General features: G+C 39.9%; 2 protein-coding genes across 3 annotated transcripts; both read left to right on the top strand.

Moving 5' to 3' along the window:
• The first annotated feature begins 30603 nt into the window (after window positions 1–30603).
• LOC115020023 (receptor-type tyrosine-protein phosphatase epsilon-like) lies at window positions 30604–54892 on the top strand. 2 transcript variants are annotated; one of them, XM_029449856.1, is made up of 21 exons: window positions 30604–30855; window positions 37092–37331; window positions 43507–43578; window positions 44320–44416; window positions 44964–45037; window positions 45478–45614; window positions 45765–45855; window positions 46008–46084; window positions 46165–46201; window positions 46286–46383; window positions 46999–47118; window positions 48163–48326; window positions 49933–50068; window positions 50244–50393; window positions 50814–50907; window positions 51263–51339; window positions 51478–51612; window positions 51857–51982; window positions 52143–52294; window positions 53305–53440; window positions 53571–54892. In XM_029449856.1, the coding sequence occupies exons 3-21, from the start codon at window positions 43512–43514 to the stop codon at window positions 53643–53645; spliced, it is 2043 nt and encodes a 680-aa protein (XP_029305716.1). In that variant the 5' UTR covers window positions 30604–30855; window positions 37092–37331; window positions 43507–43511; the 3' UTR covers window positions 53646–54892. The 2 variants fall into 2 exon arrangements, with proteins under 2 accessions (XP_029305716.1, XP_029305717.1); XM_029449857.1 differs by lacking the exons at window positions 30604–30855; window positions 37092–37331; window positions 43507–43578 and adding an exon at window positions 44510–44652 and having other exon boundaries at window positions 44379–44416.
• A 171-nt stretch (window positions 54893–55063) lies between these two features.
• gnrh3 (gonadotropin-releasing hormone 3) lies at window positions 55064–56955 on the top strand. The gene is made up of 4 exons (XM_029449859.1): window positions 55064–55648; window positions 55840–55982; window positions 56176–56256; window positions 56632–56955. The coding sequence occupies exons 2-4, from the start codon at window positions 55845–55847 to the stop codon at window positions 56683–56685; spliced, it is 273 nt and encodes a 90-aa protein (XP_029305719.1). The 5' UTR covers window positions 55064–55648; window positions 55840–55844; the 3' UTR covers window positions 56686–56955.
• Window positions 56956–72089: the final 15134 nt, after the last annotated feature.

The following is a 72089-nucleotide window of genomic DNA, read 5'->3' as shown; positions in this document are numbered from 1 at the left end:
TCCCAAATCACTCTCCAAAACCACTCACAAGCTCGATAATTCCACTCTGTCTTTTGCCCACACATCCAACACCTGTTGAGTTATTTCCGACAGCAACTTCTCCTTTGAACACCGATCATCTATCTTCTTGGTGCCTCGTGGCGCATAAGGCCTTTTGAACACCACGTCAATCAAATCACCAGGACTGCCTTTTACCACCTAAAACACATCCAGTAGCTTGTCTCTGCCCATCACTCTCCTTCTCTACAGCTGAAACTTTGATCCATGCCTTCATCACATCCAGAATTGACTACTGCAATAGTATTCTTTATGGCACATCATCCAAAGTCCTAAATAAACTCCAATACATTCAGAACTGCTCGGCTGCTCAACTATTCCCGATCCCATCACTACATCACCCCTGTCCTCCCGAACAACTGATCCAATTTAAAGTCCTTCTCTTACTCATGAAGCCCCCCCATACGATGCCCTCTCCTTCCCTACCGATTTGCTCCACCACCACATTCCTTCCCGCAGCTTCTGCTCTTCTGATGTCAACCTCTTGTCTGTGTGATTAATGTTGAGTATTATGTATTGTTTGTTGTTTTCTATAATCATTTTAACCTATGTTAAGTGTTTGAGTACCCTGAAAAATGCTCCAAAAGTAGAATTGTTATTCATTTAGAATCAGGTTGATGCTGGTGCTCATTTGAGTTGAGGTTATTTTCAGACAAACGTGGATTGAGATATGAGACTCTAAGACGTATTACTGCATATCTTATCACAGGAAAAAAGGATGTGTGTTTGACAGTATGCAACAAGAACACAGAGAGGAATCAGTCTCTGAGTTGAGGTAAGCCTGTCGCAGTTATCGAGTGATCAAGTAAACCCCAGAACGCTCCCACAGCTCTGCATAATCAGTGGAATCATTTGTGACTTCACCAGAATAATGTTGAAAATGTTGGATTTACTGTTCAGAAGTAAAAACCACCTGAAAAGAGGACAGGGATAACATTGGTATGACTGTAAGAGTATTATAATGATCAAGGTTATTAAATGCAGAGATCGGGTTTTATTTTCTAATTTAATTTACTAATTTGCTACATCCAGTAAACCGAGATTCAACCAAGCATGGGATGTTAAATGGTTAGTGAAGGAAAAAATAAAGCAAGACTCAGTCATGGGCGTATTGAAAGCCAGTGTGTAGGGTCAATACACAACACAGTCCCAGTGGAAATACACAGCGCTACAGATCTTGACAGCTCATAGTCAGCCCTTAATAAAAACCAGGGTCAGGCGAGTCTCTGCTGAGTATCATATCCCTTTATCTTTTAATGTGCTGGCTGATCATTATAGCACATTTAGCAAGTACAGACAAAATGCTCTAATTTGGTGTCTAATTATAAAAAGTAATTTTATTTATGTATGTTGTCAAAAGCTCTTTAAAACATTATCCTTCAAGTATGAATATCATTTTAATTGTCATCAGTTAACCAGTCAGGCGTCACAGAGTGGGAACTAACTGTCGCTAACTTTATTTAAATAACATGTGAGTATGTTAAGTGTCTAAGTGCTGTCAACCCACTAAAAAACTATTTAAAAACCCTTGGCTCGCCTGTGTCAGTGACATCTTCAAACTGCCATCAGAGCGCCCGCTTCAATCCCCACCAGTGACTCCCCAATGCCATTGTTGCAAAGGGACCATTTGGAGAGCTGCCACATACGACAAACACCCCTCAAGTCTTTGGTGGCTGCAGTGAATTAATATATTGAAGCTAATGAAAAAAAAATCTTTTGAATATCATTGATATGGAGATTATGTTTATTCGCATCAATTATGAATTGTCTTTAACATCCCCAAAGTCCAAACTCCCAATTTGTTTGTGAATCTTGCGTTGAAAAAGAAAAGAAAATACATAACTTTTGAAAATACTTCTACTCTGTAAGGCCAAACAGCAAAAGTGACAACACAAGCAGAAGAAATGTATATCTAAGTCGTATACATTTATTGCGATATGTTATCCTCAGATGGAATAATGGGACATGTACAGGAAATGGAATAGTATTGCCTTTTTCTATTCTAAAGTCATTTTCGTAGATACCTTAATATGAATAATTTGCAACAGCAAATGAGGAAACGTTGCCATGTTGTATATCTATGTGGAGCCAATGTATACATATGCCAGTGAAAAGTAAATGGTAACACAATACGTCGTCTATAAATGTAATTTATAAGGGATTTTTCTCTTCGCCATCAACAGTGTTCCCCAAAATTCTTGATCAAGTTACTTGAAATGTCCAGGCCTGCATTGCTTGCAGTTTTGATGTCAACTATTTCTATTTAAAGTTAACTGATAGACCAAAGTGTTAAGAAAGAATCTAGCATGCAATAAGCACCAGACATTTTATTTTGATGATTTGGTATTGTGAAAGGATAAAAGGATTCTAGAAAGCTGAACTAAATGTGCTTGTAAGCAGCATACTCTGAATAAGACTTTAACATAGAATATATTACTGTCTTGAATACAGTGAATGCAAACACTTCCACTGTTAAGCCCTGTCAGTTGAGCTGAGGTTGAAAGATGTTGATTTGAATTCTCAATACCTGGCAGGGCTTGCTAATGGAGAATAATCCTTCCCGATTCTTCCGCAAATCAAAATACACGGGGGATTTACTTTTCCATTTTTCCATCATCCAGGAAATGTCCTTATATTAATAACTTGGTCGACCCGCTTGAGAATGAAAAATGTCTTCAGAGAGTAGTGAAATGACGGGGAGCAACATAATCCGTTCCTATTTTGGAGTGCAATGCATCCGCTTGTGTAAGTACTGTTTCTGTTTGCATTATTTCTCTTCTTTTTTTTCTGTTAGCAAAATCATACTCCATGTCCAACGTTTGTCAGCAAAGAGTTACTAAAGCCAGGTAATCTAGAGCCACCAGCTGTTTATTAGGCGGCCCAGTGAGAAGCCCTGTAAGTATCCATCTCCAACATGGGGGAGGGGGGGGGGGGGTTCACACCTGGCAATTCCAGCTCTGAGCTGAGCCATCTTCAATCTCGCCACTCTGCTGTTGCCTTTGTTGGGGGAGGTGTGTCCAACAGGGGCTTTGTTGGTGCATTACTGTCCATTGATTCACGATGACCCATGTGGGATAAGAACAATTGGGTCTGAATACAGATTGGAAGGAGTAGCCTACAGGCAACTAACTGATTGTCGATTTGTTTTTAATCATGACCATCGGTTGGTCTTTAAAATCACTTGTTATATGATACGTTCTCTTTCTGTTGCCACACAAATCATCGATTGTTCCACTTGATCAATTTAACAGTGCAAAATACATACAGTAGCTAAATTAGAAATCAGTTCCTGAAAATACTTCCTTTGTTATAAAGAGGCAACACTACACATTTTATTTTTAAAACAATCCATTGAAACAGGAGTATCTCAATGGAGCAACACTTTCATTTTAAATGCAATGAAAAAAATAGTATTAAAGCAAGAATCAATAAATGTTCTTCCTCTAACGCTCAGACTGATACCTTCCCGCTTGACCCCCCCGCTCTTCATGATAAAGAATGGAAACAGAGAACATGTGTAATGGTGTTCTCCACTATCACTGACATTCAGTCATGGAGTATGGGAGCCTATTACCTTTGGGATCGTGGTGCATTTCAGACCCTCATTTTGTCTTATGATTCTCCTCACTGAACCACTCCTTTTGCTGAATTCACACTAATAACATAGAAGGATGTTCATGTTGTAATATATTTATTCATACTAGAATACTAGATTTGGTTTGTTTTCTAACTTTAACCTTGTGTCATTGACATTTGATCTACATCAAATATTTATACTATTTTATACAAAAAGAGGCATTTAACATCTTGTATTTTGTTGCATGTCTTCAGTGCCTACGCTCCAAAACAGCAATATGAAACAGTGCAATATGAATGCAGGTAAAAGTCAGTTATTTTTATTATTAACACGTTTTGGCTCCTAATGTTCTCAGGCTCCCATATGCTTTATTCACATTACACGCACTCCTGATGTTGCTGAACATTATAGCCTAGAGTCAGACAGCGAGAGAGAGGGAGGGAGGGTGAGAGAGAGAGGGAGAGAGGGAGGGAGGGTGAGAGAGAGAGAGAGAGCGAGAGAGAGAGAGAGAGGGAGAGAGGGAGGGAGGGTGAGAGAGAGAGAGAGAGAGCGAGAGAGAGAGAGAGAGAGAGAGAGAGCTTTCTACGAATGATGAATTTTGGAAAATGTTACTCCATCAATGCTACACTGTATGTACCTTGTCCTATGATACAAAATGATAAAATGATAAAAATAAAATAAATTGTGTCCTTTTATCATGCATCATGTGATGTATTGAAGATGTAAGGTCTTATTGAGAAAACATGCAGTATTCTGTCTTAAGATTATTATAATTGAATGATTCTTTGTTAAAATAATACATATATGGCTTTTATACCAATTCTCAATTGAATCAGTGTAAATTATTTATCTTTTGCAAAAGAGATCTTCAGTTCCATTTTAATTATAATTGTTCAACTGTAGGGTAAAATGTTCCTTTATGTGATTGAAAAAAACGCTCCTACTTCTTAAACTCAATAAAATATTTAAAGTCCCTCTTGAATAAGATAATAAAATACATTGTCACAGATCTGAAAACTATCTGAAGCTGACTTTTAGATATACAGGGTTCTCAGAGGACAGCAACACTATAAAGTAGTTGAAATGAGCTCAACCTTAAACATTTTCTGCAGAAAAATGTAACACATTAATGCTTCAGTATGCAATATTAATCCAAAAACATATATAATTCATATGTAATAGAAAAATACTGAAAGTGACCCATTTACTGCACAATGACTTTTTTAAACTTTTGATGCTTTAAGAACATTTTCCTGATAATGCTTTCAGGTATTTAACTTGTTTTTTTCACATTGTGGTATTAGTGATCTGAATACTTCTGTACGTGGTGCAAGAAGTTAATTATGAGTTATTATTAACTCCTTTAAATACTGTTGCGTAGTTTAATCTACAGTACTGAATCATATTCTATAAAATCATCATATGTTTGCTATTCTGTAGCGTCGCTGAAGCTGAAAGGTCTACAACTCAAGGCTACAACTCAAAAAGCCAAGTCACTACTACACCAGGGTACTAAAAGTATTTAAGTCACGCAATCATATTCACAGCATGTGCAAGAAAAAGGAGAACAATCAGAAAATAGATAATTGAGGGTGACGGCAAACATTTTGGATTTGACAAAACTTAAAAAGAAAAAAATCAACAATCCCAAAAAAAACATGAGCAACTGCCAAAAACGATCTTTGCAACCACTTGATAAAACCCTCGATGTTGGATTTAATCCAATTAAAAAGTCATGTAGCATTGTGCATTGTCCTAACCTAACACTACGTAACCCAACCTAATGTATCCTAAGCTAGCTTAACGCAACCAAGGTTAGCCTAACCTAAGTTTATCAAGTCTATCCTTAACAAACCTAACCTCACCTAAAACTAAGAAAGAGAGATACTAAAGGAGAAAGCAAGTGACAGACGGAGACTAAATAAATAATATATATTCATTTTTTAATGTGTCTAAGTTGTGCGTTTCTAATTAGGATCTGAAAAGTGCAGATTTAAAAAGCATTAACTACAAAAGCACATTCCAAGATAATGTTCACTGTGAAGTATCATTACATTACACAAGCATTTTAAATTATAAAGTATTTCCTCCCTTTCTGGTTTTAATCTTTATTTTCTCACATATACTTTGTTTCCTGAGAGCAGCAGAGTTGATAGAAGAGCTAATAGCTCTATAACATTTAGATATTCCACAGGAGTTCTGTGGTCATTCCCGTCTGATATGTGCAGCAGCTGTGATGCATGGGCAATGGCACCGGCTGAGTGAAAGAAAAAAAGCGTGGTTGCAGGTACTGAGGCTGAGGAATCGATAGAAGTTAGCTCACTAAAGTGATGTGCTCAGGGTGCATAAGCAACATGTACAGTGCTCTGGGAAAGTCCAAGCATTGGGAGAAAGGGCCATGATTGCCTCTGTCAGTCATCATTCCAGTGTGAGATTACTGGGCTTTGTAGTGGTGCATCACTGCTGAGTGCATGGATCTTAGTTAAAAATGGCTAAAATAGTTTAATTATTATGTATGCGATGTAGGTGTGTGTCTCTGACTTTGCAGTAGCATATCACATGCCCTTGCCATTTGCAGATTCCAGCACTAAAACTTGCACATGAATATACATAAATGTGTGTGTTCCGCCGTGTGTTTTTGTGTGTGCGACCCTGGAATGCGAGAGAAGATTGTGATTTGCAAATTGAGCCCCACACGTCGCGGTGTCCCACTGTGCAGGTAAAAGGGTCGAGTTTTATTCAGACGCAAAAATGTTATGCATAATGTGATTACGGTCTCAGCAGAGATGGAATTGGAAACACATCTCATGCTATTATTATGCTCTCTTCTCAAAACGGCAAGCCAGAATTATTGCTTCACTGTTTCTTGTTTTATTGTTTCTTTTACCCTGCATTTCCATGCAGCTGAAGAGTTGTTGAGAGAGCAGCAGGTGCTTCTTGATCCCGGCACTGCTACCCCTGTACCTCTGTGTGCTGCCTGTCAGAATGACACCTACCTCTGCTACTTGTTCTCTCTACTGCAGTCTGCTTACCTGACACTGACTTAATAAAGCCTTTCTACTGTATATTCACACCTGCTCTGTGGCTGAGCCTGCTGCGCTTGAATTACCCCTCATGTTTTTCCTCCTCATAATAGATTTACAGTGGAGCGATTAAATGGCCTAGAGAGAAATAAATCTGAGTCTAATTTGTACACTCACAAATCAGGCAAATGAATCAGATCACAATGGAGCCAGCAGAGAAAAAGCAATTGAATGTTCCCTGCCCTGAAAAGCAATTGTCCAATCATAGCTTAACAACTGTAGGCTTTGTAATTCTACACATGCTGAAGTCATTTATACTCCTACTATATGTAGAGTCTGCAGGGTGGTGTCCTTTTTTAGTCTCTCCAAAACCAAAAACACGAGGAAAAGTATAAGAAATTGATTAAACATTGTGTTTATATATTTGCTCTAATGTCGGCAGCAATCAGTAGCATGTCCAGCTATCTAGGTTACTACTTAATGCACTGTTACTGTTAGTTTGTAGGGTTATAAATTGTGTTCACGACTACCACATACCCTGTCTGTGTGTGTGTGTGATCCTGTCAGCTCTACCCAGCTGTTTATTGGATTTGGATTAAGTGTAGCTAAGTGTAACGAAAAGCATCATGTTTGCCAATCACATCATAAAAGTGAAATGATATGGTTTTAAAATATGAAGTCTGTTAACTACACACCCAAACAGGATTATCTTATATGAATTAAATAACTGTGTATAATCTTATTTTTATTATCATTCTTTCAATATTAAGTAACTTTTTGCTTGGGATATGCAGCTTTAACATCATGTATATAACTAGTACACATGTAGCCTATATGACATCGTTCCACAAGTATTTTTTTTAAAATGGACACATTAAAAAGTCAGCTGCAGACGGCGTTTTCGACTCACTCATGGAGCTAACATTAGCGTAATTAACTAGCTAATGGTCATTTCCACTGACAGATGGTCGCAAGCTAGACATTAGAGCCTGCTTGTGTTTTCCTCTGTCTAAAATCAAGGACTCTTTGTTTAAAGAAATAAACATGAATTTCACGTGATAGATCTGCCTCTGGCTATTATTGTTATGTGCTTGCTGTGCTAGAATGGAAAGCTTGACAGTGACAGTGGCCGTTTGGCATAAAATAAAACAAGACCGTACAAATCCAGTTGGCCAGTTTCCAAAACATGCATTTTGTCAATATTAATACTTGTCATGGACTTTTAAGTGTTGAGACAGCAGAGAGACACTTCTACCTCACAGACTTGGCAAAGGTTATTTAAAGGAAATTACATCTAAGGACATCCCCCCCCTGTGATTGTCAGCTTTATTTAATTATTTTTGACTTGATTAAAGGAAACATGCAATATTTATCTGGAGGTTTTGTTCTGCTGACTGCAGCTAATCACATCCATTTCCTCTTGAAGTCCATTCAATATTTCATTGCCTTTCTCTTTTGTGTAAGTTGTTTTAAGTTCACCTCAAGTACATGGCAAGGAGTTTTGTCTGGACATAAGTTCTCCTTCCTCCGCAGTGAGGGCCTGAAATATTTAACTAGAACATTATAATGCTAACCCTCTTCACCAGGACTTCCTTTCTCAAGTGGACACGGAGCATACCGTCTACTTAAGTGAACAAAACAAAAAACAACTAGGTCAACAAATTAGATTATTTGCAGCTTAGAGCTCACAATCCTGCCTGAAATGCAAGTGTACATACATAATAGGCGTATGTGCTTTTTTTCAAGGCTGCTTCCAGAAATCTGCTGTGTTATTTGTGAGTTTGCCCCGGTTGACCAAAGCAAAGTCATCTAGCAACAACAGCAATCCAAGTAACAGCCTTGTGATCAATAAAGCACATATTGTAACTGAAGGGGGAAAGGGGTGAGAAGAGGGCGGGGGCAGGAACACTTTCACTTTAATGCTCACACGTTTCGAAAAACGTGTTAGTTTACAGGGAAAACATAGAAAGCAATGTACGGCTGATATTAGTGAATCTAAAACAGAATCTTTTTCTCCCTCATCAGAGCACTCAAGCAGCATTATGTTATTATCCGAGTTATTCATGTCCATCGCTTTCACAGTAACTTTGTCCCCATATGACCTCAAATCATGTCCACTTGACATTTGCCCTCTCGGTTGTATTTCCTAGTTTAGAAATATATTTGACAATGTTGGACGAGGATTTTATTTTACCTTTCTTCAGTTATTTCCTTGCACTGCACGGATAGCACATGAAAAGAATTCTTCGTCCCATATGATGTTTTTGTAGATATCACCTTAATAGGAGGTGTTGCATCAGGAATTTCTTCAGTGTCATAAAAGAGCAGGCCTTTATTTTCATGAGCTGATAAGAGCTGCATCATGCAGCAGTATAAAAAGAGAATTTTTTTGTTCTCTAGGGAGACTGTAGTCTTGCCTGAGCTGTGGTAAAGCCGCACTGGAAATCCCTGCTATGCTGATGAGGGTTTAAAAAAGGAATAGCTCATATAATGGGGTGATCCTGGGTGACTTATCCAAATCCCTCACTCATCTTATTTTATTGCTGTTCACTTTGTCCCCTGTGGCCGCTCCACACATGGTGGGTGAGCAACGGTGGAGAAATCCTCAGTGTACGGCCTGTTAATTTGATTTGCTCAGGTTATGTCTCACAGGAAGAGACAGCCATATCAGGAGTGAGAAGAGGGCGGGGGCAGGACATTTGCACGGATTTTGAGTCCAAGTGTAATAATCACCAAAAACTTGATGAATCAAGAAATTGAGTTACGACCTTATAATAATAATAATAATAATAATAATAATAATAATAATAAATTGTATTTGTAAATATTTGAAGGAACAATACAAGTTTACCCAACCTTTGAAACAAACAAAAAATGCGACAAAAACAACAAGAACAGGCTTAAAGGCACTTCAAGTGTAACAATAAATAACTTATTTATATGAAAATTATTTACAGAAAAAACTACTAATATTTCAGAAATGGATGCAAAACACTAGAGCAGAAAAACTCAATTAGTCCACCGAATCAAAATAAAATTCATTACGTTACTTTATTTAGCAGACGCTCTCATCCAGAGTGACTTAAAGTGAACTAACTACAGGGACAGTCCCCCAGGAGAAACTCAGGGTTAAGTACCTTGCTCAGGGGTACGATGGTAGCAGCCCTGGTATTGAACTCACAACCATCTGGTGCTCTGTTTGGAAGGCGTACCACTAGACCACTAGACCATCACCACTGAAAAAAATGACTAAGCTCCCTTACTAATAAACTCTCTAATAAACTATGTGCCCCCAAGAACATTACGATGATCTACTTTCTACCCACTGATTAAATGTTCCCAGAAACATCCAAAAGAAATTTGGTGATGCAGCCTTTTGCAATTAAGCACCAAAGCTATGGAACACTTTACCTGCAGACATTAGGGAGGCAAGCTCGCTCAATAACTTCAAAAGTAAGCTAAAAACATATCTTTTTACTTTAGCCTTTTAATGGTGATATTTTATATCTCTTTACTTTAGCCTTTTAATAGTGATATTTTATATCTCTTTACTTTAGCCTTTTAATGGTGATATTTTATATCTCTTTACTTTAGCCTTTTAATAGTGATATTTTATATCTCTTTACTTTAGCCTTTTAATGGTGATATTTTATATCTCTTTACTTTAGCCTTTTAATGGTGATATTTTATATCTTTTTATCTTAGCCTTTTAATGGTGATATTTCATATCTTTTTATCTTAGCCTTTTAATGGTGGATTATTACTGGTTTAACATTGAATGTGTAAAGGTAACTAGGATAGTGTATTTTTAAAAAAATTAGTGGACAAGTGAAAAACTGTTTTTAACCGATAGGTTTCATAAAACTTAACAAACAGGGGTTTGTTTATGAAGCGGGCTTTAACCAAGATTTTGCCAAAAGAATCTGGACTCACGGAGACGTCTGTGTTTTATACGTTAAAAGGTCAATAAAGAGGTTGACACTGTAAACGTAAATAATGGGTAGCAAAGGGAGTAAACCAGTTGAAGGGCCACAGGGGCCCATTGTTGATCTCATGCTTTCAAAATATGGCCCTGATAGTTTAAAACATTTACAAGAATTATGTGATGAATGTGGTTTTCCGACAGGAGGGTCGTTAAGTACTGCACAGATAGGGAAACTAGGCACAATACTCCAATGCTATTTTATACTATTTTATTTCTGCTATTTTATACTATTTTAATGACCTGCTATTTTATCTGCTATTTTATACTATTTTAATTTGGCTACTTTTATAATGGTACTTCAGACTCATTTACATCAACACTGTGATTATTGTACTGTAAATGCTCTTCTGTCTAATCTTGTACTTATTGTTATGTTTTTGCTGTGAAGCACTTTGGGCTGCAATTCTTGTATGAAAGGTGCTATACAAGTAAAGCTTATTATTATTATTATTATTACTAAGATCAAAACAGGAGAAATAAGCAGAAGTAAAATGAATGGCAGAGAACCCCTACAAGGCTTCCTTAAATACTAACAAAGAAAGGAGGGGTTAACATAGCTGTATCAAGGTACTGACAAGAAACACAGTTCCACCAGTTACAAACTCATCAGCAGCACAAGTAACAGAGGCCACTGTTTTTTTAGATATCCGGCTCCACTCACCATTGAAAAGGTTGAGATGTGGGCGATCGGGCACTCAGAGAGCGGCATGGCAGACCTGAAGCAGTGAGAGAGACAGGAGACCGCTCTATTCCAAAAAGAGGCCAATGGAAAGTCAGTGGATGTAATAAATCTCCTATTAGATATTATATTTTATAGTCACTGAAGGACATTCATTCATTAATGGCTAAACAAATATCCTTGTAAGGACCATTAGGTATGACAGGATAAATATGTTTATATACAGTGCTATAAATTTGCAACAGCAAATAAGTGATGATTGATACTTCTCAGTAGAATGTTCTCTGACAATGGCTTGTTGTTGTCCACTACAATATCTGCTTGACACTGACTTACAGAACAAGACTTAGCATTTCAACATTTATCATGTTTAAGGCACAAACTAGCCTACAAGGGGATTATAATGTCCCTGGTTTGTTTCTTGCCGCAGACCTTTGTTTCATATCTCGTTCGTTCTCCCCTCTGCCTTCCAATAAAAGTCATAAATTACAAAAATAAATATAGAAAAAAAAAAGGTCCTGCCCCTTAATACCCATCATTCCTATGCCTTTTGTGTCGTACAAAAGTATAGCTCTTCCTTTGCTGCAAAAAAATTGCTGCCTGCGAACATAATTCAGGCAGCTACAGTACAACCCTTGCCAACATAACATAATTGGAAAAACAAATTACTTTTACGTTTACAAATTACGAAGTAATTTTGCAAAATACAGGGCAAACGATTTATAGGAACAGGGGGGCTGCAGGTATAACTCTTGTCTCATTGCTGCTGCTGCTGCTGCTGAACTGTTGGGCCTTTGCATATATGACAATGTGTGTTCTTCTTTAATAGGCAACTGCGAGTCAGATCTCCAAAGATTAAATATTCATTTCGCTGATGGCAAATTGTTTGAAATGACATACAGTTAATGTTCTGAGCCTGATTGTTATGTTTATGTAATTAGACATTTGCAGGCATTTGTCAGCATGAGATGATGTTTCTTTGTATCTCATTATATGCTGTAATTTCATGAATGAATCATTTTTGCGACTTATCTGCCTGATCCAATTACATTGTTCTTTGCATGACCAGTATTCAATTTTCCGTCGTGGCATATCTCTTACTCAACTTTTAAATTAGCCGCATGATCTTTAATGGCGATTCAGCAACTAAATAGAGGACAATTACAATACCTTCATATTATTCATCAGATTAGTCAGGTTTGCACTACCAGCTTCAGGGCAAATCAGTTCACACAAATACATGCTATTAATGTCAATGTTCAATTTTCAATAAATGTACAATAAAAAAGATGAAGATGGGCGACAGAGTAAATGTTATACCTTCAGAAACAAGACTTGACCTTTTCTTTAAATAAGCACATATTGAGTTTACACAGAAGATGTTCTTTGTGCGTCTAAAATGTACAAAATTGGTCCCATGAGATTGTGAAGCGTTAAAAGATCACTAATATGATTGTTCGCCATGTTTGAGATAGTGTTGTGTTTTGCATTGCTGATGATCATTTCTTAAATTATTGTCTGGCATGTTAGATACAAGACTTTTACATATTGTTTGTATTGTTTTGTGACAAAGCTTTACATGATGTTGTACTGAGCTGTTTGACGACTATTGATTGCAGTTTTGTTCCGGTCAATGGCTTCCATCAGATAATGTGTTTCAGTTTGAAAATGTTGACCTCAGCAAACAAAGACATAACAAATAAAAACATATACTGCATTACACTGCAACATGAAAGGAGTAAACAAAGATTGTTTCACTTCAATGAAATGATTACAAATAAAGCAATGAGCTGCTGTTATGTAAGGTTTTATTAGCTGTTGTCATAAGAAGTAACAAAATAATAGGGATAAATAAGTCAAATAAAACCTGAACAAAAAAATTAATAATATGTAATATGTGAAAGCATTGTTTGATTTGTACCAGAGGAGTCTGTGGTTCTGTGAATGTAGCTTGAGTTTTGCGTTTTGTGTTTAAAGTGGGTGAAGCTTTCAAGAAATGTGTTTTAGCAATCGTAAAAAAACTATAACACACGGTCACAGTTTTTCCACCAAGTGCTGCAACTTTCAAGGACTTTAAAGGAGCAGTCCACGTTTTACATCACAGCTAGAAACAAAACACAATAAACAAGATAAAGATGAATTTGCCTGATAGCATTATTTATTTATTTTAAAATATTCTATGGATAAAACGATAACATTGTTATCTTGGATTACTTTCTCCACATTTATAGTGCAGTGAAAATCTAATATTGAGACAGTCCGATCACAAACTGTGTCTTAAAATAAAATCACTTTTTTTCCATTCAAACAGCAAAAAGATCCAAAAAACATATTTTTCAACACAAAACAGTGTTCAGACATTTTGTAGTGAAAAAGCAAACAGAGTAAACATAAACATTGTTGTTATTTATTTCCTGTTGCAGTGTATGTGAATGACATCAGCTGACAGGAAGTAAGACAATAAAACAATAATGTATAGCATACAGAGCAAAGTGTTAATATCCAACATATTTAAGTATTAATAATAATAATAATAATACTAATAATAAGTTGTTTGGGTCGTTGGCAAACAACACATTCTGTCGTTTGTTTTAAAAATACTATTTGAAATCAATAAAACATGAATTGATCAGCTTCAGTGTAGTTTAAATCTTAAACAGATAGCAGTACTTTATACTTGTACATCATTGTATTTATACGTATACTCAGTATTTATTCAGAGACGCAGACACATTCAACTTTGTTTTGATTGTTTATTTGATTTTTAAATGTGGGGAAACCTTAATATCAGGTGAAAACCCCACACGTGAATGGATGAATGATGACATGTGTTGTCCTGTCAGCAGAGCTTTGAGTGAAAGTCAAAATGTAAAGATGGAAAAGGGAAGGGAGGGGTTGAGTTAGAAGGAGGAGGTCAGTTAGACGGAGGAGGAGAGGTAGGAGCATGAGGTGAGTTCGACGGAGGGGTTGAGGTAGAAGGAGGAGGTGAAGTGAGGGGCAGGAGGTGAGTTAGACGGAGGAGGTGAGGTAGAAGCAGGACGCCTGCAGTAGAGGGGGGAGGGAGGTGTGGTAGAGGGAGGAAGGAGGTGAAGAAGGAGTTAGTGGGAGGAAGGAGATGATTTATTTTTCATGTCCTTTTCATTTTGTTTTTCATTCTTTCTAGCTCTTGGTCTCTTTCCTCAGTTCTGCGAGAAAAGAGACCTCTCCTCTTCTTCTTCTGCTTGAGGCAGATGTCCTCCAGAAGTCTTTTCTCGTCCTCTGCCTCTCTTTCTTTGGTCTCCCAACTCTCTTGTTTGTCTGCCAGGTCATCCTCCATCTCTTTGATCTTTCTCAGCATCACCTGTTCTGCTGTCTTCCAGCTCTGGTGTTGGATGGTCAAGTTTGTCAACTTGGTCTCCAGTTCGTTCTTGTTGTTTTCCCACAGTTGGACTTGTACAGCCAGGTTTTTATTGAGCCTATCCTCCAGACGGTCGTAATTTACTTTCCAACCTTTGTCGGTCTGGAGGAGTTCAGTCTCTGATGCCTGCAGATGCAAGGTGGTCTTTGAGAGCTCGGCCTCCAGTTCGTTCATGTTGTTTTCCCACAGTTGGACTTGTACAGCCAGGTTTTTATTGAACCTATCCTCCTGACGGTCGTACTCTACTTTCCAACCTTTGTTTGTCTGGAGGAGTTCAGTCTCTGTTGCCTGCAGCTGCATGGTGGTCTTTGAGAACTTGGCCTCCAGTCCGTTCTTCTCCAGCTCCATCTGGTCGACTTCTGTCTTCCAGCTCTTTCTATCCTCTGCCTTCTCCATAATGAACTTTTCCTCTAGTTCTTGTTTCTCCAGTTTCATCTGGTCAACTTCTGTCTTCCAACTCTTTCTTAACTCTTCCATCTCTATACTGAACTTTTCCTCCAGTTCCTTCTCCAGTTTCAGAACAGTGTTCTGGCTCTCGGAGGTTGTCGCTGTCCTGACATCAAGGGGGAGGTCGTTCCACCATTTTGGAGCAGGATAACAAACAGGTTTTGTTTGAGGGTCTCTGGGTCCCACTCGCAGTGAGGGAGCAGCGAGCCGATTGGCCGATGCAGAGTGAAGTGAACGCGCTGGGGTGTCTGGTTCGACCACGGCCTGGATGTAGGAAGGGGCTGATCCATTCATAGCACGGTGCACCAGCACCAGAGTCTTAAAGCAGATTCGGGCCGCCACTGGTAACATGTGAAGGGAGTGGAGAAGCAGTGCATTGTGGGAGAACTTGGGTAGATTGAAGACCAGTCGGGCTGCTGCATTCTGGGTGAGCTGTAGAGGTTGGATGGCTCATACAGGCAGTCAAGCGAGGAGGGAGCTGCAGGAATCAAGGCGTGAGATGACCAGAGCCTGGACAAGAACCTGCGTCGCCTTCTAAGTCAGGAGGGGACGTGTCTTCCTGATGTTGTACAGAGTGTGTCTTCAGGAGGGGACGTGTCCTCCTGATGTTGTACAGAGTGTGTCTGCAGGAGGGGACGTGTCCTCCTGATGTTGTACAGAGTGTGTCTGCAGGAGGGGACGTGTCTTCCTGATGTTGTACAGAGTGTGTCTTCAGGAGGGGACGTCTCCTCCTGATGTTGTACAGAGTGTGTCTGCAGGAGGGGACGTGTCTTCCTGATGTTGTACAGAGTGTGTCTTCAGGAGGGGACGTGTCCTCCTGATGTTGTACAGAGTGTGTCTTCAGGAGGGGACGTCTCCTCCTGATGTTGTACAGAGTGTGTCTGCAGGAGGGGACGTGTCTTCCTGATGTTGTACAGAGTGTGTCTTCAGGAGGGGGCGTGTCCTCCTGATGTTGTACAGAGTGTGTCTTCAGGAGGGGACGTCTCCTCCTGATGTTGTACAGAGTGTGTCTTCAGGAGGGGACGTGTCCTTCTGATGTTGTACTGAGTGTGTCTTCAGGAGGGGGCGTGTCCTCCTGATGTTATACAGAGTGTGTCTGTGTCTTATAACATGTTTGAGATAGTGTTGTGTTTTGCATTGCTGATGATCATTTCTTAAATGATTATCTGGCATGTTAGATACATGACTTTTACATATTGTTTGTATTGTTTTGTGACAAAGCTTTACATGATGTTGTACTGAGCTGTTTGACGACTATTGATTACAGTTTTGTTCCGGTCAATGGCTTCCATCAGATAATGTGTTTCAGTTTGAAAATGTTGACCTCAGCAAACAAGGACATAACAAATAAAACATATACTGCATTACACTGCAACATGAAAGGAGTAAACAAAGATTGTTTCACTTCAATGAAATGATTACAAATAAAGCATTGAGCTGCTGTTATGTAAGGTTTTATTAGCTGTTGTCATAAGAAGTAACAAAATGAAAGGCATAAATAAGTCAAATAAAACCTGAACAACAAAATAAATAATAACAGAAAAATAAAATAATTTAAGTTTCTATTTGTGGGATTAAATCAGACCAAGAGACCCGAATGTTACTAAACGACCTCTCTACAAACTTGAACATATTCACCGGGGCTTTCATGTGGAACAATGTTATCTTTAGCTCTGAATAAAATGCAAACATTACTGAAGATGATGTCCCTTCAAGGGAGATTTAAATTTAAATGTAACCCCAAACTAGTTAGTTTAATTAATTCTGTACGAATACAATATGACTCTGCTCAGTTTCTGCTCCAGTGAGAGTGTGTGTGTTTGTAAGCTAGAGTGTGTGTGTGTGTGTGTGTGTGTGTGTGTGTGTGTGTGTGTGTGTGTGTGCGTGTGTGTGTGTGTGTGTGTGTGTGTGTGTGTGTGTGTGTGTGCCAGGGCATGCAAATGTCATTGTGCGCGTCTCACTTCTTGTACATGTATTGGAAGGATTTCTCTCAGTGAAGATGGCTCGCCACATCTATGATGATAAGAGATGTTTGTGTCTAAATAAATCAGTAAAGGTCAACAACTCCTCCACTCCAGAAGCACAATTAGAGCTTGTCCTGAACCACGGGGTCTCTAGAGTACCAGGTCTGTGTGCCTCTGACCCTCGCCCCCCTGTTTCCCACCAGCAGTGTCAGAAAACAAAGCGGAGAGAGTGGGAGGCAGATTCAATGGGATGCTTTCACACTGTTTATTATTTTTCATACAGCACAGTGGCAGACTGGGAGTGATGCTGACATTATGCAGCGGGATTCTCTTCTGCTGTTAGAGCTTCGCTGACACATTCTGTGTATGAGTCACGCATTGCCTGAAACTTACTTTATGTAGTTTAGCGCATACTCCGGGGTTATTAGATGTGAAATCTATTCAATATTTAAAAACCCTCTACGGGAAACCAGAATTTGGCTGACAAATATGTAAGTGATGAATAATTTAAAGGGAACAATTGACAAAGACAAGCCACAGCAAAGGTTATGATACTTTCTCTTTGTGTTACTCAGCGGCATCCCTGTGTTATTAGAGAGAGAAAGACGCCGAGGCTGCGCATCAGTGCTCATGTGATATCGACCCGTGCATGCGTTATGATATATGTTTATATTATGCATGTATGCAAGATAGTTGCATACTTTACCATGGGGCTTCAAGGGCACGAAGGTATTGCTGCTGTTTGCTGTACATGAAATTCCATAATGTGCCTGTATTACACAACAGTGATACAAATGTTTCTGAATAAATATTGATGAAATCTGGAAGCCAGGTGCTGCTTTGTCCAATGTTTCATTTTCATTTTTTTTGTATTTCTCATGAAGTGGAATGATGAGACTGCTTCAAACTAGGTAGTATATGATGCAACAATGATGCAGCAAAAATATTTCTCAAGGTGAAATGCATATTACAAAATGCTGTTGATCACAGCAGGGGAAAGGCGCTCTGCAAGATAGACTGTTAACATATAAAATCTATATTTGTCTCATTACAAGCCAAGATATCTTGCTTGTAAAAGTCTACTGTAAAACGAACGATGGAGGAAGTCATGGTCTGCTACATTTATAAGAGACAGAGACAGAGTGAGAAAAGAGAGAGAGAGATTCTCTTATCTTCATTTCTGTCATTGATTTATTCACACATTCATGGGGGCAAAACAGTATTTCATCAGAATGATTAAAACTCAAGAGAAAGATGGAGCTCCTGTGTCCTAGTCTTTTGCATATTCATGTTGTTTCACGTTGAAAGAATAATTACACATTGATTATCTATGTCCAACACCAAGGGCCAATCATTACTTTGTGAGGGACGAGGGAGAATCTATTGAAGCCCACCAGTGTCCGCAGATCCCGAAAGACAATTATATCCTTATCAGTAGAAAGATGGTTTGTGATTTATTACATGTTGAAGATAGTAATGATGATTTTTTAATGAATATACAGTGATGATTAATTCTTATGTTCACATTCCAACGAGGGACATCTCTTAACCATGTAGTATTTGCTTTAATTAGGCATCTGTCAAATAAAAACCGTATGAAAAAAGAGGAGAAACATGAAAGAAGTCAAATAAATACATCACACTGAATCTTCTATGTCTGCAGCATTTGCCGTTTTGAATAGCACGGGTATGCATTTCACCATCTGTTAGGTGAGGTGAGCCATGCTGCAATGGAAACAGTACGCTGATGTAAAATGCAAACTTCTGACACTGGTCACACTTCAGGCATTTGCAATTAAAAAGTTGTTTATCACAGCCCCCAGTCATTGTATTGAAAAGCATAGCAATGAGCTGCGGCGCTTTAATCAGACTTAGGCAGTGCCAAGAATTAAACTATCTGGGTGAAAGATGATAGCCACTGCTGCTTTTGACTATTAGCTTTATGACACCCGCTGTGCTCCACTGAATAATTAAAAACATTATTAATTGCTATGAAACAGTTAATTCCATCAGCCGTATGGGAAAGATTTCACCTACGATGTTATTCAGGGTGATCATCAAATAATTAATATTGTGTGCTTGCAAGTGAGCGGGTGAGACATCAACAGAATCACAACTAAGAGAATAACTTTAAGGTGGCAATGAGGCAAAGACTTGAATATGGTGCTTCTGCAAAGCAAGCTTAATGAGCAGGAGAGTCTACGCTGTAATATGTTTAAAGAACTTGTGCAGTGAAGGTGGAAAAAGACACAGCAGTGTTAGGAATAGTTGGACATTTTGGGTAATAGCCTTGTTCACTTTCTGGCAGAGAGTTAGATAATAGAAATAATAGAAATGATAGCACTCCAGCGTCTGTCCATTGAATATAATGTTTCCGCTGCAGTGGTTCTCAACCTTTTTTGGGCCAGCGCCCCCCTATCCATTATCCAGGTCCCTTACCCCCCCCCCCCCCTCCCATCACATAAAATGTAGGATAATTGTCTCCCCTGAATTTTAATGTTGATTATTATTCTTAGTATTTATTATTTATATATTGATTATATTAATTTAGTATTTAAATTCTTATAGTATTTTTCTTATTATTAGGCTTCTATATTATGTTATTATAAAAACTCAAATTGTCTGAGATTGAAGTTACATAATAAAATTTCAAAATAATAATAAATATTATATTATTAAACAAATGTTTTGTTGTTTTTACCTTCAATTGCCCTGATACACCATGTACCCAGGGAGCAAACACGGCCATTTTATTCAGGAGTGTTAAACAAATCCAACGGTAAGAAGTTTGAGATTCAAACTTTAATCGGTGTCATAGACTGCAGCCAATCAGAGATGGGTCAGACATTCAAACTGTAACTGGTGTTAAACACAGCAGCCTCAGAACTGCCAAACAATTTGCACTCTTAAGAGTTCCAACAATAAATGAATAGCCAACAAAGGAACAATTCTGCCCCCCCAACGGTTCCCCCTTAAATGTTTTATTTTTACATATATATATATAGCGCCAAATCACAAGTCACTTTTCACATTGCACAGGTGCTCTTTTATTAAATAAACTAAACGCTTATGTTATTTATCTATTTTATGTGCACGTTTCCGTGTTTACTGCGTTGCTTTGTGCATTCATCACATTCTCTCTGTTTCGTGAACACCTGCAGTCAGACACAGAGCGGAGGAAAGGAGAGGAGAGAACTACAAAGTGCAAAAAAGTAAAAAAATCCAACACTTTAATTATAAATAGAGCGACGTCGACCCCAACGTTCAGAAAATCAGGCGAAAATATCCGCGTTTTTTAAACGCACACAGCCTGAATCAGCAGCAGTGATGCAGGTGTTAGCTCTGCAGGTGTTAGCTCTGCTATAACGTTAGCTCTGCAGGTGTTAGCTCTGCTGATGTTATCTCTGCTATAACGTTAGCTCTGCAGGTGTTAGCCCTGCTGATGTTAGCTCTGCTATAACGTTAGCTCTGCAGGTGTTAGCCCTGCTGATGTTAGCTCTGCTGATGTTAGCTCTGCTATAACGTTAGCTCTGCTGGTGTTAGCTCTGCTGGTGTTAGCTCTACTGATGTTAGCTCTGCTGATGTTAGCTCTGCTACTACGAGCAGCCAGAGTGCAGCTCGTCGGCTGCTGGTCCATATCCCGACCAGAGCGTTAGTGTTTTAACATTAATTCAGATTAGTTTTATTCATGGTGTATCCATAGAATAACATTAATGCTTTCAAGCAGTGGCGGCACTTGTTTGTTTTTTTTCAAGCAGCATTTTATCGCTCAGCAAAATAACAATAAAAGTCTAAAAACACACAATGTTAACTTTATCCAAACGCACTCGTCCTTTCAGCTCGTGCAGTTCGGCATGTTTCCTGCTGTAATGACGCTCGAGAGCCTTTTTCATGACCGCAAGCGCGTCCGTACAAACTAGGCACACTGGCCTTTCACTGTCCTTATGCCTCCAGTCTCTATAAACTGCAAAGCTAGTCGGCTGCTGACTGTTCATATTGAATGGTCAGATGTGAGATCTCATCTGACTCTACGCCCTAAAGTAAAGAAGCGTTTATTAACTATTGTATTAAACCGTACTTAATTTTTTGTTGTATCCAATAGAGTTGAGTTTTCTTTCATCCTTTGATTTTGTCATTTTGTCTTTTATCTCTTTCCAGACTTTTCTTTTCTCCAGATCTTAGTGCAAAGCTCTGACTTGCAGCGTACTTAGTTCTCCTCTCTTTTGTCAAGGACACATGTGTCATCTGATGTGTGTGTGTGTGTGTGTGTGTGTGTGTGTGTGTGTGTGTGTGTGTGTGTGTGTGTGGGTGGGTGGGCGGGGTGGGATGAGCTTTGCAAAAGTCACTTTATCGCTTTCATTGTGTTTATGTCCCCCCATTTGAGGATGTCTATTTTTAGCCTATGTCGTTGCCACCTCACTTTGTCATGATACTCAGCAGGGTTTTCTCTCAGCCAGTGTTCTTCATTACTTCACTTCTCATCCTGTTGTTTTTACCCTCCAGATATATTCTTGCGCTGTATTCCTCTCATCTGCACTTCTACAACAGAATGACTTAACAAGCATTTTACTTACAGCTGAAACTGCTTGCAAATGAAAAAATCAAATTATCATCTGCCACCGACTTTCATTTCTATTTAAATAACGTGTCTTTTTTCTATAATGTTTGGCTGTGATTGACCAGTGTCATTATTCCAACATGGCATGGGAGGAAAAAGGGAAATTGTTGTACACAACTTAAGTAAACCTCAGTGATAGTTCATGCTGTGTTTTGTGATTTCATTTCAGCAGCACATGTCTGCACATATGGTCATACTTCATGCTGTTACAGTAAGGATGTGTTAAAAACACATTGGCATTTTTCCTCAGGCAAAAAGCATAGTGATCTTTTCTGAATTAAAACATGATTGTTATGTGTTTTGAGCAGTGGCGGTAAATTAAACAATACTTATAACTTAATATATTCACTCAAATAGAAGTCAAAGTACTTCAAAAATAAATAAAAGTGTCTTGCCACTTCATGTGATGCAATTCATTACATCAATGTAATTGAGTTCAAAAAGGTCCTCAACAGGTAATAACAAATGTGAACACAACAACAAGGAAAAAACATTGTGTTACTTACTTAATCCTCGAAGAAGAGGCGTGTGCATGTGTGTGTGTCTACAATCTACATAATTCAGTGTCCAAAACATAAACATAACAATGCTTACCTAATTAGTACAAGATAAGAAGATGTGCACTTTCGAAAATCCAATCAAATTCAAAAACAAAAACTATATATATAACCATGTATCTTCCAAATTCCAAACCAGTAAAGTCAGTAATTGACTCTTTTTCACTTATATCTTAATAAGTCTTAAAGGGTAATATTAATTTGTTGTTGGACAATTGCTGTTGTGCGTGGGAACTCAGCTGAAATTCATATTTTGATATTAATATTTATTTATAGCTTAATGTATCAGTAAAAGTAGCGAGAAGAGTGTAGCCCAATGCAATGTAATACAAGCTATGTTATCGCAAATGTATTCGAGTAAAATTATTCTGCAAAACAACTACTCTTAGAAGTACAATTTAAAAAAATTAAATACTCGAGTAAATGTAACACATTACTACCCCTCACCTTCGAGCAGAGCTTTTTGTTGAGCTTGCATCTGATTTGTTGAATACCAAATGAATGTATCTTGCGTGAAGAATCGGGATACAGGTTTACATACCAAACAAAAGAGCATAACCAAAAAACTGCTTTGCTTCAGTTCCATCAGCATCTGTTACAGATGCATGAATATCAAAGATTTGTTCGGCCTGTTTTCTCGTTGTCAGAAGAGAATGTCAAAACTTCAATGAAATGCACAACAACAAAGGTTAAAGTCGCAGAAATCACTTAGCCACAGATGAACACACACATGCACAAACCTTCCTCTGCTATATTTAATTCATGCTGACTGAACAGACTGTCCAAATGATGCTGCACTTTGTTTATTTATGTGTCCTTTGACAGAAAAAGAACAAAAACTGGAAGTGACACAGCTGCAGCCCTTTCATCTACAATCAGATAATAGCAGATGTTGCAGGTGGTAGTTATGTGCCATATCCCCAGCTGCAAGTTTCTACCTTGTCCATAATACATTCATTCTACAATCCTAGCAGCAGCTGCATTCTGGGTGCTATTCAAAACAGATTCGAGAACACAAAGTTCTGACCAACACTGCAGCTTTTAAAGAGTAAATGTCAGAGCGACGTCTATACAAACACGAAATCTGAAAATATGGACGAGCTTCTTCTCACAGGCCACTCGCAGTGTTATTCATATAATGGGTTTAGGTCGTGCGGTGACAACTTAGCTGATGGATGAGGTGATTATATCGCTCTTTTGCTTCACTCGAGGACAGTCCCCAGTTCCTAATTGGTAAGAGAGCAGACGACAAGGGAAGAGACGTCTCCCTGTCTTTCTCTCCTCTCCCCTCCGTCCGTCCCTTACTACTTCCCATTCCCAGTCATTTAACTAATCTTGTTTTATCCCCTTGTCGACAGGCGCAGGACTCAGGCAGTAAAATGGAGTGCCGTAGAGATAACTTGCATGGCAAGACCGCAGTAATTTAATGGGAACAGATGTTTCCCCTGCTAGAGTGACAGCAGATCCTTCTCCAGCTCCCTGAAGAGAAGAGCGGACACATTACAGATGGTTGTTGTGCCTGTGGTCATCATTACTAAGGCCCATGTTTGGACTGTGCTCCAATCCTGTTGAAGTTATGAAGGCAATGATGGACAAGAAGAGCCTCTGGATAAAAATGAACTAAAAGGCTTTTGGCTCAAACTTTGACAAAGAAGCAGTGATGCAAAAGTGTGAGGGATAGAGGAAACAAGAAAGTGAAGCGTATAAACACAGTGTGTGAGAATGATTTTGAGAGTGTCCTTCTGTGTGTGCAGAAACTATTTTGTCTGTGTGTATTGTACTGTATGTGTGAGTGGGCATTCCTGTGTTTGTGTATGAGAGTATGTGTGGGCATTTGAGATACAGTCTGTACGATCTCATCACGAGAGGTGTCCTCCACAGACAGTGAGAGCAGCAGACACTGATCGACCCGGGCACTACACAACAGAGGCAACAGCAAAAAGCAGAGAGAGAGAGAGAGAGAGAGAGAGAGAAATGCCTAGAATATACACTGCCTGTCCAAAAACAAAGTCACCACCTGGATTTAACTAAGCAAATCGGTAAGAGCCTTCAATTGGATAATTACTGCAGTGATTAATATGTTTCTGCTGGCAACAAGTTATTTAACCCGAGCTGATGCGGTGAGTAGCTTCTTATTTCTTAAACAACCTTATCCTGTGGTCGTGGAAAAGATGTGAATCAGTTTCAGAAGGGTCAAATTATTGGCCTGCAAAGAAAACAACTGAGGAGATTGCTGAAACTGCTAAAAATCGGATAAAGAACTGTCCAACGCATTATTAAAACCTGGAAGGATAGTGGTGAACCATCATCTTCGAGGAAAAAATGCGGTCGGCTCACGGCTATGTTTAATAGTGAAAGTAAGAATATTTCTACACGCACAATGCGAAGGGAACTCAAGGGATTGAGACTAAACAGCTGTGTAGCCATAAGAAAACCACTGACCAGTGAGGCTAATTGGAAGAAAAAAAAGGCTTCAATTTGCTAGGGAGCATAAAGATTGGACTCTGGAACAAGAAGGTCATGTGGTCTGATGAATCCAGATTTACCCTGTTCCAGAGTGATTGGCGCATCAGGGTAAGAAGAGAGGCGGATGAAGTGATGCGCCCATCATGCCTGGTGCCTCTCTTTCATCATCAATACAAGATCTTGGTGGAAATTTAATGCAACTCTGGACGGATGTAAAAGTTGTGACATTGCAGAAGCTTATCGAAACGATGCCACGGCGAATGCGTGCCGTACTCAAAGCTAAAGGCGGTTAGAGTGTAATATTAGAGTGTGCAACTTTTTTTTTTTTGGACGGGCAGTCTATTTCTCTATATCTTTTCTCTCAGCGTGTCTTTGCAGTCAAAAGATGATTACCTCACTATAACCTGCTCAAATTAAATTCTCTTTTGTGTCAGGAAGTGTTGCATCATGCCTGTAATTCGAGCGGTCAGCTGTGCTCCGTAGGTCATCACATTTTCCTGCCTGTACTGCCGTTCATATTTTTTTCTCCCCCATTCACTATGTTACAAAAGAAAGAAGTAAAAACAAAAGTTGTTTCATTTAAGCGTTTGCAATTCAACAACAAAGTGTAATTCATAGGGATTTTCCACAGAGAAAATACACAGATTAAAAGCAGTCGTATGGTTTATTTGACAAACATAAAGGGGACTTGCACTTATAAAGTAAAAAACGATCCTGTGACTCCTGGTGAGATACATCCAGTCGATATTTGAGCTTTTTGTTTTTGTTCATTCTGCGCTGATATTTTCCGGTGATTGCACATCCTAACACTTCCACTGAACGGTAATCCATTCAAGTAAACAATGATTTTGGCAAACATTCCCTGTGCTTCTATCCCAAATCCATTGTATGATACAATCTAATCACATTGTGAGACTGGGGATTGTATTGGTACGCACTGAGAAAGCTTCCATTCTGCTGTGCATTTCCCATGAGTGTATTTTGCCTTGCATTTCTTACAGCATGAGTTAACAGTCCAGCAACCAAGTCTTACAGGCAAATAGTTCTCACTGGGTTTCAAAGTGTTAAGGAAGCTCTGGAGGAGTACTCTTGTCTTTTCTGCATCTTGTTGACATGGCAGATTATATATTAATGCCGAATAAAGGCTTATATGTTTGTCATCCATAAGGTTGTGGCTGTTTAATAGCTGTGCATGGCTACAGTTTCTTAATACATTATTTATTCACCACACTGGACATTAGATGAAGCCATATTTCAGCATAGGCACAGGCATCTAAATCGTTTTGCTAGAGGGAGACTTTTTTTTCTTCAGAGAGCTGTGAGAATCGAGCAGTGAGACGAGCACAATGGGAACACCATAAACTTGACAACTGACGCATACAATGCCAAAAAGCACCGACATACTGATTGTACAGTATGCTCTCTCTCCGAGCTCCCTAATAAGCAAATATGCAATTTATGTGCATATTAAATGCAAGATCACTCCTGGTTTTGGGAAAGAAAAGCTGTCATATTCGTAAGAGGATGTGCCAATTGGAAAGGTCACAACTGTCTATAGAGAACAAATGAGGCCGGTAATCGTTTTTCCTGCCAGGCTTCTACAAGCGCATAAAAGACCAGGTGCTTGTCTGAATCTTGACGATCCCCTCTAAGTGAAATCATTGACGCACATCCAGCTCAATTAAGCAGCTACTATGGTGAGCAAGGAACGATCACAATCCTGTAGTAGACAGTGAAAACAGTCACACTGCGATGGCAGCGTCAAGAGGATGAGTTAAATTACTGGTTATGATAAGCTGTAATGTGACTGACGACTCTGTGAGGAGTCGTAGAGTTATGATAACTCTTTAAATCCTCTTTCAAAAACAGACTTATCACCCACAAAAGGTAGTAGACAAAGTGCCTCTGACATTAACTATACCTCTGTGAGAACTCATGGTGTGTACTGCTACGCCTCAAGGTCGTGCGTGGCACCGGGTGAGGAGGATTACAGGCTCTAATGGACAGTGCTCAACTTTAATGAAGAGCTCTGATGAGGAGGCAGATTGGTCCCCATCGACAGATCAGTCGCTGCCATTTCCATTTTCATGGGTGCCCAGATGCATCACGGCAGGAATTTCACGGCTGATTGTTGATCCCTGTGGACTGAATCTGCCTTTGATACAGTATACAGTATTCATGTGTGTATGTGTTTCCACAGAGTTGGTGTTTTACGGTGTGTCAACTCAGACTGATCCATTTCAGATGCAGTGGTGAGTTCAGCCTGATTTGTCTCATTGAGATCTTTGATCTCGAGTCAGTGTTCGCAATCCTCCGCGTCTGGAACATTCAGAAACACAATGTACTGTAAATGGATTTCTGGATGTAATTCAGGCAGCATTACACACATAAGGCTTATATTGAAGAGTAATCAAAAAGCTGTTAGAACTTAGCTGTTAGAAGAAAAGCTTCTGACACAGCTTTTTTTGTTGGAGTCTGCAGAGCAACCAGAGACGTGAATTGGATTGAGGTTGAGTCTTGTCCATGATACTTAATCATTTTCTTATCAGTGGTTGCTGTCAGAGCCCAGCTAAAGAATGACCCCAAAAGAAAGAGGAGAAATGAAGGACGGAGGGCGCTTCATGCTAGCATGCGTCGTCTCCTTTGAGCTCAGTGACACACCTGCTTATTGACACGGGTGCTTTATTCAACCTGAAATCCCCTCCTGATGCTCACTTTGTGAAGGTTAATGGAGGATAAAGCATTTTGTCATAAAGCTCACAGCAGCACCTTTTCTCTCGGTCTGGCATTAGAGCCAACAGACAGGACAGAAAGAAAAATGTATATCACAGGAGGCGGTCACTAGTGAACACTCATCATCATGGCCTATTTCAGAACGATATACCCGCTAGAGCCAAGCTGTGGATACTTCATGTACAAGGGTTTAAGTTTGTCATTGGTCACAGACGTCATACTTCTGCTCTGTGGTAAGCGTTGATAAATCAGTGTAATCAATCAATCAATGTATCGTAGAAGATATGAAGTAGAAGATACAAACTGTCCTATTAAATGCTAAAATCCACTTGAATAATTCTCTTTCTCAGATGTGATAAAATGAAGTGATGAAGGTCAGATTGGATTGTTTTTCAGGACAGAAGTCTATTTGACATGCAGGTAGAAAACATTTTCCTCACTAAAGGTCTCGAGGGCCTCGAGGAAGTCAATGTTCCCACAACATAGTGCCTCATTGTCCATCCATGAAATGCATTTTGCTAAAAGTCTCAGTGCTGTTTCACAGAGAAGCCAGCGAGTGTTAATGTTATCTGGGAATAAAGAAAACAGAGGAGGATTGAGTCACTGAGGACCAACGCAATCAGACATAATATTTAAACATCAATGCCTCTTGTGAATTTGGAATTTATTTTTGTATTTTGCACGAAGCACGGATGGTTTAAACCTCAAACAATGACATAATGATTGTTTCTACACTGATAAGGACAGAGATGCTCTATGATGGTGCTCTATTTAAGAGATAATTTATTTTCCTTTTTTCAAGCAGGCGTTTCTTTTATGGCAATTAACTTCAGATGGGCGAGAAATCCGCATGATTCACTTACAATGCATTTCTATTAATTAGAGCCGAGCATGACGGTTGGATCTCTTTTTGACTTCGATATGGAGTGAAACTAAAACAATTAAATAATAAGATGAGGTAAATTAGGTTAGTGATTGAGTCGTTGTTGCCCACACACACACACACACACACACACACACACCCACACACTTTATGAATCACTAAGCAGTGTACAGCATTGGTAGATGTTTATGTGTATTTATAGAGCAACACTGCCCCCAGCTGAAATTTGTTATGAGCTGCTAGTGCTACATGCAGTACATGCTGCAAAGAAATAAACTATGCATATGTAACAGACCCAAACACGCTACTTAAAAATGCATATTCATGCAAAAACAAATTCTAGAAATGTGCACTTTAAATATTTCAAAGGTGACTTGTGTGTTTTGACAACTGGAAACATGCCAGTACACCAAAAATGTGATAAAGTGATGCAATAAACAGACTAGAAATTCTTCTATATATATTATTGTAGGCAAACATTTTCAATTCATGTTTAGTTCTAGCACAAATGTTTGATTATCTCTTATAACACACACATTTGATTGCTTCAGAACAAACTTCAGCTGACTGTGACACATTGATGGTGAGGTTATGTCTTGTAGAATCATATGTTTAGTGACATATAGCAACATAAAGTCATCTGAATCAAAGACCGGATGACTCTGCTGCTCTGGTGGACTCACATTCAAATATAATCTGTGTTCTACAAGAACATTTCATTTTAACTTTAGCAAAAAAATTAAAGTAAAATAAAAGGCTCAGCTTTTTTAAATTTTGTATCGGGCCTTTTTGCCAACTGTCCGACACAAAATACCTCAGTTTACTGAAATAAATACTGTACTTTCCCGCAGACTTCCTTAATGTTAATAGTTTCAATCCAACTAAATGTGACCGAGACTATTTCCATTTGAGCACATTTCAGATCTTACAGAGCCATTACATAATGATTTGTTTACTATTTGACCCACCTATTGAATGTCTTAATTTGGCAGGAGTCAATCCCCCCTAATTGAATCATCCATGAACTCAATGTAGCTTCCACAAGAGGTCAGCAAAACAGCCCAGTAATACTAAATGATTTGTATGTCTCTGTAAAGTCAGAGGATTATCCTATAAACTGTAGAAGAAGCACATTTTTTAGCATATTTTCTAACTGTGATAAACAATGCCAAAACATGTATTCCTTGTGATACTCAAGAGCCCCTGCAGACATGAAATGTTCCTGTATGGCTGCACATCCTGGGAACAGAGGAGCTTTCGCATGCGTGCCCTTTAACAGTAATGCCCTCATGTTTTCCTTCGGAGCTCATATTGTGACTCATGAGTCACACATGTAAAAGCCACTTGCTGTGCACAAATATTTAATGGTAACACGATGTGATTATAAACATTAGCGGTGATGCAGCAGCACAACACAACATGCATGCACATAGTGTATAATCCATATAATTGAGTAAAAACGACATTTGAAATTCAAAATAGACGATAAAAGAAATGTGTTCTATACCAAAGTTACACAGAGGCCTAAAATCACATATCACAGTTTTCCTTGAATTGTCAACATCAAATGTACATGGTCTTAATCTCTAAAAGTAAAACATTAGTTTACTTTTTTATGCTATTGACAACTTTTTGTGAGCACTTTAAGGCAGCATGACAGATCTACTGCTGCCAGCAGATGGCTCTACTACTTACTGTTCAAAGCCTGTGGTCTAAAAGTAGTATAACCTTTGGCCAGTTATTTTTATTTTACTGTATAGATCTTCTGTGTGATTTTGTAATGTACTGACCCTAAAGCACTAAAAAAGGTCTACTTTCTCTAGTCGACTAATAGAAATAGAGAAAAATACACAAACAAAAGTCTGTGTGTCAAAGAATATGCCACAGGACATGCAAGTTCTTAACATCATATGACGCTGAAATGAAAACATACCATAAAGTTTGATAAGGTCAATGTGAATGCGTAATGTGCATTCCATAGGAACACTACATGAATGTTAGGCCTATTGAATAAACGCCACATGCTAAAATGTCAACCTTTAAAACTATCACAATGGAGGAGAAATAAGCACAAACTGAGCCTTTTTATGAACAAGCCTGCCCTTTATAGTCCAGTGATGCAGGAATGTGAGGGATGCTGAGTGTCCACCTGATACACTGCTTTGCGCCCGGGGGAGGGTCTCCACTCTCCAGTCTCTGGCTGCCATAACACGGCTCAGCTCAGGCAGGCAGGCAGGCAGGCAGGCGGGGGGGGGGAAGCGCATCCTCGGAGAGATCTGCTGAAAACATGATCATCAGGGGAACATAAACGCGTTATTCGTCTCCGGTTAGATGATTCGACAACTTCATGTGTTTTGTGTTTTCCTCCAAAGGACATAACACAAGAGGCAGGCGTCGGTGCAGGAAAGACACAAGCCGACATCATCAGCCGCTGTGCCGTGTGAGGCGAGGTCACCGCAGAGTACCACGGTAAGAGGGGAAAATACAGCACTGAAAAGCAGCCGGGCTACTTTTACCATTTGCGTATATATGCGTAAACACCGACTGTTTTCTGCCGGTTATATTACCCAGCCTCGTTTTTTAAACCTCTCTCCGGTAGTGAGTGTAGCAGGGATGTATTAGCCTCTATGCATCTCTATCATAATTGGACCACACTGCGTTACGCTAAAAGCAGAAAATGCTTTAGCTTAAATCTCCAGAGAGGCGTAAACAGCATGCAGGCCACAGGGATTGGACATGATATGATTCGCTGCCATTCCTCAACACAGACAACATGAACTATAGTAAATATGGGTTAGTGGAGCAAATCCTCACGCCCTGCGACCACCAGGAAGCCCCATGTGATTATGTTCTCTTCTACCAATAATTGTTTTTACATAAACTGTAGAGTACATTTGGGAAATTGTTGATTTCATATCGAAATTGCGACCAGACTTTTATAGGGGAAGGGTGCATTCGATATGCAGCATCCTCACCGGTCTAGACATAAAACGCAAGGGGGCAAGTACACGTAGTACACATGTAGACAGGCCTGTACTACTTAACATTCATACTGGATGCTGTAGCTTACACAATTTAGGTTGTTTGTTGGTATCACCTGAGAGAATGATAATGTGCCAGTTCATTTTATTTTGAAGCAAGGGCATATTCAGGTCAAATCTTTGGTTTCAAAATAAAATACACAACCCTTTCCACATATTCTAGTAGTCTCCCATATTTGTTCCATTTTCATTGTGGCACTTAATGAAACTGACTGACCCATGAACACACAGTTCAATGACAGGAATAATTTATTTTGTTATAGCTGTCATTGGTTAGCACAGACTCTGATCATAGTATGGTAATAATGGGACAATGAGCTGTCATAATTGTTGCATTATGGGAAACTGGTGCAAATGCCATGTGTTCACAAATGAATTATAAATGTCCCTCATTTGCCATAACCTCATTCACAATAAATTCACCTTCCGTTCCATCTCTAATTAAATGGCCTAATAAAAGCTGATGTTAATTTTAGAATTTCCTCAGATTCTTCATCTGTGGTCTCAATATTGGGCTACATGGCCCACATCTGTTTCACCATGGGAATACATGAGCTATAGTTAGCCACATGCTAATTTCATTTCATAAATTCATTTCTTGATGATGACTTTTCAATATCCTAAGGTGAGAATGATGCTAATGTGTTAAATTCATCCACAATGGCCTGATTTAGCGTAGCTGTGAGTATGAATGAATGCATGACATTGATATGCCAACAGCCCTGTGTAGAAAGAAATGAGTCATTGTTGAGTCAACATGATACACTTGCCTTGCTTTAGGGATAATTCGGAGGTTTCCATAGATGCGCTATCAGATGACGGTCATAAAACTTAATTCAATGCTTCACTGGTGTCATCAGGTACGAGATTAGTGTTGAACACCTGGGCTGAAAGAAGAATGGAAACAGAGTAATGGGGGCAGATGAGGGTGCGGAGGTGGAAGATAACCAACATGTAAAATCCATGGCTGTGTGACAGCTTTAAAGGTTGAGACTGAAGACATTGTATGTATAGGTCAGTGTGACTCATAGCCATTTTTCTATTTTAAAAAGTTTTTGTCACACCTCTCCCTATTCACCATCAGTTTTGAATGCACTTGAAGTTTTTATTGGTTTGTTTTAAAGATTTTTTCACAGATTAAGTTGTTTTGCTGGGTTTATGCTTTGTGCAGAAATATTTAAGCCAGAGAGGATTTGTACGCTCTGGGAAATCAAGTCTCCAAACTGATTAATATTTTAACATTTGACTTTGTTGATTACCCTCTTTTATTGTGGCTTGCACTTTAGGTCATGTGGGCTAATCAGAGGTTAATTAAGAAATATACATTTTTCATTAGGTGCCTGAGTGATTATCTTTCATAATCTTCTGATCTGAATTGTCTGACTTTTGTCTCTGTTGCTTTCTTTGTCTGCTTTCTGTCTCCATTTCTACTGATTCTACAATTCTATTGAATGTCTGCATGTGTGCACTGAGTCTGAGATGAGAGAGACCGTATACACGTGTGCAAAACACTGCAATAGTTTTTGATTGGACTGCACTCTCACTCTCTCTGCAGTCTTGATTAAGATAAAAGGCTGTTTTGCTGTGTTCCTTTTGTATGCAACTTGATGTCGGCCAGGGAAGCTCTGCTCTGTTTTTCGGGCACTACATCCATACATGTTATTAAAAAAAAAAACCTTCCACAACTGCATTTCTTGTTAGCGTTTAACCTCTGACTAAAGTCTTGTTTATCATGCTTTGTTAATCCACATCATCTATTTAGAAGCCAGTGTTTCATAAGTAAACCATGACTTGTGGTGTAACTTGCCGTGATAAGAGGAAGTGCTCGTGTTGTAACTCTGTCTGATGGAGAGAGGAAGAAAGTGACAAAGAGCTGTTTCATTCGGTATGAAGGAGTCAGAGAATGCAGCTGAAGGGTCCGACTTATGTTTAAAATATTACACATAATCATGTGTTTATATCAAGTACGTAATAGTCTTGATTGGACTTCTTGTACCACTGTTTGCTTGATTCACAGTTTTTACATTTTCGATCCACTCATACTGGACTCTAGTGAAAGGAACAAGCGTGTTTCCCTCGGCTGAGCTGCAATCGTGTCCCTATCTTCACCTATCCTGTGTCCCAGAAGTGTCATTTTTAGAGTCCTCAAACTTGAGGCTGGAGATTACTGTTCTCATCATCTGATATGCAGGCGTACAAATAATATTCCTCAGCTAATTCCCTCGGTAATAGCCCCTTATTTCTAAGCGTGGGTGTTCGAGGCTCAGGCTCTGACATGCTCTGTCACATTGAGTGGACCGTTTTAACTTAAAGATAACCCCATGAAACTTCCACACCAGACCTTAAGAAATGTTAAAAATGCAAATGAGGCATTATCTAATGCTAGCTTTTGGTGAATTTAGAAATACTCCACAGACGTAAACAAACAAAGAGTAGTAAAATAAACACCTAAATGTGTATTTCGTATGCTTTCTGTGCACTAGTCTGAAAGAAGACATGTTATGAAATCAAAACAAACCTCGCAGATTGAATTTACAAATATACAGATACTCAGTCACCACAATCTGAACTTGTGCACGAGTGTGAAATAGAATTTTCACACTTGACTGACACAACACTGTCTCGGCTTGCTCTCCACGTTGAGCACCATGAATGAAGGTTACAGCATGCATCCGTGCTCTCTGAAAACCTACAGTAGTTTATCCCTTTATATATATAAAACCGAGGATTCTTCATTTCAGGAAACCACATGCGCCTCTGGGGTAGGAGCCATCAATATTGGATTGATGTGTCAGAAAGGAATCGTGTGAATAGCATGAATAGAAATATTCATTGGATTGAAAATGTCGGCTGTGTGAATAGCACCCATCAGATATAGGCACGGATTTCAAATATTTGGACCATGCAAATCACAATTAAAATAATAATAATAAAAGGCAACAATGGTGATATTTCTTTCTTTATTATGTAATCAAAAGAGACAATTTTACCTCACAGCCGCGCTTAGCTACAGTACTTAGTGTTGCCTGTTTTGGTATGAATTAATGATTGAACCACAGAGTGCTGGGTGATGACTGCACTCTCATAAAACTTTAATAGCCTGCATGTTTCCCCTCTTAGTCAATGGGCAGAGTGGCACAGAAAGGAAGCGCTTGTGCCTGCAGTAATCTTATGCCGTGAGCATGTCTCCCTCTTCTTTGGATTCAATGTGCGAGGCTGAAAGCAGAACAATACACCGTCTGAAAAGATGAAGATGGCCTCGTGAAATACAGTTTGAATAACTTAGCATATTATATAAATTCTTTATGCCTATTATCATTTAGCCCATCATTTTTAACATTAATAATAATACATTAACATTGCAAAAAGCTTTGCCTAAGTCTTCAAAGCATATTATTACTTCAGTGTAGCACATTACCTATTGTATCTATTATTCAAATTCTCGTACCACTGCTTGGTAACTAAACTTTAGTTAAAACCGCTGTATAACAACTAGCAGGGAGTTCAATGTGGGAGCGGAAATGTGCTCAGATCCAAAGAACGCCGCAATTTCTGCCCGGTTACTCTGTGATTTATTTTTGATTGACCGATTCAGTAACACGATTAATGTTTGCGGGTCAGGTCAAAGGTCACATGAGCTGTGGCGTTTCCTTATTATATGTTTTCAGCGTGATCTTGTTGTGTCATCTGTACATTTAGTAGTTCCACATATAGAATAAATGCACTGGAGAGTATCTTATTCCTCTGCTGTATGAATCAGAGAAATTGGAGCCGTACGTTATCATGCTTGAGACACGTTACCTTGAAGGAAACCTTGATTCATTTCACATGTCAATGTCAACTTACTCATCACAATGAGAGCTACACAGCCTCTGAACATAGTTATATAAGGACTTCTGTGGTTCAGGAGGAGCTTTGACAAGTCTGGTAGAATTACCGAGATTACATCACTTAAGTAATCTTTGATTGGTTGGGGAGTTTTTTATGGTGTAAATCAGGCAGGGACTCTAAAAGACGCACTTGAATTACATTTTGTGAGGTGCAAGATCCAGTGTTTTTGGACCCTGGCCCACACTAGGGACTGAGAGTCAGGATAACTCTACTGCATTCATTTGGACCTTTTGTTTTTGTAAGTGTGATGTGGATGAATATCTATGATCTGATGTAAATCACAGGCAAGAGCAGGAAACAGACTGCCTAAAATGTTTCACTTATTTGGCTTTTGTTGTTGCTTATCAGCACTGAAGGACTAAAGGTTTGAACTGCCTATTTGAAGGCAAAGATAAAATAACAATTTAACATTTTCTTCAGAATATTTTCATCTAATTAAACCACCAAAATCACCACACACAATTGGATAATATTGGTAATGATTACTTTTTTTTCCCACAGTGTTAAAGCACAACAATTCAGACAATAATTGACATAAAGTTTCTGTTATTTGTCAAACAGACTCACAACTGGACTTTAATAAAAGCTAAGAATGTCTCATTTAAAAATGATATCTAACACAGTTTAGGAAAACATTAATAAAAGTCCATAAATCTAGCCTAAAAGAAGATGCACTGGTGTTAAAAGTAAAAAAGAAATGTGGTGGGTGGGTAAATGAATGAGCTGATTACAGCTGCCACTCATCACATCAACATATTAACTATAGACATGTATTCTGACTAGATGTTGCCAGCTTGAGTGGTACCAAAACTGTGTCAAGCTAAGTCACCTATTCTCACAACCTGGCTGTGTTTCTAACAATGGAGAAACACTGAAACCCGTTTCCTGTAAGTCCTCCAACTTTATAGAAGTTCAAGAGCTCATTAAACATGTTTATGTTCAAATGCCAAAGACTTTGCCACATTTGGAAAAGTTGAGCTCAGCTCCTTCAGTACGGTGGAAAAGAGGTGTTTTTAATACCTTGTTCATTCATCTTCTTCACCCAGACTCAGACTGAGTGGGCTCGTCCTGCTGGGTCGAGTGACTAATTCACCTCTTCTTCTCTGCTTTCAGCTCCTCTGCGTCACAGCGGCCAAGTGTTAACAATGTGGCTTTGTGTCTCACACCTGTGGGCAGTGGGACTCTGGGAGAGTAGGAGTGAGGGGGCAAGAGGGGCATGCTTTCTTTTCAGACTCAAGCGAGGCGATAGAATAACACCACAGTCAAGTCTTTGTGTAAATAGTGACATATTTCGAATCTTGTTCTAGTCACATTCACGTTGCAGTCGTAGCTTTAATTGGGCTACATTGTTTGTGAACACCGTTACTGTTAATACATCTGAAGGTGATTTAATACAATTATATTGTTAGAAGCAAGTGGTGTACTGTTTGGGAAAATTAGATTTGCATGGTTGGAGATAAATAGCTTGGTTCAGCTAGTTCAGCAACAGAGGTCGTCGTCTTAAATTGGGAATGTACAGTTACACATTCACACCCAGTTTATTAAATGCAGTGCATCGTCATTCTCTCAGACATACTGTGCAAAGACGCCCACTCATTCCACTTCTCTTTTGTTGTGTATTCATACATTTCAAGGTTATTTTTGTTTGTTCTTTAAGTCAGCCTCAAATATTGAGTCACAAAAAACCCGCCTCTGTTACTGCTTGAGAATATAATATGAAGAATAACTTTGCTTTTCTACATTTCTAACTACCGCTTCTGCTTCATTTTCCAGGTTCCCATGATCCCCTGGGGCTTGATCCCAATCTAAAGCTCTCGGTACGACCTCAGGCCCTGCCATCGACCTCAGTCATCTCTTCATCCAGTCATCGATATCCCAGAGAGGATGTGAGTAGGAGAAGGACTGAGGGTAGGAAACCTCACTAAGTCCAACCAAGAAAGGAAGTGGGATCACAGGGCTGCTATGGACTGACGGGTCAACTGATACCAGATCACACTGGCTTTGCTTGGAAGTGTAAGTCTTTTATTAAGCCATCTGACCACAGAGCGGGTTAATTAAGTTTCAGGGAATCAATTGAAATTCAATCCATTTATAGGAGATAATCTAATTATTACAGTGTCTCCTGTCTAGATTGATTCTTTTGCCCAGTGTTAGGTGTAATGTCGTTTTGATAGGAAGTGTTGCAATACGATGTTTTTGTGAGGTGTATTTTAAAAGGCAGCCATGTTGCAAAGCCTCCCTATGAACTGCATTTGAAGATGTAGCAGCGACTTAGAGCTTCATCCTTTTTTTTTTACTGCCTCTGTGTACTAAGGATGTCTTCCATTATGTGTGTTATCTCTGAACCCAGAATCTCGTCCAGATCCAACTCTTCTCTTCTCGTCTCATCTCTTCTCTCATCTTTCTCTCCTCTCTGCTGCCACACTGTATTGACATGTGTTTGTGCTATCGTCCCATCCTTTTCCTTGGCACTTGACAATGGCTGTTTCTGGTATTCTTCTTTTTTTTGTTGCTCTGTCTTTGTTCCTTCTCTCCCTGGAAACAAAAGAACAATCTTTTATCTTTTTTGTGTACAAGACATGGCATCTATTCTGTGCCAAGCACAAAATGTGGATCTGTTTTTTGAGGCTGTATTGATTTGTGAAGAATCTTGAGACATGTTCGGATATCTATTTGATATATTTTGTTATTGTTTGAGACAGAGCCTGATTTACCTTTAATTTAATTGAACGCAAACTTGTATCTCGCATTACAAATGTTGTCCATATTTGTTTAACCGTGTTCTGTATGTCTCACTAGGAATGTGTAGTCATGCAAACTTCAAAATATCGCTCCTATGGTTAAAGATCAGAAATCATAGTTCAATAAGCATTAAATCTGGCAAATATCCATAAATGTCCTCTGCACTGTGTCACTGATGGAACACAATGAATAATTTAGAAATCATGCATTTTTCAAGGCAATGGAGATTCAAATTGTTGTAAGCTTTTAGCAGGGTCAGGTCAGTGAGGCTCCTATGTGTTGACATATCATGCCGCCTACCCCAGTGCCGACAGTACTGTGTTGAATACCATTCAGTCAACATGTAATGTTGGACCGTGGTGTGGCGATACAATGGTGCATCATTTGGTGAAGTGTTAGGAACGGCAATGTTGGTCTGTCTGTCGGTCGATTCACCACATTGGTCCAGATTGAAATATCTCTATAACTATTGGATTCATCGCCTTGAAACTTGTTACAGACATTTTTAGGTCAAAAATCTTAATTTGTCCAAATACGATTATGATCAGATATCTGCAAAATAAAACCTCAGCTGTAACTTCTGCTTAGTTTTAACCTTAGCATGCTATAATGCTAAGCTAAAAGGGAACACATTAAACTGTAAATTATACCAGCATGTACACATTGTCATTGTGAGCATATTAGCATGCTGACCATTAGCATTTAACTAAAATCACTGCTGTGCCTGAATGTAGCCCTAGTGTGGCTGTGGACTGTTAGTCTTGTTTTATTGCACCGTGCTGATCGTCATGTTAAACTCTGCAGTAAATGGAAGTGCACGGAAGGTCATTTTACCCACATTTACGACAAACAGTATTTATAGAGTTAGAAGATTTAGAAATCAACTGTTGGCTTTGTTTATGGCTCAATGTCGTCCCTTTATTAACTCATAACTGTACAATATAAAACCCATTTTCCTTTGACTAGAGAGCTGTCCAAGGGTGTACACAGCCTGCTGCCCAGTGCATGCTGGGATAGACTACATGCTCACATAACCCTAAGCAGCAGGTATAGATAATGGATAGGTTGTGAATGTAAAAGCCGATCTAAGTAGGTAGGGATTACAGTACAGTTTAAATGAAATGACACAACAGAGCACATAGGCCTACTGTATATGTAGAACATAAAAAAATAGAATTTCCCCCTGCGGGATTAATAAAGCATACATTAGTATTATTAAAAGCAAAGCACTGGTGCCATTTAATAGTGCCAAGTACTAATGTCAAACATGCATGGTTGGCTGTGTTTTGACTTTTTCTCTAATTTGCAGATTCAATGACTACCTTTAAAAGTGACCGTAATAATTGCCAGCTGGTTCCCATTGGCACCTCATTGCAGTTTGTCAGTAAACTTGTAAACATTGCATTTTCCATGTTTTATTCATATGCTTTTTTGGGAAAAGATGTAAAGAAGGATTGCTGAGCGAGCTACTCATTGAGATTCCACGCTGTGAAGCTAAAATAGATTACCCACAAAATACATGGCTGTGTAACCGGCGCACAGTGACAGCACATCGAACTAAGATGGAAGGAGTCTGTATGTACTGTATAATACAATAGTAACTGTTACACTGGCGAACGGCATGCTGGGTACAGCACGCTCTCTGTCGTTGTTGGCGTGAGCTTTTGCAGCCAAAAAGACGAAGAATAAAGGTCTTGAGTTGTACAATTTCAGGATCAAGATACCAGTGGATCTATCAGCATCCGATAACATATTTAAGAGCTCTAAAATTGATTTGAATTCCAGACATTTTACTCTTTAAGGTATGCATTTGAGAAAATTAGAAACTTGCTCTATACTATATATAGAGAGCAAGCTTTCCTTCATGTGTTGTTCTCAGATCAGTGTGCATATAATTCATTATTAACACGAGGTCTTTAACTAAGGCCAGGAGGTCAGCTTGGAGTCATATGATTATGTTTGAAGTATTTATAATTCTGCATAAACGTTTGCAGAAACACATTTTCTCACTTCTGGTCACACCTGTGAGGTTAAATCTGTAAGTACAGTCTTGTTAAAAGCAGCATGAGGAACATCTCTGACCTGGTTTAGTCATATTTGTATGTTTCTGGTTGGAAATTGATAATATATCACCTTCCCCAGCACATTTTGGTTTGAATTAATGCTAAACATGAGTGAACAGGCTGCAGGTCAGTCAAAAGGAAAAGACATGGTGTTTCTATTTCTGATGTCTATTTTCTATGAGTCTCATTTTCAGGTTTGGTGAAGTGAAGTGGAACAGATTCACTTTCGGGCACATTTCAGGCTTCTGTGAGTCTTGGAATTGGAGCGATGTACAGTAAACTGTTACTGTTACTGTCACGGTTTTATTTTCCACGGAGGGTCTTTTAAGTTTCTGTTAAGTTTTTTTAAGTTGCTGTCTCACATTGAATGCACAGTCATGTGCTGATCTTCATCTCGTCTCTGCTCACAAAGCGGATCAATGTTGAATAATGCATATTCGTGCTCAAAATATTAACATTACCCTCAAGGTTCAACCGGCATGTGATGCATTTTGAGCGTTAGTATTGCATCATGCATGGGTGGGATGATTTCCTTCTGCACTCCCAACTCAACTGATGCAGTATAATTTAAGTCCCCGCTATCATTTATGTCAAGCAGGTGCAGGAGGTTGAAGTTATAACCTTGCTGTTAGTATTTCATTAAACACACAATAAAGCAGGGCTCTGGAATGAATGATGAAATAGCTGGTGGGGATGGCGAGGCCAATTATACCAAAGCATTTCTTTCCTTGATTAAAAAAAAAAGGGTCTCTAGCAAATACCCTCTCATATGAGGGTCAGATGATGTCATATGCTAATTAAGATTTATAAATAGTGTATAGTAAATGGCATGAGCAATAATGAATACTTTGCCATAATGAGTCATGGCACGTTTTATGAAGATAAGTGCAGATTAAAAAAAAAAAAAAGGTAAGAAATATATGACCTAAATTATCATAGAAATTATGTTTTAATAAAGAGACAACAGTTCAAGTCATGTTATGTCAGTCACCATGACTTTGCTGATTTCTCACCGAAAACAACACAAACAATTTGAGTTCTTCTGAGGCTGAGCTGAAGATTGTGTTCATAATCAATATAAGCCTTGAATGTAGGACACTGAAGACCTTTTCAGAACCTTTTTTTTTACTTAAAGCTTCGAGCTTTTTGTCAACAACACAAAATCCCAACTCAAAAAAAGTGAAATATGTAGTTTATCACTTTTAAAATGGCATTAAATTATAAACATTATTGTGTAAAGTGACTCACAATAAGCACATTCCAAAAATAAACTAACAAGTGACGGTTACAGTACAGTGCCTTCTCATGCAATACGATGTCTATTATTTCTTCCTCTGCTTGATATACTAATAAGTTGTGTTATCAATTCCCTCTGTTGGCCCGAGGGCCACACTGCAATACATGCTGTCTCATCACATAGGACTCAATTCTATTATATTTTTTACAGGAACATATTCAATTTAGATCTGAGTTATCATTGTTTCATGCAATGGAGTAATTTAAAGTGACAGTGCATTTGACACGTTTTTTTTTACGTTTCCCTTCTGTTCTTTCATTTCCTGGCTTGACTATACGCTGTATATACTGTAGCTGCCAGGAGATGACAGATATGCAGCGACCCTGTGCAGTGACCCATACACACAGCATGCCTTGCAGCATAGAGCTGTAGGATGGGTCTGTGTGAGCGAATGTGACTTGCCCAGTGGGGTAGAGTGGGGAACAGGTGCCGACACTGTCAGCTTGTTAACACTGGGGAGAGAATTGGCTCCTCCAACAGAGTGCGGCACATATGCAACACATAGCCTTTGGCTGTGGGACGTATGTGCAGGCATGCATACATTGTGTGTGTCTGTGTGTGTGTGTGTGTGAGTGTGTGTTGCACACAGTTAGGATTCTGGGACATTACATGGGTGTAAGGGGAATTTGATGTGTTTGTACAATGATTATTAGTGTAAAAAATAGGCATATGACTGCACTGTGAACATTAAATACAGGAAATTGGAGGAGTTTTGTTCAGCTGGTGCAACCCTGATTACATGGTGTGCAAATGTACGTGTGTGTGCGCCTGTCAGCATCCTGTGTGTTGTACTGGGCATTACTGCAGAGAGAGACTGTGAACACACAGTGCCTCTAATTTGTTGTCCAATAATATTTTATAAGTTGCAGCATAAATGTTGTTTTGAGCACATTGTTAGAGCGTTATTATGTGGCTCCGTTTTCTACAAAAGCTTTGGGACATATAGTTATAGGAAGCCCCCCAGGGTTATGTGGAAGAAATTCTCTCAAACATCACAAATTAGGCCCCTAGATGACCCATTTCTAGAATAACTAAATTGACACAATGAATTATTCCATCCAGTCTTGTGGACTCTATAACGAGAAGGGGACTTGAAACAGAGGATAAATTAGGACACTGAATTCTTGCGTCTCTCATTTATTCCATCAAAGCCATTTAGGCAGATTTGCCCCATTCACCCAATTTATTCTGTGATTTCTTACCCCTCTCATTTGGAGGACATGGGAGAAAAGAGGAAAATGGATTTGAGCTTGGAGAAATTGGCCGTTACATTTTGGAGATAATAAGACACTAGGATAATGTGTCAGATTTGGGTGTAGTCGTGAGGAACTTGACATATTCTTTTCCTTTTTTGGAAAGACACTCACGGAGCTCTGCGCAAAATACATTCTAATGGCTTCTAGCAAATAAAGCAAAAGGGAATGTGGGAATGAAATGATGGTTGACTGCAGAGGGAGGTAAAGAGAGAGTGTGATAGAGATAGAGAAAAGGGAGAAGCTGCAGTAAAAGAGAGAACAACCATATATAAATATGCTAATTCTTTACACTCTGTTTAAGCCTGTTCATCAATATCACTATTCCTCTGGGAGGGAAATAAATCTCTCTTACAGTTTGTCCCTCTGTATTTTAAACAGCTACTACATTGAGTAACAGCGTCTTATTGTCACCACGCAGGTTGCTTTTCCATGCTGCACAGTGCTGTACATCAAAGACAACACAGCAAAATGAGATGGCTTCTAACAAATACTACGTTGAGCTCAACTCAAGTGTCAAATCCGCCAGGTCCACCGGGGATATGGTTACTGTCACCTGAGGGTTAAAGCCTCCTCTCTTGGTTTGATGTCTGAATATTGCTCTTTCAAGTCAGCCTGGCAGGACAAGACTGCAAGCAGATTTCCCACAAGGACTTTAACTGCTCAGCAGAGAGACAGACATCACTCTCAAGCCTCATCAAAGCTGAGCTCTCCTCTCTGCCCTCTGCATGCTTCACCAGGCTGCACATTCATTTCATATTGATTTGGCGCCTTCTAGTGGAACACGTGAAGAATTACAAGGTTGAATGACTTGTGTTTTTTCTTATCCACAGTGACAATGGTGTTGTTTCTGATTGGGATCTCTATTGCTGTGAATAATTCATCCCATGAGAACCAAACTGCAGGTAATTGTAGGAATGATTTTGTATTTTTATTTTACCAATCATACAACCTATGGAAAGCGAGACTATTTAACTTTTAAAAGATGAAATAACAAATTGTTCTGCATGCACGTGCAAAGATGAATTTATTAGCATTATATCCCTCCCCCACTCACTTTAATGCACACAGGGTGTTGCTGCTCCAGCCTTACTTGGGCTGCTTCAGTAGCTAATGTGCAGCGGATGTTATTAAGTCAGTTTAGTGACTTTGTGACTCTTCTCTACTTGTGCTGCTGTTATACTACATTTTAAAATGTACTGATATCCCATCACATGTGGCGATACAGGTGGTCACCATTCAGCACAAGTTACATCTTGCTTTAAAGGAATAGTTTTGGGAAATACATTTATTCGCTTTCTTGCAATGCAGTGGATGAAACTAATGATTAATGTGTCTTATATTGTGTTACTCTGCGTGTCACCACAAATTGCCCTCTGGGGACAAACAAAGTGTTTTTGAATTTTAGTTGAATTTGGATTTGAGCAGCTAGTTATTCACAAACATTGGAAACAGGGGAGACAGCCAGCCTCACTGTGTCCAAAGGTAGAAAATCAGCCTACCAGCACCTCTAAAGCTCACAAACTAATATGCTTTGTATTAAATGGACGCAAGCAAACAATCATGTGTATTTCCCAAAACATCAAATTATTAACTTGAACATCAATTAGTTTGAATCTATTATGATGACTGTGTGTTCTATCCAGAAAACCCCACCCACCAGGGTGCTCATGTGCTGCCCTCGACACTGGTCATATCCCTGCTTCTTATCGTCGTAGTCCTGCTGACAATCTATTGTCTGAGGTGAATAAACCTGCACACACACATCCACAACTTACTCTATTTGTCTGTGAGTGAATCTCTGCTTTCTCTTGTGTCTCTCTCTGTCCCTTTCAGCATGTGTGTTAGCATGAGAGTGAGTGTGTCGGGTCAGAGCATCGGAAAGGGGGTGGCTTTGAAATAGGCGGTGAGCAGGGGCTTATGGGTAAACAGCTGCACCTCAAGTCGGACAGAAAACAACAACAGTCGGGTCAGGTCAGGTCAGTGACACTCATTCATTGACCAGCCGGCTCAGACCTCCTTTTCCTGACGACGACATGAGGAGGAACAGCTTTGCCTCTCTGAGATGGTTGATATTTGTTTTGGTATTTGTTGTTTGCTTACTTCATGTGCTGAACAGCTCTGTTCTAGAGATCGGCGTTAGCTTATTTTTGCTTTCTTATTACACATATCTGCCCTTTATCGTCTCTGATGCTTTTGCTTTCTCTGCTTCTTTCTCTCTCTCTCTCTCTCTCTCTCTCTCTCTCTCTCTCTCTCTCTCTCTCTCTCTCTCTCTCTCTTTGTCATTAAGGTTCAAAAACCACAGGAAAGCTCTAGTTACCTCGGTGGACAAAAAGATTCCAAATGGCTTCTTGGAGGAACAAGGTAACATTGTGTTGCACTCAATATAACAACCAGTGCATGAAAATATAATACAGCCTTTTTCTTTTTATTCCTTTTTATTTTAAGTGTAGGTTTACATTCTTTATAGACTAGGAAAGTTTTACGATCTGAAATCCAAGAAAGCTGGAAAGGTTTTGGAAGGCTCTTCGCTTTCCCAGCACGTAGGGAGCCATATAAACTTTCACTTCAAGTAGAAAGTAAATAAATTAACGGAAAGGCCAAATTCTGAGTAAAGGCAGTTCCGTGTAGCAGCAGCAGCAGCACCATGTTTATGACTCAAGAAATCATTTCTGTCATGTACCCACAAAAGTAGGAAATCTTAATGACCATCAGGCTTGTTTTTGCAGGTGCTATGAGAGCTGGTAATGTTCTCTATTGGGAAACATTAGCAGTCTGACCGCTATATATTCCTTTAAACACAGGAGAGCAGACAGTGGTCCTCCTTCCCAGATCTCCCTCGCCATCCAAGAGGTACTTCCCCATCCCTCTGGACTCGCTGGAGGAGGAGTACCGGATACGCTCTGCAGACGACGGCAAGCTCTTCAGAGAGGAGTTCAATGTAAGCACGAGTTTGTGTGGTCTGACTAAGATCTTTGTCCTGCAAGCATAGAACAAATCCAGAGAGTAGTAATAAAATGTTATGTTGGTAGGCTGTCTACCCGTGGCCTTATTTTTTATCTCATGAGTATTGGGGGTTCTTTCTCTACAGTCACTGCCGTGTTACTACCACCACGGGTCCTTTGAGGAGGCGAGCAGAGAGCACAACAGAGAGAAAAACAGATACCCAAACATTTTACCATGTGAGTGAGGATCTATATTCTGCAGCACACAATATTAATGTAACCTTTAGACTTGCAGTTGTATTGATCTCTAAATCATGAGGTGATGTGGGCTGAATGAAAAATAGGAAGCAACTTTATTTACGGGATCTGTTTTCTTCTCTCTTCCTCAGACGATCATTCAAGAGTGTTGTTAAGTCATGTTGATGGACATCTGTGTTCAGACTACATCAATGCATCTTACATAGATGTGAGTATTAGTTGCAAATAAGCTTTTAATGCGGATGATTGGATACAAAATGTTCAATAATACTGAGTTTTTTCACACAGGGTTTTAAAGAGAAGAACAAATTCATTGCAGCACAAGGTACATTTGAGTATTTTAAGTAATTCTGCACATGAAAGTAGTTTTGTTTAGTATTGTTTTATACTTTTCTTGATTCTGCTTCAGGCCCAAAGCCTGAGACATTGGCCGACTTCTGGCGGATGATTTGGGAACAGAAAACTACAACTATAGTAATGCTGACAAATCTGAAAGAAAGAAAAGAGGTTTGTATTAAAGTATTCTCCCTCTGCACTGCATTCTTCTCAAGTTAAGTAGGCTGTGTTGTATTGAACCTATGCAATCTATATGGCTCCAATGCACCATTAATGAAACCCTTTTGTATTCTCATGACCCAAAGTCATGGGCATAATTTATTTGACCCCTTTCCCAACTGAGAATCTATACAAAGTGTCACCCAGCAGATTACTTAGTATCGCATTAACTTTAGCCTCAAAGGGATGATCAATTGAGAGCTCAACTGCAGGTTTGATAGGGCAGAATGGAGGCATTGGGGATCAATGACGGAATAATTGTTGATAAGATCCTAAGAGGCTTCATGATAATTAGTCTGAGATTGTAGTTAATGAGTTGAAACGTCAGCGTGAAGATCTTATTGACTGACAGAGTCGCACAAAGTCCCTGTGATTGCCTTTTGGATTGGATTGCGAAACACACGTCAAACACACGCTTCTATACGTACACGTATGATATACACAACACATGCTACTCTACAACCATTCGACGTGTACGGTTACAGTGATAATACTGTTTTGTGTTCTTTAAATGTGTCTTCTGGTTCAAGGAGACGAACCTCTTTATTGTTGTGATTCTCTTAACAGGACAAATGTTATCAGTATTGGCCAGAAAAAGGCTGCTGGATGTACGGGAACATCAGGGTGGCGATGGAGGACTTCACTGTTCTGGTGGACTACACCATTAGAAAGTTTTGTGTCCAATATGTAAGTAAAATATGTGAATCTGAAGATATTAAAGAGGGATGCATTTGTAAACTCATCTTTTTTACAAGCGTGTATCATTTTAAAGCAAACAACGGGTTCTCATTTTGCAGCATAGACTTTGACTTACTTCACAGCACATCAGCAAATATGTAATTATACTGTACAGCAGGACATATTTATACTTAAAAAAACAACCTAAGATTAAGGTAAATGATGCTTTTATTTAGACATACACATGCTCTAAAAGTAATCGTGTGCTTTTTCAATTCCGTTCTTAATATAGTCCTTAATTGCTATAAAAACATATAATCATAATAGCTGGATTCTTATTAAAAATTAAACATGAAACAAAGCTGCATTGAGGTGGTGTAAAAAGTAATGTTCCCCATGGAGACATTTTAGTAAACTATAATAGGATGCAAAATATAATAAATAAATGAAAACCAGAATGAAAACCCATTAAAGAATATTAAAGGATATATGTTATAGACACAGCATGACATTATCAATATGTAGGTGTATTTAACATACAGTAAACACTGTACAAATGCCTCATCTTTAGAGCTTCTTTCACGTACAGTATCTGTATTTCTCTTCCTGTGTCTTTCATTGCCGAGTTTGGTGCCATCTCAGAGAAGCCCTCAGATTCCAAAATTCACTTTGTTTTCCTTTTCCATTTGAAGCCAGAGCAGTGCAGATATCCTCTCTGACTCTGTGAAAACTGTGACTGTGCTGTAGCGCTGCAGCACAAGCTGGCAGACTTGAGTGCTTTTACATTCGGCTCTGTGAACACAGAGCAACCAAGTGTTCAAGAGAATGAAGTTATGCTCTCTTGAGAGAGCATTCATGAGGCACGAGAGCGAGGCGGAGGCAAACCAGTACACATGTTTAATAATTATATTCTTTCACAAGCAGCAAAAGGACAAAAAAAAAGAAAAAGACAAATGTTTCAGTTAATTTGAGGGTTTTTTTCCATTAGGTAACAGTGTTTGTCTCCACAGTGAACATTTGTCATGCACAGGTATGTGTGTCTGTGCTTCACAGCAGGGCAGCGACGGTCTCCGAGCTCCGCGGCTGGTCACACAGCTCCACTTCACCAGCTGGCCAGACTTCGGTGTGCCATTCTCGCCCATCGGCATGCTGAAATTCCTCAAGAAGGTCAAGGCGGTCAATCCGTCGTATGCCGGACCCATTGTTGTGCACTGCAGGTAAAATGTTTAGTTTAATCGAAGCCAGAAAAGGAGATATAATATCCATCAATCAATCAAGTTTATTTATATTGTACATTCCATAATAATAAAAAATAATAAAAAACAGGCCAAGCTCATACATGACAAAAACATATAAGAAAAAAACATACAAGATAATACGGTATAATAATAAAAAGGGAATAAGATAAGAAGGTATTATTATATGATTTTAAAAAATGATTCTAAAATAAGAGTTTTACCCGTTAACCACACATTTGAAATAAAATATTAAAATATGGTTTAAATTCCAGAGAGTAGGACTATAATGAGGAGACCTTTACTTCATGATCTAAGGGATCTGTATAATAGATACAAAGAAGTAAGTATTTTAAAATAAATAAAGTTCATTCAATGGACGAGAAAACACTTTTCGAATGATGAATAAACTGTTTTGCAATAACTCGGAAGAGCAAAACTATAATTTGGTATGTGAAAAAAATCACCAATTCTTAAAACCTTCTACAGAGTGTATGTCAGAATATTCTCAGAATAAAAGATTAAAGTTAAGCATTCTTTTTTGTTTCATAAACTTACGTTTGATAAGGTTAGAGGTGAACTTTATTGTAGGTAAAAATGTATGAATGTGTTATGTGCATATGTTTGTCCGTCCAATCAATGTAAAGCCTTACCAAAGAAATCAGCAGCTCATTGTACCAACTGCTGCAACAGGTGCTCAGGGAGAGGGACTGTTGTTCTTGAATGAGGTCCATTGAGGAGGCTTCAACGCCCCGCTGTGGAATCCCAGCTCTGAGCTCCCAGCGGTGCCGTCTGCTGAAATGACCCTTGTAAATCTATTAGGAGTGTGTTTGGGCTTCAGAGGTGAAGCACTTTTACACATGCTTGTGGCTGTCCACAATTGACTTCTATGTTAAGAAGACAGGGATAGTATAGAAATATATAACAAGGAAGCAAAAGCATTTTATATTAATACATCACGTCTATTGTTCTGTGTCGTGTGTCGCGCTGCAATCGTTCGAAGCTTCATTCGTAGCGTTGACGTTCAAATTCTAAATCAACATTCGAATGTTTTTTTTTCTTCTTTGTCTTTGCATTTCTATTCACTCTGTTTAAACCTGTTATGTCTGCATATTTGCAGATAAATATTAGGCTACTCTAATGTTATTAGTATTGTACTATTTGCAGAATTAGATTCGAGTGGTGGGATTGTTTCAGACTGGCAAACATTTCAACAAGTCGAAGAGTAAACATTTACTGAAAAGGATTGATTGAAAAAACAAAACATATTTCTTTACTTCGTCAAAAAACTCTAAAGAAAGTGGATTTTATTTATTTTTTCATCCAATGAATCACTTTATTCAAATTAAGGATTTTATTTAGGGTGACAACGACAGATATCCGAAAACCCTAATAAAAGCTTTGGCTGTAAAAAAAAAAAAAAGGACATTCGGTCCAACGTGTGAGAAATAAAAATAAGATGTTCCTCTATTGCTATATAGATACAATGTGATATAGAGTTCTTATCCGACACATTTTCTTTCATAGCTACACATTACTACGACCTTGTGCCTTCTTCTTCTTCTTCTTCTTGTTTGTGTTTCCACAGTGCCGGGGTGGGGAGGACTGGGACGTTCATTGTCATTGACAGCATGATCGACATGATGCACATGGAACAGAGGGTGGATGTCTTTGGCTCTGTGAGCAGAATACGAGAACAGCGCTGTCAGCTCATCCAGACAGATGTAAGTGTTGACCCTCTCCGGCCTGTTGTACCTTGGACTGACAGCTCAACTCACCGCTCTAGTAGTCGTCGCACGGAAAACAACCACGTCTATCATATACGAAAATAGTAGGAAATAGTTTGGCAAACTAAAGCTACTACTTCTACCTTTTTCGTCTACTTGACTTCCTCCTCAGATGCAGTACTCCTTCATCTACCAGGCTCTGCTGGAGTACTATCTATATGGAGACACAGAGCTAGATGTGTGCTCTCTGGAGGGCCATCTGCAGAGGCTTCACAACACCAGGGCTCCCCACGACAGGCTGGGCCTGGAGGAGGAGTTCAGGGTAGGATAAAACAAGCTCACTCTTGAACATTTCAGTCAGTAATGAATCGTCCCCATCACCCTTCGCCCTACATGGGTATGTTTTCATGGAAAACTCGCCCAGAGTGCCACTCTTGGCAGCAGTAACATAAATAACAATGCTTTGAATCAACTAAAACATTTTAAGGCACCACTATCTGCCACACAGGATTTACTGTAGCTTTGTGAACAATTCTCATTTTGTCTACACACTAAAAGGAATGATTCCCTATTGCATCTTCTTCCTCTTTTTTCTTGTCCAGCTTCTGTGTTTTTACTTGTTGCAAATGATGTTTTAAATATCATCCATTTTACCACATTTATTAGCTTTTGTGCAGCCCCTGCGCTGATGAAAACAAACGTTTTGATCGTGTCAGTCCACCGCTCTTTTCTCTCTCGACAGAAACTGACCAACGTCCGCATAATGAAGGAGAACATGAGAACGGGAAACCTTCCAGCCAACATGAAGAAGAACCGTGTGCTTCAGATCATTCCATGTACGGACTACTCTGATACTCTTTCATAATACATCACATCCAAGAAACATCAAAGTACCACGCAGCTGGTTATTTCACAGATGCCGTACACAGATATCGGGCTAATCAGAATGTCTGTGTGATCAATGGCATTTGAAGAGGGCTTGTATCTTGACTTAAAGTTGGCAGTAGAGTCGGAAAGGAAAGCGTGGGTACAACTCCTTACAGTAAAAACTGATATAGGCTCTGGCGTGTTTGGCCTTAATAACACAGCTAAAGTTTTACTTAGCTGTTATTTTTTCCATCAGCCTCTTCAAACTTTTATTTTATTAGGAATCACTTATGGAAAGTTTCATTTTCCTTTTTTCTTTTGCAGATGATTTCAACCGAGTAATGCTCTCAGTGAAAAGAGGACAGGAGTTCACCGACTACATCAATGCCTCCTTTATTGATGTAAGCTCTCCCTCACAACCTCCTGTATAGATTTCCCATAGAAGTATATATAAAGCTCATTGTTTCCTTTACAAACAATGCAAAATATTATGTTTGCTGCACTCTCAAGTCTTGTTTACCGGATGATCTGCCCTCCAGGGCTACAGGCAGAAGGACTATTTTATCGCAACCCAGGGCCCACTGTCTCACACAGTGGAGGACTTCTGGAGGATGGTGTGGGAGTGGAGGTGTCATTCAATCGTTATGCTCACCGAACTCAAAGAGAGGGAGCAGGTACAGTATGGTGCTCTTGCAAAAGTACAGCCTGAAAAGTAGAGTTTCACATTTAGACAATCCTTTTTTTATTCCACTATTTCATTTTCCTATTTGACTTGTTTCTTATCCCTGACAGTCTGTGTGTGTTTTGAATAGTTTTACATTGTTTTTGTGGTGCACTTTGATTCTATAAAATCAAGAATAGGACATCAATCAGTCAAATGAAGCCTAATTTTTATTTCCATCTGACCTTTCCGACCAGGAAAAGTGTTTCCAGTATTGGCCATCAGAGGGCAGTGTAACATTTGGAGATTATACTGTGGAGCTGACTGCAGATACACAGTGTGAAACCTTCACTCTCAAAGACATGGTGCTCACCTACAGACCAGTGCGTAACGTTTCCTTATAGCATCTAAAAGCAGTAAAATAGACATTTTAAATTGCCATATTTGCTTTTTTGTGCCGTCAGTTTAAAGTTCATGAAATGTCATTACATCTACCATTTTTTGCCGCGTGAAAATAACTGAGAAAAATCTCCATCTCACCAGGAAAAGCAGTCACAACACATCCGACACTTCCACTTCCACGGATGGCCTGAGATCGGAATACCAGCCGAGGGAAGAGGAATGATTGACATTATTGCCGCTGTGCAGAGGCAGCAGCAGCAGTCTGGAAACCGTCCCATAATTGTGCACTGCAGGTGCGGAACTTCATTTTGACATTTCTGCAGCACAATGTACATCTTCAGATGATAATTTGACAGTAAATCGTAAAAATGTTTCCGTCCACTCATGCTTTTAATTCAACCCATTTCTTTTTCACTTTTATCACCTGAGTAATATTGGAAGGAATTTCATTTTTACGGAAACATTTTTCTTTCCTACAAATGCCTGTTACAATAAATTGTACATTTTGCCTCAGTAGACCTGGTGTTCTATGCCTAAACCACTTATGTGATCCCTTATAAAGACTTAGCTGTGAAAGCTTTGATCAGAACCTAGCTTCAGGTGAAGTGATTCTAAAGCAGCATACCCCTGTGGGATTGATCCAATCCACTGATTCACAGTCAATTAAAACCTCTCAAAGTGAAATCTCCTCTGACTCCCACTATGATTAATCTGATAAGATGAGCTAACGACAGGAAATGGTGTCATCACTCTCTTCTATTCCTTCATCACCACTTGTCTAAGAAGGGCTTTTTAAAGCTTTTTCTCTGCCCCTGGGAAATGGGGCTAACCCGCTGCAATCCCCAAAGTCTCTCTACACTTCTCTTCCGAATCACACATCACTCTCGCACTTGCTCCTCGTCTCTCCCTCTCTTTCTTTCTTTCTCTCTCCATCATTGTAAACATTGACTCTGTCAAACACTGAGCTTCCAAACTGATTAGTGTTAGCGTTTGGATTAGCTTCTCTTTAAGTGAGGATGATTATTAGGACTATTACACAAAGGTCACCTTTTCTCGTGCAAACTTTTTAATTCAAATGGAATAAAAAGGATGTGCTGCTACGATTACAAGAGTTTCATTGCAGCGTTGTTTTTTAAGAATTGGAGAAGTTTTCAGAATTTTAAAATGTTCTTGTTCTGCTTCTGAGCTTTATTTCTAAATCATCTGTAGTTCTTCTGCAGCAAGTCTCACTATTTTTTCCAAGGCCGTTCAGTGTGTGTATTATGTGATGTGGTTGCTGATAGTTTTGTCCTTCATGTTTCAGCGCTGGTGCGGGTCGGACCGGTACCTTCATTGCCCTCAGTAACATTCTGGAGAGGGTGAAAGCTGAAGGCCTCCTGGACGTTTTTCAGACCGTCAAGAGTTTACGCATGCAGAGACCACACATGGTTCAGACTGTGGTAGGTGGAAAACAAGAGAATATCAAACATTCTGTGCAGAATCTGTCAGCTTATTCACATTTGTGTTGTTTGAAACCCCTTTCTGCACGTATATGCACGGTAACACTTCTCCTTCTGCTTTTCCCTCCAGGAGCAATACGACTACTGCTACAGAGTGGTTCAGGATTTTGTTGACATTTTCTCAGACTACGCCAATTTTAAATAATACCTGTCACATACTGTGCTTCTGATGAATTAACTTATGCATTTTTTTTCCTGAATGTTGTTTTCTAAAGCAAGCTCTTTCTACATTTTGCACTTGATTACAGATCTAAAAAGCAATTGTAACATACTGTAATATAATTGAAAACATCTGTACTCCAGGAGAGTATGTCTCGTTCAGGAAAGCTTGATCTCCAAGTATCCTAGTGTCAAAACATATAAATTATAGTGGTTTATTAATGGTTTGGTTGGGTTCTTGAATATGTGTACGTTTTATGTTGCAGATGCTGCAACATTGTGAGGGTCAATAAAATAACTATTCAAAGATTGTATTCCAACTTAATCTATATAAATATTGTATACTGTATATATTGTATGTATTGCTCACTGCCTGAAATGCATCACTAATGAGTTGTGCATCATATTAGTCTTGTTTGATTGCTATACGGGGGGAAAATCGTGAGTTTGAAAATCATTATTGCTTTTGCTAAACTGATGTCCTGTCTGACATATGTGAATCGTATTTATGATCTACTTTGAGCTCAAACAAAAACACAAATATCAAGATACAGTTTGTTAGACGCTTTAAATTACCTCACTTCTGTCTGTGAATAACTTAACAGCTGCTGCCTGTTGCAATTTTATTTAACTTCACCAACTTTCTTGTGTTGCCTGTGGCAATATTACTTCGTGGATTGGCGCCTGACGCTGCAAAATGCAATTAGCCCACATTGGAACAGGCAGAAAATAACGTAATATTATCCAAACGTATCATTCTTACAAATGTTTTACAGCCAATCACATCCATCCATTTTTATACACATTACCAAGCCGACTTTACACTTGCATGTTTGCATAAAGCAGTGCCATATTGATTAGAAAGACAGTTCTAATCATGAAAAAACTTGTCACCAAGTGACACAATTGTAATACAGATAAGCCAGATGTTTATGTTTAATTTAATATATTAGACACATTATTAAAAGTGCATTGATTTATAATAGTGATCTACTGTATGTATCGTCAACTCATTCTTTGTACAAACACTTCTCAGAATATTATAGGATAACAAAATGTACCATAATTTTAGTTGTTGCAAATGAGTGTGTAAGAAATAGAGAAGACAAAAAGACATTTGAGTTTAAATGAAAGGGTTAACAAGCGATGCAGTTGGACCTTGTCTACGTCTGTGGCAGTAAAAAAAAAAAAAAGAATTGATATGAAGAACCAGTGCTCAGCCAAAATATAAAATATGCATGCACAGGCATTTTGACATATTTTGACTGGTAGTTAGTTTCATATTTAAACAAGGAAAACCCAACATTGCTGCAAAAATGAAAAGCATATATTTTTGCAAGGCTTCTGCTTGCTTCTTTGTAGAACAGTAAGCTCGGAAGTCTTACGTTTGGGTGAAGAACTTTCTACTGTGTTTGTACTTGGGTTTATACATGACACGCTGATCCTTTTGTTTATTTACTGTACATAGATTATTGTTGTGGTCATTAGTCATCACCAATGTTAACTGAATTGTTGACTTCAATTTTAATGTATTGCCACGCTGAACGACGAAGAAACATGGGCGATGGCGGTCAGGCCTTTCAGCTGATGAAACACAAATGCACGAGCATCTTGTTTCAATGATGTTTCTGCCTTTCGAATCTGTATGGATACTATTTGTTTGCTAAAAGCTGATTCCAATAAATTATAGATGGAGAGAAATTCCAGATTTCATCTTAATGTTTGTCTTTTTGTCCGCCCCAGTACAGATGCGTTCGATACAAACGCAATGATGTTTCTGATATATATTTCATGCAGTTTGAACCCTCATGGTGATGCCAGCATATCGGAGCACTTAGCCTGCTCCATTAGTAGTATTTTGTGTTCCATTAGTCAGTCAATGTGTCACACCTGCAGAGAGGGGATTATAATCCTTACATCATCTCCTACAACACCTATAAAAATCCCCCTCTGGCTAATGCACCACATGCAAACAAGGAAAATACAGAGGTGAGTCAATCCTCAATGAAGTGTGTTCAATGTTTATTAAGTTAGAATTGGTCCTCCTAATAATTACTGTCTAAAGTGCTGTTTGCTAACGTTGGTCAATGCTTTGTAACGCCTGGTCTCCGAGCCGTGGATCTGTGAGAGAGGAGAGTGTGACATTAGTGTTTTTATTACAAATTTGGCTTCCTCTGCAGCTCTAATGGAAGCGAGCAGCAGAGTGATGGTGCAGGTGTTGTTCTTGGCGTTGGTGGTCCAGGTCACCCTGTCCCAGCACTGGTCCTATGGATGGCTACCAGGTGGAAAGAGAAGTGTGGGAGAGCTGGAGGCGACCATCAGGGTGAGTGATTTCTTCTATGTGGACGAGTGTACAGTTTCAGGAAATGTGGTGTCTTTAAAGCATAATCCAACGGAAATACTTGTATAAAATTGGTCGCTTAAGCCTGACTTTCTTCTTCTTCTTCTTTTTTTAAATGCTGTAAATGTATTGTTGGGTTCAGATTTCATTCTAACCTCGGTTTCATTGTGCTTAGATGATGGGTACAGGAGGAGTGGTGTCTCTTCCCGAAGAGGCGAGTGCCCAGACCCAAGAGAGACTTAGACCATACAATGTAGTAAGTGCTTATTATACATAATTTATCACCAATGTCTACTTCAATTGTACAATATTAATGTACAGTACACCTCTGTGTGCCATTGTGTTCCAAAGCAGCACTGACAATATACAAACTGCTCAATGACTGCTTTTATATTTCCCTTTTTGCATGAGTGAACATGTCAATGCTTAATTGTATCTTTTCAAATGTTGGCAGATGTAATGCGACTTGTTTGGTATCATATATATATATATATATAGATATATATATATATATATATATATATATATATATATATATATATATATAAATGAAGATTGAAACATTTGTTAGATTAAATATTCAAGCGGCAGATGAAAACCGTTAACTGAGATTTAATTTCAACCTCTTCAGATTAATGATGATTACAGTCGTTTTGACCGAAAAAGAAGGTTCCCTAATAATTGAAGAGCTACAAAAAAAAGAGAAGAGAAACACGGACTGTATTTGCATCTTCATCAACACCAGTGATGGATCGCCCGAGTAAAGGATACTGACTTCAACAAATCATATTGCACAGATCAATTAACGTGTGTGTCTGTAACATTTAAATTCATTTAAAATTGTAATAAAGTTTTTGAAATCTGATGAAACGATCAAATATTTTTTTGTCAGTGAGATTGTAATCTAACTTTGTAGATCTGGTCATAAGAAGTGAAATGATGCTATTTAAATATTAAATGCCGTTTTAAAGCCTTTAAATAGACTTAATTGCCTTTGTAAAGCAGCCACGACCGACAAGCATGACAAACTTGTGACACAACAATCTTAGCATGACAACAGCTGGTGATTAAGCCAATTTATTAGAAATCAATGACTTAATTGAATTTGTTACAGTTTTGGTAATTCCATTTTCTGCCACACCAGTCATGTGCATATGCGATGTGGAAAATTACACCAGCTGATTTTTGTGTTCCTACCTGAATGTTGATTAGCCCCCCCAACTGAAAGACATTCATCTAAATATTTTCCTTCTTGTGATGTCCACAACAGCTTTCCGCAAGGATCATTTAGGATAACTGCCGCCATCCAAAACAGAAAGAGTGTAAAAAAAACTTTTTCCCCCCCCTCCTCTCCGTAAAGGAAATTGGTGTTCATTATAAAAATTGGAATTTCATATCAGGAAAGGAAAAGAATCAGCAGGGGGCATATGTTTTAAAGAGAACTCATTTTCTGGCAAAGCCCCACAGACGGAGCACCATACTAATCGCCTGGTGCATAAGGGGCTAGGATTCATGAACTGTGCTGACACCGTGGAGGCCCTGCATTGTTAGAGCGTGGTTGTAATGCACGCCAATGAACCCAAACCCGCTGGCACAACTGGGAAAAGGTGAACATTATAAAAGCACATAGAATTAAAAAGAAATTAAACCACATTCCATTGCACTTCCAGAACAATGCTTGTTCATTTGTGATACTTCACATCGTTGGTTTAATATTCATGGTTGCAATTTGCATAACACAATCATTTCCTTTGATGAAGAAAGACCTAAGAATTTTATTTTTTTTGAAAAGTGCTATATTCTACATTACGTTCTTCGACGAAGTTACAGAACAAAAATCTTGTCTCGGGCATTTTCATCTAAAAGTCTTTATGAGACTTGTTTGAATTGATGCATCCTTATCTTATGGAGTTTTCAATCATTTTGCAACATCCTCATAAAGGATAATTGTGCTTTTATAACATTTCCTAAAATATAGTTTTAATTCAATTTGGCATACTTGTGTGAGAATAATTAATGTTTACAAATAAAGCATAAAATTCCCTTTAAATAATCCCAAAGCATTTGCTGTGAAAGCCAACTTTCTCCCTCCCAGTGTCCTCATCAAGGACCTGCCTAATTGCACGTATATCAGGACAACAAAACCTGCTGGTATCTATGTTTCCAAATTTGATTTAACCTCACTTTCTCCTTCCCAGACCCCCTGGTGGATATTCACTTTGTTTACCTCAAATTAAACTTCATATTGTTTACAGCCTCCTGGTCCCTGAACATTTTATAGCATTTTAGAATTATTTCTTTATTTATTTTTTGTAATGATTGTAGAGTTGGGATTCATTTGAATGTTTCCCTCATCTGCATGAAAATTATATAATTAACTTTTGATTAACCAGCTCAGTTGAGTTGGTTCCCCCATGCACACTGGTGAATAGTACCCACCGCATTTTAATGACTGTTTTCCAATTGAGTGGCGACCTTTTCATCAAAGAGCCACAACTGGGGCTAAACAACGGTAGAAAATAATCACGGCGAAGACAATAGTAGAGGCCGACAGGCTAGGATGTCATCCTTAAATATAACAACAAAGATGAAAGCAACCTTACTGCACGTAGTAGCTGTGGCGAAAAGCCAAGTGCTTATACTGCTGGATGCCCCATTGTTAAAGCTGTGGAGGTCACGTCCATTGGCACATAGAGAGGGAAAGCAAAGGAAACTGAGAATGGCCCATTGTTACATATCCTTGCTCAGAGGGAATTCCATTATGAAGGGCAATACATTTTTGATACTTTGATTGTTATGCCATTCATTTGTTTGAAAAACAGAACATATTTGGATAATGACTTCAGGAAAAAGGGGTCTCAGAGCACCTCCATCCAAGGCTACAGCGCTGCATTAACACACCTGCCAATCAAGCACAGCCGAGCAGATGTGCATCCTCGCACAGCCCACCATCAAATAAGCATTCTATCATATGCATAATACAGTTTTCATTTCATCACGATTATGCTCCGTGCACCATGTGTGTGTTTCCGACGGGTCATAGGAAACTTTTATCGAAGCGGAGTGTATAATAAAGTCATTTTCCAGGTGCTTGTTGTGGCTCTTATTATGAACAGAATGATAATTTCCCCTAGAGGAATCTGGCCCTGCATATCAATTGAAGTTTAGTGTGGGTCTTACTATGTTCCCGCAGGCTATGGTAGAAGGCAAAGTCATCTTCAGAGAGAGTCTAAATGTCAGGGAGGTCTTCAAACACTTTTTCTCCCAGAGCCTTACTGAAAAGGCTCTTTGGAAGTGTTATGTCTTGGAATTGATATGGTGGAGGTGAGGTAAAGAGGGACGCACAAGGCTTAATGTAAAGCAGTTGACATGAAATTTAATTGGAAAAAATATGTAAAACAAACTAAGGAAGGGGTCACAGAAGAAATCAAAATACGACTGCTCTTCTGCGTTCTGAGGTAAAGCGTTTGCTCTCAGCGCTGCCCAGTTACTGTTTTGTCATGTCCACACGTCTCCACATGGTGACACTCTTGAGCTGCGTGTTTTGAATCTGCTCATGGCTGTCGGGCTTCTCAGCAATTCCATCACTTAAGTTTACAGAAAGTGTTATTCCTCTAAATCTAACAAAGACTTCAATCAATCATCTCTAACTCTGCAACAAAAAAAAAAAGTCTTAATTTTCCTGCACGCTGACTGATGGAGTTTGTGTTTATAATAAAAAGTATTTTGTACAATTTTGCAGCAGAGCTGTACATGGCCTGAAACCAAGCTCATTATAAAATGTGAAAATTCATATAAAAGCATTTCATCTGTGGAAAGTCAGAATTTCTCAAGTGTTCTTAGTTTTGCATTTGCAAGGCATTAATTTATTTTATTCCGGGTGTTTTTCGTGACTGAAGTTGAAGTACGGCAAGCTATACGGTAGCATGTACAGTACAGTGGTGGATTGGCCTTCCTTCTACTTCTTGGCTGGCAGGGAACCTTCCTGTTGTGATCCGACTTCTCTCCTTTGATCAAAGAACAGTGTTAAAGCACTGGGAGAAGGAGGAGGTATGAAATATGAATGAATACAGCTGTGTTTTGATGGATATGTCTCAAAGTATCCCAGTAAGAGACTGCTAAAGGCCAGGAAATCTGTTTGTGTTGTGGAAATAGGCTCTTCCTCGCTTGTTTCTTTACCAGCTTCATCTTGGGTAGCTTTTCACTTCATATTTCAGAGATCCTTTGTTAGGAAAGAGATCAACCCCTTATCCATGCATTTGTAGGAAATTGTTCTAAGAGGCCCTAGTTCATAATATATATCATTAATGACACCATTTCCTTTGTTTGGTCTTGAAACCACCTTTTGAACAAAACGAGCGCCAACCATGAGAGGAGGATATTTATTATTTTTCTAGGGTAGACCCAAAGTTCTCACAGATGGAGAGAGATCTTCTATGAGGTGATGGAGGCTTTGTCACTAGTTATGTCTGTGATTCCATTTCCTCTTCTAAAACCCCATCGGGGAGCTGTGACTCATTTTGAAGTTGGAAGTTGATACTGTGGTGTAAAACTAACGTTCCCATCTGAATTAAGAAACTATCAGAGCTCGCACAAATATCAGATTTTCAGAGTTAGATGAACTCATATCTCACATTATGCTCCTTTAATAAACAAAGATAATAAAAATATATGCTCATAAAAACACAATTACTATGAGAGATTGTAAAATGGAAATTGGTGCCTATAGATGTCTTTCACACCACATCACAGCTCCACTGTCTAATTAACTATCTTTTAAAGACTCTCTGCAGTCACGTAGGACTATATTAACTAAGATCCAGCCTTTGGACCTGTGGCAGGACCACGTCTCCTGACTACCGGAGGTTCAAAACTTTCTGCCCGGGCTTTATTAGCCTCACTAATAGCTGGGTTTCCCAAATGCCACGGTCCACCTCTGCTGGGAGTAAGGGCTCAGATCCTGTCAGAGAGGGGTCGCACTAACCAACTGTAATCTTTAGGGTACTCCACTCCCGCTGACCTACATCTAACGCCGGTTCCATCCCCCCCGCTTACCCCCAACCGCTATCCTTTCCCTCCCCAATCTGGTCTACCCATCCCACTTCAGTTATGCCACCCTTGGCTCTCCCTCCCACGTCTTACCACCCTTGTGTGATAGTATCCCCCCGCCCAACCAGCCCCATGCCTGTTCCAGCCTCGTCCGGCTGGCCACAGCGAGGAGCATGCCTTATTCTGTGGTAACGGCAATTAGCAGTGTAAAGCAAGCTGTGGAGAAGACTGGATCCCTGTCCACGTTTCAACCCCAGATCACGAGTCTCCAGCACAACTTCAAGGCAAACCATGCAATTAGCTACAATAATGATAATGTGTTGTAGGGGAACAAAGAGAGGGTAAAACAGACTACTGGTGTGAGGGAGAGTGGGGTGCTAATAGTAGGGGGGTTATTTGAATGCTCTGGTGCAGATAGGAGACCAAATCAGACTGATTATCAAACGTATGATGAATTACATTTTTCCTCTAATTATCCATGCCTTTTATGTGTAAACCAACTGAGTGAATTTTGCATTCTAGACATCTACGGTCAGTGGTCTTTGGGCATCACACTGGGGTTGCACCTTTTATTTCCGCTTTTAAACATACAAGGAGTTACTCATGTGGCTAAGCTGATGGGAGGAGGGGAGAACTGTACTGACAATTTTCTTAGTTGACTTAATTAGATGCTTTCAGAAATATTTGGCAGCGGTACAGGAACGGAAAAAGAGGAAAGTATGTGGTTTGATGTTTGACTATCGCAGATGTGTTGACACAGAGTCAAAACATGCTGGAAACAAACCACAAGACCCAGACCACAAATAAGAACATTTCGAGTCAAGGTTGTGAGTAGATACAGTGGAGAAGCAGACTCACTGCTTTGGTTGGAACACAAAAGTGCAGCGCCTATTCTCTCCGCTGTGAGCAGAGACCATTTCTACAGTCTTACATACAGAGGTTTATAGAGGATATTTTGCTGGGTGTTGTGCAAAACGAACCGTGTCCCCAGAGCAGCAGCAACTTCACCTTGGCGGAGTAATGCTGTGATATTCTGTTTATTCTTCACTCACTTCATTTTACTCAGAGGAAATCCTCTGGAGATGGCTTATCTTGGAGCTGGAACAGGTGCACTCTAATTTACTCCTATTGCTTGGGGAGCCCAGGGGCCCCTGTAGAGAAGAAAGTAGCGATGTAGCACACTCCACTGTAAAGCACAAACAGCCAGAGAAAGAGCATTTAATCGAAAGAGAAGAAAACTGTGAGCTTTGAGTGCAGCCGTATCATTTGGATGCAGAAAATCTTTCTCTCCCTTCTTTTTTTGTTTTCCTGAGGAAAAAGAATCCGTTATTTCATTTAACTTTCATTTGTTCAACGCTGTTAACTTTGCTTGAAACTGTCATGCTACACTTGGCAAAGCAGCAGATGACGTGGGGGACCTGTTGTATTACCCCCTGCATAATAAAACGTTTCCTCACCAGTCATTCCTGAAATATCTGCGGCATTTACGGCTAAAAAAAATGGTTTATAGTATTTCTGATATGTGCCACTTAAGTTAAAGTGTACGTAAATGCGTATGCTATTGCCTATTTGTTTTAGTAATGCCGCACATTTTCAGCCAGGAAAAAGTTTGTTTCATCTTTCACCCGCATCCCTGCATTCACTGCGAAAGAGCTAAGCTTTCAACTTTGAATTTACTCTCCAATTCCTTTTCTTTAGAGAACTATGGTTTTGAAGAGTGGAGCTGGTATGTTATTTGTTCGGTATATTATAAGTCTGAATTCAGTCAGTATTTTTGTTTTGTGTTGTTCGTCTCTTGGGAATTATGCAATCAAAGCAGATGCCTCAAGCAGTCTAGAAAGCGCCCCATGTGAATAAGAGAAAATCTTGTACACAGCATTTTTTGTATGTGTGTATGAGAAAGGGGGGCATGACAACAAAGCAAATATATGGCATTGTTCTCTGTATACTATAGCCGTATGCTGCACCTTTAAAAAAAAAAAGAGAGAGAGAATATAACCATCACACCTGTATTCATTTTTCAAAAATGTCAGACCACTTGACTCTATTCAAATGACAATTCTACACCGCTGATTAAGTGCGTGACTACAGCATGTGCACCACTTTGACTGATGCAATGGAGGTCCAACAGTCAATACGCAGCATCTCTATTATGGAAAATAAGGTTTGAAGGCTGTGTTGCTGGTAGAATTTCACAATGTATAAACAGACATTTCTCACTCAGAAAAACTGAAAAAACAAACAACCACCAGAGAGACAAAGGCTTTGGCAGAAAAAGGAGTAAACACAAAGAAGAGCGAGCAATACAAGGACAACAAGAGAAATATCATATACACTTTTAATGAGTGTGCCTGCCCCAAGCTTCTGTTTTTAATCACCTTTCCGTGTGACATAATTTGCTGCAAGATTGTATATGCTTGAGGGACTTTCAGTTCTTGTCAACTCAAGAGCATTTGAACCAATCAATACCTGTCTATCCTGTGGCACACTCATAGTTGGCCATTAGGAAAGAGCTGCTTAAAGTAAGCTCAGCCAATACCATTAGCCCTAGCCTAAGGGCAGTTCCATGCCTTAGTCAGGGTAGGCACCTGCCCCCGTCACCCCCACCTCACCCCCTTAACCCCCCTCTACCCCTCCCCCTACCATTAAGAACCTCCCCTGAGACATCATTTGGACACATCGGCCAAAGAGCACTTCTTTATTCCCTCTCTTTTCTTTCCCTGGCTCCACCAAAAATCAATACATCTCCCCTTTTTCTTATTTTCACAATTTTGCCTCAATATTATTCTCTCCTCTGCCAGAAACCAATGGACCATCCTTTTTTTTTTGTCTTTTCATCTACAATTTCCTGTGACTTATGTCTCCACACCTCATGTTTTGCAGGGAAAAAATTGGAAAATAATTAAATTATCTTGTCATGGTGATATCAAGCAGAGGTCCCACGGTACGGACACGTTTTAAAAACAGTGTGGTCATTCTGCATTTAGTTGCTCCCATTTTAACCCCATAGATTTCTAGATTTGTTCCATTACACTATTATGTTGTTGTTGTAACAGGGTTGCGCTGCAAACTCAGCAAATGTTGTAGTTGTGCTTAAACCGACTCATTTGTTTTTGACACTCAATAAGGGAGACATCAGCGCTCAAATATCTCTGCAGTAATGAGTGAACTTCCTCTGTGTCAGTGTTTTTCTGCTCCGACCATGTCATAATACCAAACCCTAGAGAACAGAGCAGCATACAGAGTAATGCTTCCTGGCTGCTTCTAATTTTATTGCAAGGCATTGACTCCACACAGCACAAAGTTTCAGAACAAGTGATACAATATAATGCCTTTACAAGTCAGTCATTCAGTTATTGCCCTCCCACACCTCTATTTCCAATTGAAACAGCAAAAGTGGGGTACTGCCCCAAATCTTGGCCAGTGCTATTTACGATAATAACTCTGAAGGGTGATAGCTGGTTCCGCAGCACTGGCTATTTCTGTGGCCGCCTATATCGATCGGGGTCCTAATGAGCAGCAGCGGAGCTGTGGCTAATGGTGTTGTGTCTGGTGTCCATAGTAAACGCCCACGTTGAGATTATCATTCCCAGGGGGGACTGAGAAAGGTTTTGCCAACCCAAGCCCTCAGGGTGCGAACGACACACTTCAGGGGTCAAGGTAAACTATCAAATGAACAGCCAGGCCTTTCCTTCCCCTGCTTTAAGGACTATACCATACTACACTACTACGCTAAAGATGAAATGTCCATACAAGCCGATGTAATGCAGAGACAGAACACCAGACATATTTAGATATTCTTCTTATACAAGCGCATATACAAAAGGGTGTTATTCTCTCCACCCTGCTGCAACCTTACTTTATTACTTCAGTTCTTTGTCTAATTTCTCTACAGTAGTTGTAAAAAGCTATTACCGGGGCATTGATAGAGACTTCACCAAACTGCCTAACTGTTATTAAGAGACCTCGAATGAGACCTGGCGTGACAGACTGATAATGGCTTATATGACTTCAGAGATCGCCCTGGCACAAACACTGTAGCCCCTTCACATACCCATGGCAGTCATTGTCCTTTGCTATGCACGGCCATTCTGGCAGTCTTGAGTGACATCCAACAAGTTCAGCAGATTCAGAATGTAAGTGCACACCAGACAGTAATGTCTTCAAAGAAGGAACTAAAACAGTCTCATCGTAATGAAGGGAGTTGTTGCTCCCTTCATAAACCTGACTAGGAGATGAAACCTGCTGTCAACTCACATGTGGGAAGGGGAACTCTTTAAGCTATGTGGACAATTAAGTTTCGCTAAAACTGCAGCAAAAATGCATCTTTATTACTGCAACCAGCTCTCGGTTTCAACAGGCAATTCCTCCATGGATTAGGCTTGATGGTATTCAGCTCAGGGTGTGCACGGAGCATTAGTAGGGCACAATAATGAAGTCAACCCAACACACAGCACCTCTCGGAGTCATGCCCTGTTTGGAGTCACACTTCCATGTCCTGGCAAATGCTGAGCATGTAAAACAGAACTGTCAATTATTCAACATGAACGGGAGGATGTATGGAGTGACATGGGGGGTGGACAGGGGCCGACTAAGCCTCGGGCAGATAGGGGGTACTACTTTGATGTGAGTGTGTGGGCCTGCAGAGTTGAGCAAGGTGCACTGGGTAATCTGCTAAAACACCCCCCACCCCACCTCCAACCCCACCACTCCTTCGTTTTTCTATCCCCTCCCTCCAAATGCTGAGCCTCTGCACCTTTTATGTCCTGCTTCATTTTCCCCTCTGACCCGCACTCCCTCTCTTGCTTCATCTCTGCTTCACACATACATAAACAAACCCACACACAAACACACACACACACACACACGCGCACACACGCGCACACTAACACACGGGCAGTATGTGCACGTGTGTACACACAATGACATGAAAGCAAGCTTCCTTTGTCTGTTAACCAAACAAGAGAAGGCAGCACTTGTTACAGATAATAAAGTTGTGAATGGCTGATTTTAGATAAATAGCGTTGTTGCAGTTCACAGGAACGGCATTACTCATTTATACAATGAATACTAAAAGTTCCTCTCTCCTGAGTCTCCTCTCGTAGTCATACAATAGCAAGCTTAATTACATTAAGTTCTGAGAAGAGGGAAGTTAATGGATGACATTTTGCTACACCATGAGTGCTCCTTCCAATAACAATAGAAACCCAAATAAGACCTAATTAATATGCATAGCAGAGCCAATGAACTTAATTGTCAAGTTGCTTTTATCAACCTGTCAAAGGATTGACAATTAAAACAGCCTCTGTTAAAACTTTAATGAGAAGCAAGTAGGAGAGAGGGATGATGAGGGAACAAAAAGACACAAGCTTCATCCGTCATGAAAGACGCTACAAGACAACTACCCATTATTATTTCCTATCAGGATAAAACTATGCAAATCATATTATGCATTTTTAAATAATAAGTCAATGAGTAATATTTAATTTATTACCTATACTCTTAGAATGAATATTTAACGCTGTTTTTAAGTTGATTAATTCATTAGATAATTTATTGTTGAACTGCAACAGCAGGTTCGTTTTTCTACTCGGAATGTCCTTCAGTTTCTGTCCTGAAATCCAGCATAAGTGTGTGTCGGTTTTCAAGTTCAACAAGTAAACTTCCTTAAGTCTTCCCTCAAGGAGTCCAGACCGCCTCATCATTTTTGGATGGATCCTGAACTGAGCCGAGGTCCATGGCTGGACCTGAACTGAGGGAAAGGCAGCATTTTGACTTGAGTTTTTATCCCAACATTGACACCAGCATGTCTATGTTACAGAGGGGAGTTAAAACTGCTGACTCAATCCCAGTGCGCTGGTTGTTGTTCTCCCTTACAGATGTGACCGTTAATAGGCCTGCATCCATAATCATTAGTGTGTCTCAGTGCACAGGTACCCGATGGGCCCCGTGCGTCTGCCATTTGGTCTCGGTTCACTGTGCTTGCCTGCAGATGTGAGCGAGACACACACCTGCTCAGGGGCTCTCAAACAGACCGGCGCCATCCGTCACAGCTCACGCTACACTCGCTCTGTCGGAACAAGGCCTTGGTTCCGGTCCAATGGCCCTCAGACTGTAGGTCAGTGGCCGTCTCTCGTGATGAACCCACCCTACCATGAATCATATTCTCTCGTCCCTTTATGCCCACTCCACTCCATCCAACCAACCCCAACCCTCATTGCCCCTGTTCATGGTTCGCACTTTCCTCACACAAGCACTGAAGCGCACTGAAGTAGCTCAGGTGAGCCAGGTAAAGACAGCACCTTTAAGAGAGACATAAACTAATGATCATGTTTTCCCACATCATACACTCCTTCTGTCCATAAGCCACAGTGCACTCAATAAAAAAAAGAAAGAAAATGAAGAAAAAAAAAAACTTTTGTGTGGGTCTTTCACAGGCATCAGGCCACGCTTCACACTACATTTGTTGATGTGTGCATGCATGTGCACGTCTCATGCCAGCCCGCCTCCCATCAAGTCCTAATGAGGCCAGCTGGCTCTGTGCTCGGACCAAACCAAACTGGAGAGACGGCACAGTCCTGGCTCTCTCCGCCTTGTACACCCCAACCTCCCCAAAGCCTCCCACCCACCCTCCCTCTCCTCCAGATATCTTGGAGAACCATGGACGGCTGAGCACACACGGCAGATTTGGAAATGGCCAGTGTGTTTGTTAAAATCTACTATGTCTCCAGGATCCCTTTGCCAGGGCCTGAATTAGAAAGTCCACGGCTGCAGCCCCAGACCTGCCTCCTTGGTTGCTTACCACTACAGTGATTTCTGCATCTACAACAGCAGTGGTGATGTTGAGGTCTGCTGTTGAACAGCGGAAAGGAAGAGATATACCCCGAGGCACAGTCAAGGGAATATTGTTCCTGACTAAGGAAACAGAAACACAGCCGATGTAACATATACCTACAGTAACTACAATAAAAACTCAGACAGATAAAACAGATCCTAGACAACATGTCATGATGTATTTTTCTAAAAAGCCTGAAAGTCCAACAACACACATCAGTAGCCATATTTCAACTTTAGTGTCCGTTATCTCTGAGCTGCTGTCTTTTTAAATTTGTTATTATCAGGAAGATCATTTCTTATTAGGCTACAGCAGTTAATTTCACTGCAGACTAATTAGAGGCATTTCACATTATTAACAAGCATTATGGTTGATAAGGGCCAAAGATGTCTGCAGAGAGACTCGTATTGTCCAGGCTGTTACTTGGCATACAGTTATGTCCATGTGGGTGAGTAATTCCAGCTCCCTTGCAATGTCTCCTTGACAACTAACAATAATATACCTCCTCTTAGTAACACAAGAAATCGTGCACAACATTTGTACATACATACCAACATGTGCATATATTAACATGCATATGGTTGAGCTCACACATGTGTCCACACATGCATGTGTACATCAACTTCAATTTGTGTGCAAATTCACATAAACAATATGTAAACATTCTCCTTGTCACCTTCGTCCAATCAGCAACCAGATCTTGTTCACATGCAGTCTGTGGACTACAGACTGCATGTGAGTTTTTCTGCCCAGGAAGAGAGACTGGACCGCGGGGAACACCTTAACAGGTAGCCCTGGGGTGCTTACCAGAGTTCGGGCAGCCAGGGGGAGAGAGTGGCTCTGGGAAGCCGTACCACCACTATCCTCTCTGTCCACTGATTATGAAGCAGGTCCCAGACGGGTGCCTTTAGGAACCCCCCAGGCTACTCACAGCCTCCCTCTCCTCTGTTACAGGATCTGTCGCTGGGGGATTCGACTGAAGTGTGAAGAGGGGTGTATGTGGGAGACGTGCCGAGAATTTGCAATATGTACGTGCTGATTTCATTTGTTTTTTCTCTGTTAAGTTTTGTTCTGGTTACAGATTTGATGAAAAAAATACAGTGTTCATTGTCTGCATGGGATTGATATAAGATCATTTTGATTTGACTTGTGTATTCCCCAGATAACTTAGCATGTCTCAGTTGTTGAAATAGGCAAATCCCAAACCAAAGATGTCCTGTTTGGTATGTGTTACAAGAACTGAGAGGAAAAGGTCTCAACACTTGAGCTCAACTATAACCCTGTCTTGAGTTATGATGACGTCCCAAGTTTGCAAAAGCCCTCTGGCTTCAACTGTCTCTGACATGTTGTGCGTGCACACGTGTGTGTTTGTGTGTGTGTGTGAAACTCCTTGCAAAGTCCAAAAAAGGAAAGAAAAAAATCATAACTAATGAGCCCATTTAGCGCCCAGCACCTGACTTTGGCCCGTGATCTCCGGGAGACATTAGAGGCAATTTGCCATCGACTTCAGGGCTCGTGTCCCAAACGTTATCAATGAGCTTGTCAGGTAGAGACCTAACCTCCCTTTGTTTCCTCCTCCACCCCCCTCTCTGCTCCAGTCCCCCAGCCTGCTCCCCGGGCCCCCGAAGAGGAACCAGCGGCATGATGTCACACACCTGTTTGGCTGGAGGCTGCGGCCCGGCGATGCTCGCAGCCGTGGGTGTCGCGTTGGCACCCCTCGCTCCCCCCTTGTCGCTGCCTGCTACGCCCCGTGGATGTGTCAAAATGGCAGATGATGGTTGGGGTGTGTGCAGCTGCTTGGGAAGAGGAGTGCCAAGGGCGCTCATTTCCTGCGGTGAGTTTTAATTTGCTCTACCCGCGTCTTCTGAAGAATCCTACCCCCCCAACACACACACACACACACACACACACACACACACACACACACACAGACACACACACACACATTCATCTACTCCTATAAACACAGATCTTACCTATCATACACACACTTGTAATAAACACACACATACTGTATACAAATCTGCCACCACACCACCCAAGGGGACAAAAACCCCACATGCCCAAATAGAGGTGAGTGGAGGGAAGGGGGGGGGGGGGGGGGGGGATCTGGATGGTGCCAGACTTTAGTTGTGGAACCACACTTTTCTTGAAACTTGAATAAAACTCCAAACAAATGCTCAAATGATCTAACTGGTGCATGTACAAATCACTTCTCAGAGCCGTTCAGCCAGGTAAAAAGAGACAAGTCACAAAACCTGCTGATAGAATATGCGGCTAGCATTGCTATGGTATGTGAGGGGTCTATGTCTCTTGACATCTGCTATGCAGTTGTCACTGGTAACTTAAATCCCCATTGATCAGACAGCTAGAGTGAATTTGTGTTGGTGTTTTTTTTCTAACTCCCACTTTGCGAACAAACACATTTTCACACGGGGCACACGCATATACCTGACAGTTACACCCAAACAAGCCTTGCTGTTTACTCGAGAACAAACACATAGACGCCAACCAACAAATCTATTCTCAATACACACATCACCCCAGACGTAAAGAGATTCAATTTTCGCCTACCGGGAGTGTTTCCATTTTTTTTACGCAACAAAATTTTTTTCTCTCTCCTGTGTCAAGACAGCTGCCTTTGATGTTAGCATCTAATATACAGGGCTAAAAAACTATAGTTTGCTGTGAGCTGACAGATAAAACAGCGCAAGACGCCATTACCCTGCAAAGCGGAATAATGAGGAGACCTGAACACACAGAAGACAGGAGCCCAGTTGAATTACCGTGGTCTCTCATCCAAGGTGGGAGCTTTTTGACAGCTTTCCAGGCAGCACAACACATTACCATACTGACGCTGCTCTGTAGTGCCAAAGAAAAGCTTTGATGAAAACATAACTGGGAAACTGGGAAATCTTTATATGTGTGTGAGAGCGTTTGTGTGTGTGAATGCGTGTGCATGCGTGTGTGTGTGTGTGTGCCTCCGCATGTGAATGTGTGCACACGTGCATTTTGCGCGCGGGTTGCGTTCGTGCATGCACGCGTGTGTCGGTGTCTTCACTGAGTGTGTCTGTACATGTCTGTGAGTGCTTTTGTGTGTGCAACAACAAAGACAGGACAACAATAGGAAACCAAGCAGTGTCAAGCTGCAACTTTATGTTCTCTAATTACTAAGTGGATACTGTATTCTTGAGTGTGCTCCTATTGGCTGAGATACAAGGGCTTATTTTTTGATTTATATTCATGTTGATGATTCAGTTGAATTATCAAAGTATCAAACCCAACTGACAATATGTCTAAAAGAAATTCTTCAAGTGGAGTGTAATGCTGCCAAATGTATTCCGCCATTTCATTAATGTGGTTAGCTAGTTAGTTATCCATATTCTAACAGAGTAGGCTTGATGTTAGATCTTTGGCAAGGACACCCTGTACTGAGTTTTGGCACGGTACTGTGCCGCAGTATGCTGCTGACTCTGGGTCTTAACGACAGGCTAAACGAAGCGGGCGTTACGGCCCCCTGGATAGGTCATTACTCGTCCGTGGCCAAGAGCTAAACTGGAGCAGGGCTTTTTAAAGAGGGGAGCAGGTGTGTTTCACCATAGGGGCTGGAGCCGGCCCAAGACCAAACAGCCTTAACGGTCTTTATCTCCTTCATAATGAGGCCACGCTCTCCACACACCCGAACTCTGCCCACATGGGCTAATGCTGGAGGTATGGAGACCCAACCCTCCCCCCGGTTAAATGGTGACACTTTCAAAATGACCCATGCCCCAAGCAATGGAAGAACAGTGGCATGTCATGAATGTCTATCGACACAAATCGGTAGGGCAGTGTGTCATTTAGTGAGCGTTTCTTAAGAATTTCGTCCAGTTAATTATCAAAAAGTGGGTTTTAAAATGGAATAAAATACCTTAGAGTATACAAGCAAAGTGTTCACCTTCTCTCATTTAAAGGTAAAATGTTTAAATAACTCTATGAACTGATCCAGGTTACTCTGCGTGTGTGTGTATGTGTGTGGTTTAGTGTGTGTTCGTATGTGTGACTGGCTGCGTACGTGAGTGTGTCTGAGTGGTATTGTCCCTCTCCTCTTTCACCTGTCTGAGTAGGTTCTCTAGTACGGTCCCTGTGCTCCCTACAGTCTTCTCAGCCCTGTCAACCGAGTTGAACTTGATCAACATCAAACAGCATTGCATTCAAAAGTATTA

The sequence above is a fragment of the Cottoperca gobio genome, chromosome 15, assembly GCF_900634415.1.
Source record: "Cottoperca gobio chromosome 15, fCotGob3.1, whole genome shotgun sequence".
NCBI lineage: Eukaryota > Metazoa > Chordata > Actinopteri > Perciformes > Bovichtidae > Cottoperca > Cottoperca gobio.
The sequence above is the reverse complement of the archived record's forward strand: the minus strand, read 5'-3'. Positions and strand labels throughout refer to the sequence as shown.

Coding starts and splice junctions, on each gene's coding strand:
- gnrh3 (XM_029449859.1), top strand. CDS start 55,845: ATGGAAGCGAGCAGCAGAGTGATGGTGCAGGTGTTGTTCTTGGCGTTG. Junction 55,983..56,175: donor AGCTGGAGGCGACCATCAGG/GTGAGTGATTTC, acceptor CATTGTGCTTAG/ATGATGGGTACAGGAGGAGT. Junction 56,257..56,631: donor GACTTAGACCATACAATGTA/GTAAGTGCTTAT, acceptor CAACCTCTTCAG/ATTAATGATGATTACAGTCG.
- LOC115020023 (XM_029449856.1), top strand. CDS start 43,512: ATGGTGTTGTTTCTGATTGGGATCTCTATTGCTGTGAATAATTCATCC. Junction 47,119..48,162: donor GAAAGTTTTGTGTCCAATAT/GTAAGTAAAATA, acceptor TGTGCTTCACAG/CAGGGCAGCGACGGTCTCCG. Junction 50,069..50,243: donor GTCAGCTCATCCAGACAGAT/GTAAGTGTTGAC, acceptor CTTCCTCCTCAG/ATGCAGTACTCCTTCATCTA.